The 60948-nt window shown below is 49.1% G+C and overlaps 4 protein-coding genes across 10 annotated transcripts in view; all 4 read right to left on the bottom strand.

Annotated features, from left to right (window-relative positions):
* Positions 1–2050: 2050 nt before the first annotated feature.
* On the bottom strand, positions 2051–10467 carry LOC149860895 (keratin, type II cytoskeletal cochleal-like). 2 transcript variants are annotated; one of them, XM_090054254.1, is made up of 10 exons: positions 10116–10467; positions 9760–10052; positions 8458–8672; positions 6734–6794; positions 6352–6447; positions 5939–6103; positions 5191–5316; positions 4474–4694; positions 3175–3206; positions 2051–2433 (listed from the first exon to the last, which is right to left on the bottom strand). In XM_090054254.1, the coding sequence occupies exons 1-10, from the start codon at positions 10465–10467 to the stop codon at positions 2051–2053; spliced, it is 1944 nt and encodes a 647-aa protein (XP_089910380.1). The 2 variants fall into 2 exon arrangements, with proteins under 2 accessions (XP_089910380.1, XP_089910379.1); XM_090054253.1 differs by having other exon boundaries at positions 9760–10467.
* Positions 10468–31614: 21147 nt separating this feature from the next.
* Positions 31615–39747, bottom strand: LOC149860894 (keratin, type II cytoskeletal cochleal-like). Its single transcript, XM_090054255.1, has 9 exons — positions 39109–39747; positions 37709–37923; positions 36766–36826; positions 36384–36479; positions 35958–36122; positions 35219–35344; positions 34531–34751; positions 32701–32732; positions 31615–31964 (listed from the first exon to the last, which is right to left on the bottom strand). Exons 1-9 carry the CDS (start codon positions 39745–39747, stop codon positions 31615–31617), a joined length of 1905 nt encoding a protein of 634 aa, XP_089910381.1.
* Positions 39748–51647: 11900 nt separating this feature from the next.
* Positions 51648–56955, bottom strand: LOC149860893 (keratin, type II cytoskeletal cochleal-like). Of its 6 annotated transcripts, XM_090054243.1 has the most exons (12): positions 56605–56955; positions 56518–56541; positions 56189–56406; positions 55037–55251; positions 54578–54638; positions 54064–54159; positions 53639–53803; positions 53036–53161; positions 52398–52612; positions 52287–52327; positions 52016–52093; positions 51648–51847 (listed from the first exon to the last, which is right to left on the bottom strand). In XM_090054243.1, exons 1-12 carry the CDS (start codon positions 56849–56851, stop codon positions 51648–51650), a joined length of 1686 nt encoding a protein of 561 aa, XP_089910369.1. In that variant the 5' UTR covers positions 56852–56955. The 6 variants fall into 6 exon arrangements, with proteins under 6 accessions (XP_089910369.1, XP_089910368.1, XP_089910367.1 ...); XM_090054242.1 differs by lacking the exon at positions 52287–52327 and adding an exon at positions 52200–52228 and having other exon boundaries at positions 51648–51907; positions 52010–52093; positions 52392–52612; positions 56189–56955; XM_090054241.1 differs by lacking the exon at positions 52287–52327 and adding an exon at positions 52200–52228 and having other exon boundaries at positions 51648–51922; positions 52392–52612; positions 56189–56955.
* Positions 56956–60073: 3118 nt separating this feature from the next.
* Positions 60074–60948, bottom strand: part of LOC149860892 (keratin, type II cytoskeletal 4-like) — a 7409-nt gene continuing 6534 nt past the window's right edge. Inside the window, exon 9 of the mRNA XM_090054256.1 lies at positions 60074–60948. This exon is cut by the window's right edge and continues 354 nt beyond it. The gene's annotated coding sequence lies outside the window, so the exon portion shown is untranslated.

The following is a 60948-nucleotide window of genomic DNA, read 5'->3' as shown; positions in this document are numbered from 1 at the left end:
AAAATAGGATAAAGGGCCTGCTCAAGCACTCACAAGCCCAGGCTGTCATTTCTTAACTCCACAGTAATTGCAAGCCAAACCCTCTTTATTCCCTTTTCTACACCTTACCGCCCTCTGCTCCCTAGTGCTCTGAGCATGTCACGCTGCCTGGACAGGTCTGGTTTTACTACAGCTCCTGAACTTGCGCTCCTTACACCAGCCATTAGTTGGGGCGCAAGACCCTTTTGCACACCAACAGTACACATCAGGCTGCTCCCAGCTCTGGCTCTGCTGTGGCACATTTAATAGCTTGTTTATTCCTGTTTCCATAGGCATGCCTCCATGCAATCCATCCTTTCCTGCAGTGTCCATAGCTATTCCAATTTCAACAGCACATTTAAAAGTGAGGTCTTCTTCCTCCATTAAAAGCTTCCTTTGTACAGCTTCATGGAGTAGCCCACGTGCACATCTCTCTCTGAGGGCCCTTTCAAGTCCACCCTTTCAATTGCCATATTCAGACAATTTCCTTAGCTCAGTCACAAAAAAGGAAATAGATTCACCTTCATTCCTCTCGTGGAACCTGAACCTTTCTGTAATAAACCATGGCTTGAGAGTCAGGTGCACCTGGACACTTCTCACAATTTCTTTAAACATTCTGCTTGCTGGCTTCTATATGCTTTTCCTCCCATCAAATTCAACAAGGCAGCTACATGTTTCTGTGGGGGAATCTCAGTCGCTTCAAAAAACTGCTCCAGCTACTTTATCCATGTCGGCCAGTCTTGCAGGATCCTATCACAGTCACCTGCAGGAGAGATTCTTCTTCTGTGAAGTTAATATTTGCCTGTCATAGGATTTGGCCTGGCAACAAGATTGGGATTCCCATTCTCCTGCAGCAGTGTGTCATGTGAGGAGACGCTTGTGCTGTGGTCACACAAGTGACTGCAGCTCATCTATACAGATCATCCCACTTCTCCATGAGCTAACAGACACTTGCAAAGGTAAAATAGGCATGTGACCTATTTTGTTTAATAAAGCACCAGAGATTTGCACCAAAGGAGAATCTAGCCAAAAGCCTCATTGTATGTCATTTCTCTAATGAAAAGAGTGGCTCCTCATCTTCTGGCAAGGTTCCTCCAAGAGACAAAAACCCTTGTGCAATAATAAGGATACAGAAACATCAGGTGACTTGTCTGCAATTTATTGAGAATGGCCATACCCCTAGAAAACAGGACCGACCATAAGCAGAAAAGGTAAGAAGACAATGACAATACAAGCACATTCCACAACACAGAAGAATTTGCCGAGAGCATTTTGCTCTGTTACCTTAAAAATAAGCCATGCACACATCAGGCAGAATCCAGTGCAACTAATAAATGACAGGACACAAGCAGAATTGCTGCCCACTCGTTTCAGGCAATGTACACCTGGGGTTACCCAAATAATGCATCTGCCTACTTGTTCGATACAGCGGATGTATTGACATCTCTAGACACCTGCAGAGAAGTTTCTTCCTCTTCCATTCTGACTGGGTTGGACTGTTACTTCAACGTGGGAAAGCATGGCCTACTGCTGTTCGTAAAGTGAGCAAATGCAGGATGTGCAATGCAGTAAACTAGAGCACCCAAGGAAATGTGGCCATTGAAGAAGAAGATTCAGGAAAGAGAAGGGGAGAAGGAGTTTTATACACATTGCCACAGGGCAGTCACAACAGCTCAACAGATACAGCACAGCGAGAGGAAGAGCACTCCTCCCTTCATCCACCCTCTGCTAACTGCTAGCCTCCAGGGATGTGTTTCCTGGCACAGCTCCCTAACTTTTCAACATTGCTTAGGTCTGCACAAGACTCCGGAGCTTGCTGAAAACCGACCCATGGTGGCGGTGTCCAAGAGGCTGGTGTCTTCCCATACAAATCCCCCTAGGAGCACAGGCAGCTGGCAGAAGAGGGTCTATGGAGGGGGCTGAGTGGCGTGGGACACAGTTTGTTTCTTTTCTGGATGCCAGGACTGGGTGGAGAGAGGCTGTGCTGCAGCAGAAGAAATATTTTCTGCCCTGGGAAGAAGGACTCCCAGGCTTAGCACCTCCCCCCTGAAGTTTTGATGGTTGTAGTTGTGGTGCTTCTCCTGACAGATGAGGAGGATCCACCCCCGATGCTGCCGCCGCCAGAGCTAAAGCCTCTTCCGCTTCCAGAGGAGTAACCGCCGCTGACCATGCCACCTCCGCTGACCATGCCACCTCCGCTGACACAGCTGCCTCCGTACCCGGCTCCTACCATGCCTCCTCCTCCCATGCCTCCTCCTCCCATTCCACCTCCTCCAATGCCACCTCCAATTCCACATCCTCCTCCATATCCACTTCCTCCTCCATATCCGCTTCCGCCTCCGAATCCACTTCCGCCTCCAAATCCACCACCGATTCCTCCATAGCCCCCAGTAATGGTGGTTCTTCCTACCACCGCTGCAAGGAAAGCACAGGTTGGTCACCACTCAGAAATCTAACAACAAAGGTGTTGGGATAGATTTCATTGGGACTTAAATGCTTAGCAGTAAATAATGGCCATGACAGAAGAGGTTTCACTAAAACATAATAAGATAATCAGTGGGATGCTATAATCAAAGGGATGCTATAATACCAGGAAACAAATTATTCAGGAATGACAGAATAAGCCGTACAGGTAGGGAAGAGGCACATTACATCAAAGACTGCATCAAATCCATTAGGGCAGATTTTCCATAGGATTATTTGTGGATAGGAGTCCCAGGTTTCAAAAGAAAAAAAGGACATCTAGGGATATACTATCAACCCACACACCAAGGTGCAGCAGTGAGCTCAAAATGCTAAGGGAGTCTAGAGAGGGTGTGACAGCAGAAAACACAGCAATAACGGGAGACTGATACAGAACTACCTAGACCGTGTATGCCAGAGCCTGCAAGTAAGAGAGTAACAGTGGGAACATCCCTGATCAGACCCAGTCCACTCTCCCTTTTAGCATCCGCTCTCTGCTGCTGTGTGATACGTGAGACAGGGCAAAATAGACCTATGGTCTGACCCAGGACACGGCTGTTCTTATGTTCTTATGTCACTCAATGGCTCAAAGAGAGGAACAGTGGGAACACCCTACTCAGGTAGGCATTTAGCAACCACAGGAACCCAGCTCCAGCAATTACCCACGCTAAAAGCAAAGAGGCAAGTACTTACAGACATTCACGTTGGACATACCGTGACTCAGCCTGTGCGGGGGAAGGAAGAGAGAGGTCAGTCACCCCATGGAAATAAGTCCTGCTGACACTGAGACCCACCCAGCTGTGAACTTCACTTCTATAGTGCAATACCGTTCCCTGAGCACCCCTTTTTTTCCAAGTTCTCTTAACTCCATTCAGCTTTGAACTATTTCAAACAGAGGGAGTCCGATACATATTTCCACACAGGTCCCTGTTCAGTATTGCCATTAAGGTCAATGGCAGCTGGGACTCCTTTAGTGCACACAAATCCAAAACTGTTCCTTTAACTAGGGTACAAACCCTCGAGATACTCTCACTTTGGTCTTTCAGTGTGAAACCGCTCCAGTTAGAATGTGTATATTCAGCTAGATCTTATGTGTTACAGGTCTTTTGCAAGTTCAGTAATATAGGCATCACTGCTGCCGTTATCATGAGAAGGGCAAAAAGCACAAGTCTGGCTTTGTTCCAGAACAACCTGTTCAATGCCCCCCAGAAACTCCAAGTCGGCCCCCAGCACAATTCTGAGCACAAAGATAATGTTCACTTGGTACCGAGCAGCACTTGCCATAGAGACTGCAGCAAGCCGGAGGGTCTTTAGATTATTATTAGCAGCTTCAGTGTTTTTAAAGGGTTTATAGCATGGACTGATAGGGGCATCACTAGCTCCTGAGCATGGGACTTACAGGCACAGCCCCAGAATCAGAACTTCCTAGACCATGGGCAACTGGTGCCTCCTGAGTCTGTGGGGGGGCACCCACAGAAGCTGCCGGCGGTGTAGGCGGCATCGGCAGAGCTGGTGATCATCCACAGATGCCACCAGTGGCTTTGGTGGTGGGGACAGCCCTTTTGGGGGGGGGGCATGTGCCCCACCCCATGCCTCTCCTACCAGTCACCTATGTCTTAGACCGTAAATGCTGGAGGCTGCAAGTGAGAGAGGAACAGTGGAAAAAAACCCTGGTCAGACCCAGTCCACTCTCCCTTTCAGCATCTGCTCTCTGCCACTGGGCAAGATGGACCATTTACTGGGCAACGTGGACCCCAGGCTGACTCAGTAAATAGCAACTCCTACATTCTTGTGTCTGCTTCAAACTTGCACTCATTACACCTGTCCCCTCAACAGTGAAATCTAAAAGGCAATGGGCCATATGTTCAAGTGGGATCCATCAACTCATTGCTCCTTGAAGCGCTAGAACTACAACTTTTCTGTACCAGCCTAGAATCCTGCCTATGTAAGGACATCCCACCTCAGCCAGATCCACCTGGGTACGGCACTCACCTGCTCTCCTCCCCTTCCAGCAGCTTCCTGTACATGGCAATCTCTATATCCAGGGCGATCTTGACGTTCAGTAGCTCCTGGTATTCCTTCAGCAAACGAGCCAGCTCCTCCTTGTCCTTCTGCAGGGCAGCCTCAAGCTCTTGCAGCTTGGACCTTGCATCCTTCAGGGCCATCTCACCCTGGTTCTCAGCCTCCGCAATGGATCCCTGCTTCTGCTGAACCTGAAAGAGGAGAAGGGAGACATCTCAGTTTTCCTGTGGGACCTTCCCTCTGTCATAGTTATCAAGGGTGGAACAAGGCTGGCTGGATCTTGAGAAAAAGCCTTACCCCACAGGATCTTTGGAAGAAAAAGGAAATGCATTGCAGAAGTTCAAAGGTTGTGAGAAGTTCAGAGAAAACAAATGAACCAAATCCGAAAAAATTTTCCGCTCAATGTGGACCTGTTCTAACACACACTTTTATTCTGGCAAATCTCAGCTTTCCATCAAGTGTCCGTTCTGACCGGTCCCCATCAAAACAGGACAACAAGATGCCCAAGCTGCTCAGAGCTCGCACAATGCAAGGCACTCCTTACCAGGAGTGTGGCCTGGAGGCTCCTGGCACCAGCCAGATCTCGACTGCTGCTGCAGGTAGTCCCTGGGAATGCTATCTCTGGGCCCAGCCCCATACCCATACCCAGTCCCAGCGCGGTATGGATGAAGAGCCCACAGCCCTTACCTGCTTCTTCACATTCTCAATCTCTGATCGCATCCTCTGGATACCCCTGGTCAGCTCCTGGATCTCTTGCTTGGTGTTGCGCAGGTTGTCCCCATGTCGTCCCGCTGTGTTCTGCATCTCTTCATACTGAGTGTCACACACAGAACAACCTATTCAGCACAGCGCCCGGGGCCCTGCAAACAACTTCTTCGTGGCTAGGTAGTCGGTGTGTTGTGGCTACAGGCAATAGTGCTCACCAGTATTGTCCCATGGCTACGTAGGGGCTGAGCTTGAAGGAATATATGGGCTTTATAGGCTGTGGGACACATACTGCTCTCAGTTATGCCAGTGCAAATCGAGACGAGTCTCAATTACTCAAGTGTGCACCCACTGGTTTCCCAAGGGTTACCCCACGTTGGGACTGACAGTGCCAGGATGAGTTCCTGGGTCTGTCATGGACATCACTAGAGCATTCATAAATGGAGTTTGCTCACCTGCTGGGAGCCAGGAAAAAGCATGTGGATTGTTTATGGGGAAAAGAAGTGCATGAATGTGCATGAATGCCCCGGATCCATATCTCTTGGGCCTCTGCAGATTTCCTACAGAAGCATGCACGCCTGTGAGGGCAGCAGGACTGCCTATGTGGACACCTCACCATAAGCTAAAGGGGAAGGTTTTCTGTGTCTATGTCTTTGTAAATGAGCAGCTTTTGTCAGTCAGCAGCAAGCAATGCTTAGCTTCTCCACTTCGTTCATTAATGTATACTCACCCTGCTCTGGTACCACTCCTCAGCTTCAGCTCTGCTCTTCTGAGCAATGTCTTCATATTGATTTCTTACTTCATCAATGATGCTCTGCAGATCTAGGTGCCTGGTGTTATCCATAGACACCACCACAGACAAGTCACGACTTATTGTCTGCATCTGAGACAGCTCCTGCAAAGTGTCAAAGCACGAATCAGCACTGCCGAGTGTTTCATCCCTGCTATTGCTCTGCTGTACTGCTGTTTTGAATTAAACCAGAAATATTCTGTTGTATATTTAAGAGTTTCAGGAGTCAAATCTTTCTTGTAGTACAGTGACCATGACTGCTTCTTCCATGCTTTTATCACAATTGTTCTGGCGAGAGCTGGTCCTGATTCATCTCAATTGCCAGCTGCCCAGGAGAAGGGGGAGCTCCTTACCTCCTCATATATGTATCTCAGGAAGTTGATTAGATCAGTCAGGGCTTGCACCTTTGCTTCCAGTTCTACTTTACTCATGTAGGCATTATCCACGTCCTGAAAGAACGATCAATTCTTTAGTCTCCTGGGAACAGCCCTGAGCACAGCAGAGAGCCGCAGCCTGCGTTATCTGGAGAGAAACCTTGCTTCCAGGTCCCTAAACCATGCTCTTATGGCAAGAGCCTTCAGTGCTAGACACTGCAAGTGCTTCAGCAGGAGACACGTGGACATTATGTTGTTTTCTAATTGGGTTTCCCAGTCACAGAGAGCCCACAGCTCCCGAAAGCGGGTGTTTTTAGGTGTGTCCTGTCCCCTGTGCCCTTTCATTAGCTGCATCGCTTACCTTCTTCAGCACCACAAACTCATTCTCGGCAGTCGCGCGCCTGTTGATTTCTTCTTCATACCTGATCAAGGTAAAGAGATGAGTTGACTTGTCTGACTTTTACTGAGTAAGAAACAAACTGATTCTCACACACACACCGATATGTACACGCACACAGACAGAGAGAGCATATAATGAGTGTAAGTCCAGTGCAATGTCAAGGACCGAGATCTAAGTCCAAACTACAGCCTGGACACACTAGTTGTGAAGTAGTTTTTCCTAATGTTGAGCCTGCAATGAGCCTGAAATGATCTTCCAGGAGTTTGTGACCATTACTCCTAATTTTCCCCAAGGATGCCCTGAGTTAACGAGCCCTAGATGTATGGTTCTGATGTAGCAGTAAGCTGCTACCAAGGCTCCTGTCAGCCTCCTCTTTTTCAAGCTGAAGAGTCCCAGGTCCCTCAGCCTTTCCTTGTATGGCTTGCCGTGCAAGTCTCTAATCATATGGTTAGCCCTTCTCTGGACTCTCTCAAGCTTTACCATGTCCTTGTTAAAGTGCAGAGCCCAGAACTGGACGCAGTACTCCAGCTGTGGTCTCACCAGTGCTGAGTAGAGCCGAGTAGAGCAGGAGAATCACTTCTTTGCAACGGTTTTGCTGGAGAGGCATCAATTGATGCATGCTAGTGTATTGTTGGCCCTGCTGGCTACAGCATCGCACTGTCAGCTCATGTTCATACTGTGGTCAATTATTACCCCCAGGTCTTGATGACAAGTAACGAGAGATCTTCAGTCCTGCTGCCTGATGACAGGCAGCAGTTGCACAAGCACCCATGTCATGAGTTTTGCCTGTTAGCAAGCTAGAGGTGCAGGGCCCCAGAACCCAGAACCCCTGACAGGCTTTATGGCCTCAGCAGGGGCTACCATCCCTGCAGCTTTCACCCAGCTGCACCTTAACACACACAGTGTCACCCGTGTCAAGAGTTTTGCTTGTCCACAGCTTGAGGTGCAGTTTCACCCAAAACCTGCATTTATCTCCTTGAAACTTGGCAGGCTTCATGGCCTCAGTAGGAGCTAGCAGGCCGGTAGTTTTGACCCCACTGTGGCTTAACACATACATGTGACACAAGTTCTGCATTCAGGATTTTGGGGTGCAGTTTCTCTGAACCCCCTGCACCGATCTCCTTGAAGCTTGGCATGCTTTGCTGCCTCAGCTGGGGCTATCATCTCGGCAGTTTTGACCCCACTGTAGCTTAACACGTACACGTGACATGAGTTTTGCTTTCAAGAATTTGGGGTGCAGTTTCTCTGAACCCCCTCCACCTATCTTCCTGAAACTTGGCATGTGTCATGCCCTTAGAAGGGGCTACCATTCCTGCAAGTTTCATCCAATGTGGTTAGAAATGACAAAGTTATTGCCTGTTTCAACCATCTCCATTATATCCTATGGGTGAAATGTCGAAACAGGTTCAAAACGGCAAAACGTTTCGATGGAGCAGAATGGAACAGCCGTTTCGACTCGAAACAAAAGTCAAAACAGAACACCATTCTGTCGAAATGTTGAAACGCTGGTCAAAACGGAATACTGCCATTTCGCTCAGCCCTAGTAAATATTAATGGCCCACTTCCTGTGGGCACCAAGATGCCTCTTCTCTCAGGATATCTCTGCAACCACCCACCTGTTCCCTCCTCCCCACGCACACACATTTGGATGAGAAAGAAGTGTCCAAATCTCTTGGGCCACTTACTTTGTTTTGTAATCTTCCAGGAACCCTTGCATTCTCTGCAGTTCTGACTCCAGCGGTTCTCTCTGACTATTGATAGAGTCCAGCTGCCTCTTCATGTTTTGCATATAATTTTCAAACAAGCTACTGAGGTCCTTCCTTGGACCACTATGTCCTTGCTGTTGGAGGAGCTCCCACTTTGTGGACAGAACCTTATTTTGTTGCTCCAAAAACCGGACCTGAAACCCAACAGGCAGAGAGATAAGCCATTCCCCTATCAAGTCTAGAAGAACACAAACAGTCAAGCAACGATCCTGTTGAATCAGAAAAGCAAGGTCGTTTCAAAATAACATTAGAGCTTCACTGTTGTGTGAAGACATTAAGAACATTCGAGGGTGAGTCCAAAGAGGACGGAGCTGGAGTGTTCTCAGTGGTGGCAGATGACAGAAAGAGCAATGGGCTCAAGTTGGAGCAAGGGAAGTTGAGGTTGGATATTAGGAAAAACTTTCTCACTAGGAGGGTAGTAAAATACTGGAACAGGCTCCCAAGAGAGGTTGTAGAAGATCCATCCTTGGAGGTTTATAAGACCCAGGTAGACAAAGCTGTGGCTCGGATGAGCAGGGGCTTGAACTGTGATGTTACCTCATAAGGTCACTTCTAACCCTCAATTTTGATGAATATATCAGTTATAAAAAAAACTGACATTCTGGGAATTTAATAAGCAAACTGTGAAAAATTTCAAGTCCTCCTCCCCATACTTTTAAATTTCCAGCACCCCAGTCATGAAGGGGTGCAATTTTTGCAGGCATTAAATTCCAGAATCTGGTGTTGGACACACATGTGCAATAATATTCCCCTCCACCCCCCTTTTTTTCCCAATTCTGAACTCCATCAAACATTTGGGGATCACTCAAATGAAGTTCACCACCCAGGTAAAAAATGGGAGGGCAGATCTGGTCTCGTGGGAAAAAGGCAGGTGAGTTTGCATGAGCAGAATAACCCGCCCTACTGAGAACCCATTGGCTGTCCCGTGGTTTGGCTCAGGAAGAGACAAAAGCAGTAATGAGACCTGACAAGGGAAGTTGAAAGTGACATGATGGCTTCAACATAACCCGCTAGAGCATGTGGGAGATAAAGCAGAAGCATAGCTTGAGGTTGCAGAGTCTGTGGACGAAATATTTAATCAAGTACCTGACCAGAGATTAACGGAAGAACCACTTTCATTCTGCCTTTCCTACCAACACAGACCTGGAAAGGCCAAGTCTTGTACACACGGGCAAAGCAGCTCAAAGTACCCATCCTGCAAGCACTGCCCCATCTCCTCACCTTGTCAATGAAGGTGGCAAACTGGTTGTTGAGGGTCTTGATCTGCTCCTTCTCATTTTGCTTCACTTGCTGGATTTGGGGGTCAATCTCCACTTGGACTGGCTTCAGGAGACTGGGATCAACCTGAACAGGTTGGATGCCTCCTGGGAACCCAGGGCCACCTCTCCCAGGTCCACCAAAGCCACTGGCTCCAATGCCACCACCAAAGCCACCCATAGGTCCACCACCAATCATTGGTCCCATGCCAGGTCCACCACCAATCACTGGTCCCATGCCACCACCACTGAAGCCACCTCCACCAAAGCCGCTTCCACCAAAGCCGCCACACATGCCTCCTCCCATGCCTCCTCCCATACCTCCACCCATGCCACCTCCCATGCCCCTTCCCATGCCTCCTAATCCTCCTCCAATGCAACCCATTCCTCCTCCATAGCCACCACCTCCACCTCCAATCATCCCACCGCCAAAGCCACCACCTCGGCAGCCAAATCCTCCACCATAAGACGCAGAGGAAATTCTTCCACCTCCGCCATAGCTCCTGCTGCTGAATCCGCCGCACGGTCCACCACCTCCATAGCCCCGGGAGGAATGAGAGCTGTAACTGCTCCTGACTCTGCTCCCCCCTCCACCACTACCACCAATGGCAGAGAATGAGCTATAGCCACTTCTACTGCCTCCGATGCTTCTAGTACATGACTGCAGAGCCATGGCTGTACCTCCTAAGCCAAGAGCCAAATGGAGAAAAGAAGAATCACTGGATCTGTGCTGCAAAAAGTCAAGCACAGGGAAGATGGAGGAAAGTCCCTCTGACTCTGAGGCTAGAGATGGTCCCTTTTATTTGCTCCAGAAGCTGGGCTGGGTTTGCCTGGGTGTTGAGGAGGATGCCAGATTACTGTCTTCCTACGCTTGGTGTGGGTGTATAATGCAATACCTGCCCAATGGTAGCTTGCAGTGACTAAGAAGGATTGCAAATTTCCACGATCCCTGGGATAGGATTTCTACCAATTATGCACTTAATCTCCTTTTTGTCCTCTCTCAGCTCGTTTCCATGCAATTATCTGGACTTGGATCTAGACCTCCCACTGCAAAGCCCCATGGCAGCCTGACACTTTGGTGAATGCCAAGCTATAGCATCGCTTTCACCAATCCCAATACATGCCTCTGATTACACCCTAAATCTGCTTTCTTCATGGAAAATTGCCTTTGGCTTTTGAGAACCCGTTTCCCAATCTAGATCAGAAACTTAACTGATTGCATTTCAAAGAGGCTCTGCATTTTCTAGGTACAGACAACTCCACCGGGGACTGGGTGTCGGACCTTTCTAAAATCACCTTCATCCGTGAGCTCTTTTCACCAATGCACTGAATTCCCTTCCAGGGGGGACCCGGCACTCTGGGAATGTGGACTATTGGGTGTCATGAACAGCAGGGACAACAGCATGGAGGAGGAATGGCATGGACAACATGGAGAGCAAGTCCCCTTGGTTCGGATGACTGAAGCAAACCAATGGCGCAGAGAATAGTCAACGGAAACATCACCCTCGTGCTATGGTGTTGGATGTAGAGAGGCAGATAGATATTAAAACAAAGTTCAGCAGAGAAGGGTGGGAGTTTTGATCTGGCTCACTGTGGGATGTTACATTAAATGTATTGCTGGATGAAAGATTTTTTAAAGTTTTCTCAAGACCCAGTTAATGACCATGGACAGGCACCCTGTTCAGCATGTCTCACAAGGTGTATGGAGCGATGATAGGAAGGTAAGTAGACAGCTAGCCAAAGAGATGTTTAGAACTTTTCTTTACCACCCCCCTGTTTTCAGTGCTATTTAACTAATAGACATTACGGACAGTTGTTGAATGCCACCCAATAGCTAGCCTGCTTATATGAAACTGAAATCTGAAACCCTGCTGATCAAGTAGTATGCAAACTTCACTATATCTGGTTGACAATCATTTCCCAAATCCATCGTGTGAATGCATTGCATAAATGTTGTTGCTTAACTTGATCAATGACTATTTTTCCCCGATGTTCAACCAATTGTAATAAAGATGCATGGAAAAGGGTAGGAAATTTTAAAACTTAGGTGGTTTCAAAGCCAAGAAGCCAGACATTTAGAGATCTTTAAGACCCTAGAGATGCAAAGGTCTCCTAGTGATGCTTTCAAAAGCCCTTAATGGGTGTATGCACCTTTAAAAACTCCATGGGGCACCTATCTGCATCTTCAGGGGGCTTAAATACTTTTAAAAATGTGGCTCGGGCACCCAATTTCAGTCTTGACCTAGGTGCTGGGAAGTCCTGTTGGGTTTGTGGCACTCAGTGACATTCAAGGTCAAAACCATATGCCCCTGTCAGCCAACCCAGGCTATATAAACAGCATCCTCACATCCATACCTCAGTTAAAGCCTTGTGTTGACGCCATCCCCAGTGTACTTCTCCTTCCAGGAGCACAGCTCTTCAAGGAATTGGTCTTGGTTTTCCTTCCATAGAATCATAGAAAAAGATGCTTGGAGGGACAGAGGTCACATCTAATCCAAGCCCTGCTCAAAGCAGGACCAGCCCCAACTAGATCATCCCAGCCAAGATTTTGTGTACCCAGGTCTTAAAAACCTCCACGGATGGAGATTCCACAGCCTCTTTGGGTAACCTATTCCAGTGCTTTGCTATCCTCCTAGGGAGAAGGTTGGGGTTAGGGTTAGGATTAGGAACCTAACCTCAACTTCCCTTGCTGCAGCTGGAGCCCACTGCTCCTTGTTCTGTCATCTGCCCCCACTGAGAACAGCCCAGCTCCGTCCTCTTTCAAACCTCCTTTCAGGTAGTTGAAGGCTGCTATTAAATCCTCCTCAGTCTTCTCATCTCCAGACAAAGTAAGCCCAGTTCCCTCAGCCTCTCCTCACAAGTTATGAGCACCCAGCCCCCAAACCATTTTTGTTGCCATCAGCTGGACTCTCTCTAATCTGTCCACATCCTTTCTGTAGTGGGGGGCTTAAAACTGGATATATGACTGCAGATGTGGCCTCACCAGTACCAAATAGAGAGGAAGAATCACTTCCCCCTATCTGCTGGCAACGCTCCTACTAAGGCAGCCGAGGATGCCATTAGCCTTCTTGGCAATTTGTTCCATGCAAATGTGCAGCAGCCTACAGAGCACCTTTGCATGGGTGTCAACCGGGGCATTTTCTCTCTTGCTTCCTTGCATATTGCCAAATGCACTGTTTGCCTGTTTGCTACCTGGGGGAGGCATGACACAACTATTAGGTCTCACGTCCCAGCTCCGTAAAGGAATGGTTCAATCAGGAAAACGCTTCTGTGCTGACTGCAGACCAGGCTTATGCTTAGCTGTTACAGGCACTGAATCATGCTGGTATCTCCTGCCAAGCTCACAAAACAACACTTTGATTTTATCACCACCATCGCGTGGCTTCAGCCTAACAAGCAGGCTCTCAACACCCGCCTCGTTGTGAATTCCAGTTATATTCAATGAATATTTTCAGTTTGGAATTAAAAAGCAGGGACATTTTTCAGACCAGTGGAAAACGCTGGCATTTTCACAGAGTGGAGTTTCAGTCCTTTGAGGACTCCCACGGTTTTTCTGCTGAAGGGATTCTTAATTCTCCACAAGGATTAAAATAACCCGAAAACAAGACAAAACATTGGGCCAGTGCTGTTCAGTGTGTTTGTTAATGATTTGGATCCTGGCACTGGGAGCTTCTTGAGCAAGTCTGCAGGCAATATGAAACCGGGAAGGACTGCAAACATGTTGGAGGACAGAACTGAGGTAAAAAAAACTCTCTCTCGGTTCGTTTTCTTTGGAGGCTCATTGAATAACAAATCCTTAGGCACACATTGTTGGTGAGACAAAAGGTATATATTTGCAAATAGGGTCAGAGGGAGAAGACAAAAGATCAAAACCCTCTGCCCCCCCCCCGAGCACAATCATTAGCAGGCTTTTATCCCCTCTCTTCTGGCACGTGTACAGAAACAGGAACTCTTACAACTCATTTCCGGTTCATACAAACATGCATGAGAATACGTCAGATCATGCATCCCATGTGTATTATAATTAACTACTTAAGTATGCGGGGCGGATAGGCTTAATATGTATTAGGTTATTGCGCGTGCTTAGAAGGGACCCAAGGTTACTCAAGGTTCAACCTGAAGGCTAAAATGGCAATTACTCTTATCTTAGCCTAAGAACTGTGGGAGCTATGAAAGAAAGTGTGATTTAGTGTAACAAAGAGATAGTAAATTTGCGGAACAAAGAGAGAATGATACCTTAGTACAGAGAGCTCTTGGAGTTTTTCCTTCAGTTTCCAACCCCCGCCTTCCCTCTCTCATTAAGGAGACAAGGAGGGCTGGCAGCCGTGCTTATTCAGAGGACAACACTATTGATGGGAGCTAACAGCTATTGATAATGCATTTTTAATAATATTTCTAACAATATTCCCCCCTCAAGATGCTTTCTGATCTTTACTTCATTTGGGCATATCAAGATAATTACGAGGAATTTTTCTGAGGACCATGACTTTTGCTACAGTCTGTGCTTTTAGAGGGACTGCTGCGACCTGCATTCCTTCTACTGTGGTGGTTATCAATCTAGTAAGACAAGGAATGAGACAAGGGATAAAAATCAAACCAGTTAGAGCACACAAAAGTACAAACCCTACTTTTTTCCACCAGGGTCCTCCAAATAATTGAAACCACCAGTCCTTATTCCATGTGGTTTCCCACGTTTGTATTGGTACATGGGCTATTTTTCTAATCTCTTTGGCAATCTCTAAGACCACCTTCCCGTTATCATCTATTTGGAGGCAACAATTAGAAAGGTTGAACTTTCCACAGACTCCGCCATCCTCTGCGAGTAAATAGTCTAAAGCCATTCGATTTTGGTATATGGCTTCCCTCATCTGAGAACTTTGTCGAGCCAGCAACTCGAGAGCAGTGGCGGTCTGGTTAGTAATTACTTCCAAGACTGCCTGCAACCGGATGATTCTATTCAGCATATATATTGGTGTCCAGTAGCCCCAACTCCCATCATTAGCCCATGTAGCTGGTCCATAATACTCAATAATCCTCTGAGGAGGCCACTCATCCTCCTTCCACTTTTGGGAGCCACCCTGTGTCAAACTTACATCAATACTTCTCTTGGCCCTGTTCCAATCATCATACAAAGAGACTCCCAGCTTATTTCCAACCTCAGATGGTAACAAAAAGAAAGATGGTACAATTACTCCAATATAGCAGGTTCCTGTCCACCCTTGTGGTAGGACCGTATAGGCACGCTTTCCACAAATCCAATAATGTCCTTTTAGGGCCCTGTGTTCCCCTCCCAAGGCTAGGGGGTCACGGCTGTGGAAAAGAAGGGGATAGTATTTGGTGCCCTTATGCCCTAAAGGGCCAGTGTGATAGTTACTCAGTTTAAACTGACATTTCCATACGCCATCTTTATCCCTATACTCGCACTTGGTTATTTCATTTGTGTCATTCAAGGCACTCCAATATGCATTAAACCTTGCCACTGTGCCATTCAGGTGTGCCCATTGCCACTTATAAATGTAGGTAAATCGTTCGCCTCGGGTCTTTTCATATGCCTGACATCTGGTAGGGTCAGGATCGAAAGGTAATATTCTTGTCCTTTTGAGATTTTGCATCTGTGTGGAGATTGGGAGCCTAATGGCAGCAGAATTCCATTGATCAGCATACTTGCTGCATACTCGGGCCCATTTTAATGTCCATGTACACTGACTATGTCCTAACCTCCTTCCTGTACCATTACTGCTAATACAGTACTCTCCCAATGCCACTTGGGAAAGATCCCAGCTGTGGTTCTCATCCCATTCTTGACCAGTACTCTTAACATCTGCTTTGTCACTGACTAACCATTTTGGGGCCAAAGGAAAAGCCCTCCAAGGCCACTGTTCTCCGGCCTCTCGGAGCCCCCCACAGGCCCAGCAGTTGGTAAGATTAAAAGTACTTGCAATCCTCTCCATCATATCAACATACAAATTTGTCCCTGGGGGAGTAATTTGGGAAAGCTGGGGCATAGGCCAGTGGCTAAGGCTATGCAATCCTGCTTCTTTCATTATGCAGATAACAACAAGGCACATTAAAATTCCCACCATATTTTCCCTTTTACTTTCTGGACTAATTTTCTGAACTTTGATTAAGCCGTCTCAGGCGCACTTGGAGATCACCAGTAGGTTCACAGCTCCACTTGCTGGCTTCTTGTTCCGAAGACGACTCAGCTTCCGGAGTGAGTTCGTCTTGGGAATTGTTGTCCTCTGACGCTTGTGGATGTCGTTTCACACGGGTATGGTGTATCCAACGGTCATGGCCAGCGATCTTTACAGCGGTGTGGGTTGTTAGAAGTACCTGGAAAGGGCCACTCCACCTCTCAGTCAGAGGTTCCTTTTTCCACCGCTGCACCAAGACCCAGTCTCTCGGGGAGAAGTCATGTACCGGTACGTCTAAAGGCAGGCGCTGAAAGGAGGCTGCATACCTGTGAAGAGAAGACAAGACAGACTGCAAAGCAATAACGTACATATGAAGCTCACTATTACCTAATTCAAAAGTTACATTCTCTCGCATCCCAGGAGGTAAGACTCGAGGCGGCTTGCCAAACATAATTTCATATGGGGTCAATTTGAGGCCCCGTCGGGGAGTGCTTCGAATGCAAGTAAGAACTAGCGGCAATGCTTGAGGCCACTTAAGGTGTGCTTCAATACAGATTTTGGTGAGCAAAGTCTTTAAAGTCCTATTCATGCGTTCCACTTGTCCTGAACTCTGTGGTCTCCATGGTGTGTGTAGTTTCCAAGTAACCTTGAGAGCTTGTGCGACTTCTTGAACCACTTTTCCCACAAAGTGTTGTCCTTGATCCGACTCGATGGACTCAGGCAGGGAATACCGGGGAATGATCTCCTGTAACAAATACTTCACTACTGTAGCTGCAGTGGCAGTCCTGGTGGGCCAGGCCTCGACCCAACCAGAGAGCTGGTCTACCATGACAAGTAAAAACCCGTGATGTCCGGACCGTGGGAGCTCGGCAAAATCAATCTGCCATGCCTGTCCAGGGTACGCTGCCCAGGGTCTACCTCCCATTGGCACAGGGGGTTTCCTTCGAGGGTTTACTTTCTGGCATGTGATGCACTTGGTAGCAATGCGCTGAGCTTCTACATATAGCCCTGGGGCTACTGCTTGGTGGATCACTAGATCACCCATGGCCAAACCTCCCATATGGGTTCTTGCATGGAGCTGTTGCAGCACCTCCCGAAGCAACTGCCTGGGTATCATGACTTTCCCTCCTGGTACTATCCACCACCCCTGGGAGTTCTTTTCTGCACAAGCTCTTTGTGCAAATTTATCTTCTTCAGGGGAATACTGTGGGACTAAATCTTGGATGTCTGGCCATATGGCATGGGACATGGCCTGCTTGGATACCTCCTCCGCTTCTCCCCCAATAAATGCAGCTTCCTTTGCTGCTGAATCAGCCTTTGCATTTCCAAGCTTATGCTTTTCCTCAGCAGCCTTCCCATGGGCCCGCACATGAATGACTGCTACCTCTTTAGGCTGGTGGAGTGCCTCTAGTAGCTTGATAATCTGGGGGCCATTAGCAATTTTATTCCCAGAGGCCGTAATAAAACCCCTTTCTTTCCACAATAGTCCGTGTGCATGGACTGTAGAAAAAGCATAGCGAGAGTCAGTGTATATATTAACCCGCTGGTCTGTCCCCAGCTGTAATGCTCGGGTGAGCGCAGTGAGTTCTGCGGCCTGTGCCGACCATGAGCTCGGCAATGACTCCCTCCATACTACCTTATCCAAGGTTACCACTGCACATCCTGTTCGTCTTTTTCCATCGATGACAGAGCTGGAGCCGTCTACGAAGTATTCAACATCTGGGTCCTCAATTGGGTCCTCAGCAAGATCAGGTCGCACCTGTGTGGTTTGATTTAGGACCTCAAGGCAGTCATGCATCGGTTTCCCTGGCTCTGGCAGCAAGGTTGCAGGGTTTAAGGCTGTAGTATGTTTGAAAGTAAGTCCTGGATTAGAGAGCAAAAATATCTCATACCGTGATTGTCTGGAGGGGTTAAGAAATTTCCCTCCCTCAGTCCCTAGGATCTGGGGAACTCCATGAGGAGTGAGTATTTCCATATCCGCACCCATGACTATCTTCTGGGCTTCTTCAACAACCACTGCTGTGGCTGCCACAGCCCGAAGACAGGCTGGCCACCCGAGTGCCACTGGATCTAGAACCTTTGAGTAATATCCCACGGGTCTCCAGGTCGGGCCCGATGGCTGTGTCAGCACCCCTGATGCGACCCCTCGATTCTCATGAACATACAGTCGATATGGCTTTTTACTGTTTGGGATGGCCAGGGCAGGGGGCTGGGTTAATGCTGCTTTAAGCAGATCAAAGGCATGCTGCATTTCTTTATTCCATTTCCATTTAGTGAGACTCTCCTTAGTCAGTGAGTCATACAGTGGTCTAGCCTTCCCACCATAATCTGGTGTCCATAGTCGACAGAACCCAGTTAGCCCTAGGAATGCCCGCAGCTCCTTGGGTGACTTAGGTGGGGTTAGACCTTGGATTGCCTGTATGCGATCTGCACTTAGGGCTCTGACTCCTTTTGAGAGCTTATATCCCAAAAATGTGACTTCAGGCTGACATATCTGGGCTTTCTCTCTAGAAACTTTATATCCTTTTTCCCCCAGAGTGTTTAGGAGTGACCTGGTGGCTTCCTCACAGAGCTGCAAGTTTGGGCTTGCAACTAGCAGGTCATCCACATACTGGAGGAGAGTCACTGCGGGGTGTGATCCCTTCCACTCCTCCAAGTCCTTCTGAAGGGCAAGTCCGAAAATATGAGGGGCTGCTACGAATCCTTGTGGGAGAACTGTCCACATGAGTTGGGCTTTATGGAAGGTGTCTGGATCCTCCCATTCAAAAGCAAACAATTTTTGACTGTCTCGGTGAAGGGGAATAGAGAAGAAAGCATCTTTCAAATCTAGCACTGAAAATATTTCAGCTTCCCCCGGTACTTGTGTCAAAATCGTGTGAGGGTTCGGGACTACAGGATGGTCTGAAAGGACCTTCTTATTTACTGCCCGTAAGTCTTGGACCAGTCTGTATGAGACCCCATCTGCCTTTGGCACTCCAAGAATGGGGGTGTTATAGGGTGAAGACCCTTCCACTAGCCATCCGTACCTCTTGTATTTCTCTATTAACGGCTTGAGTCCAGCTCTGGCCGCTCGGCTGAGTGGGTACTGCTTTACCCGAACGGGCCCCTCCCCATCCTTGAGTACGATCCTTACCGGGGAGACGAACTTAGCTCGCGCACGGGTTCCATCAGCCCATACCGAGGGGTCTACTCCAGTCATGTGATCTTCTGGACTTACTGCAGGGCGTCGGTCCTCCAGGAGAGCCATCTGATAGTTCGAGCTCTGCTTGACAGGTAGCTGGACCACCATCTGATCGTCTCTGAAAAAGATCTCAGCTTGCAATTTTGTGAGTAAGTCCCGCCCAAGGAGTGCAACCGGGCAACTTGGAGAATACACAAAGGAGTGCTCGAGCAAATGGTCCCCCACTTTGGTGAGGAGTGGTTTACAAACAGGGAGTCGGGTTTGCATTCCCTCAATCCCTTCCACAAGTACATGCTGTTCACTAGTTCCTGCACAGGGGGGGTTTTCTGGAATCATTGAAAATGTAGCCCCAGTATCCACCAAGGCTTCAAAGTTTTTGCCACCAACCCTAATGGTTACCATGGGATCTTCTCGGGCTCCAACCCGAAGGGTAGTGGTCTTAGATCCCTGTCCCCTTCATTCTGAATCCTCACCCTTGTCTTCTGCCCGCATGAGGTGACCTCTCGGTTCCCTCTCTCTCTTCTCCTTCAACTTCGGGCATTCCCTTTTCCAGTGTCCTTTCTCTTTGCAATAAGCACAAACGTCTGCTCCCACTCTTTCTCCTTTCCCCTTCTGCATCCCAGCCTTTTCAGAGTTCCCTCCAGTTATAGCAGCTGCTAGTGCTGCCATCTGTCGCTGAGCCTTTTTATCCTCCTTGCGCTCCTGCACTTGCTCACGATTCCCATACACCTTATATGCAATTTCCACCAGCTCTGAAATCGGTTTCCCAGCACCTCCCTCAGTTTTCTGTAACTTCTTACGGATATCAGCAGCAGATTGACCAATAAACATAAGATTTACCATGCGCTGGTTATCTGGGGCTTCTGGATCCAGATCCGAAAACCTGCGAAACGCCTCATACAGCCTCCCGAGGAAACCTGAGGGATCCTCCTCTCTTCCCTGTCTCACTTCATACAACTTAGACAGATTGGTAACCCGAGGCACTGCCTTTCCCATTGCTTCCACTATAATTCCCAGATACCGTGCACTCAGCTCTCTGCCTTCGGCAGTGTGATTATCCCATCTCGGCTCTTCTACAGGGAAGGTATCACGCAGAGTACGACCAGCAGCACCCTCTAACTCAACTCTGGCTGTCGCAATACGCTCTGCTGTACCTAACACTAATCTCCTCTCCTCCGGGGTTAGGAGGGTCTGGAGCATCATCTGGACATCAGCCCAAGTGGGTCGATGAGTCTGCCCAATAGATCGGAACAAATCCCTCATCTTTTCAGGGTCTTCACGAAAAGAGGGGCTCTGATTCTTCCAGTTAAATAAATCTGAAGTGCTAAATGGGGTGTAGACAAAAGTTGCAGTGCCTCCTTCCCCAATAACCTCTCGCATCGGACAGTTCAACACCGGCTGTGACTCTACAGGCTTGCGCAAATAATAACCCTTATTTCCTGATTCAGATGAGGCACTTGGCTGAGGCTCACGCTCTAACTCATTAGGTATGCCTTGGTACGTCGGTGGTGGTCTCTCTAAGGGAGGGGGCGGTGGTGCAGAAGGACTGGATGCTGAGGAGGCGTCTGACTCATCTTCGCTACCCGACAGGGCAACCGGAGCACGGGTCCGGTACTCAGCCAATTCAGAATTCCCCCCCTCATTAGACTCAGGAAGTACAGGCGCCCCCCTCCGAGTCTTTTTCTTAACAAGCATCACATGAGACTTTACTAAGTAATTCTTAATCCAAGGTGGCTGATTTTGAACCACCCACAACCAACAATCAATATAAGGAAACTGATTCCAATACCCATTTTGCATAACAATTTCATGGATAGCTATCACTTCTTTTAGCACAAAGGATCCTTTCGGGGTCCAGTGGACCCCAAATGTTGGCCACTCGAGTTGACAAAACTTAGTTAAATCACCTTTTTTCATTTTTATTCCGTAATCGGCCGGCCTTGCAAATTTATTAAAATGACGTAATAAGCACCTTAGAGGGGTATCCGTGTTTTCTATACGGGAGCTAACCGTACCCATTTTGCCCACAAAAGTGCACCCAAGGCACACCAAATACCAAAAAGACCCTTACAGCAGATGATTTACCATGAGAACATGCACACCTCCTGCTCCGGACCCAGAACCAAATTGGGCAAAGGGAATTCGTATACTCACTCAGATACCCCAGAGATCTCGATCCAAAGCCAAAAATGTGTACCTGGAGACTCCAAAAAAACCAAAATTTGCATAGGAGCCCTTAGTGTTCCGGATGTCCCGGCTCACACCTCAAGCCCCCCCTCCGGGCGAGCCAAAAAGAAAGGCTCGGCGCGCAAACCCCCCAGGGGGGCAGAGACGATGTGCTGACGAACTCCGGAGTCAACCAAAGAAAGCCCCACGTTGGGCGCCAGATTGAGGTAAAAAAAACTCTCTCTCGGTTCGTTTTCTTTGGAGGCTCATTGAATAACAAATCCTTAGGCACACATTGTTGGTGAGACAAAAGGTATATATTTGCAAATAGGGTCAGAGGGAGAAGACAAAAGATCAAAACCCTCTGCCCCCCCCCCGAGCACAATCATTAGCAGGCTTTTATCCCCTCTCTTCTGGCACGTGTACAGAAACAGGAACTCTTACAACTCATTTCCGGTTCATACAAACATGCATGAGAATACGTCAGATCATGCATCCCATGTGTATTATAATTAACTACTTAAGTATGCGGGGCGGATAGGCTTAATATGTATTAGGTTATTGCGCGTGCTTAAAAGGGACCCAAGGTTACTCAAGGTTCAACCTGAAGGCTAAAATGGCAATTACTCTTATCTTAGCCTAAGAACTGTGGGAGCTATGAAAGAAAGTGTGATTTAGTGTAACAAAGAGATAGTAAATTTGCGGAACAAAGAGAGAATGATACCTTAGTACAGAGAGCTCTTGGAGTTTTTCCTTCAGTTTCCAACCCCCCCCTTCCCTCTCTCATTAAGGAGACAAGGAGGGCTGGCAGCCATGCTTATTCAGAGGACAACACTATTGATGGGAGCTAACAGCTATTGATAATGCATTTTTAATAATATTTCTAACAGAACAACTGAGATGGATCATGGCAGCCTGGGATATTGGGCTGGTGCTAATAGGATGATGCTCAGGGCTGACACATGCAAGGTGCTGCATCTCAGAAAGAGTAATCCAAAATACAAATGCAGAATGGATGACACATGCCTGGACAAGAGCACTACAGAGAAGGATCTGGGAGTCTTGGTAGACCACAGACTGACCTGACATGAGCCAGCAGTGTGATGCAGCTGCATCAGAGGGGAAAAGTGTAACAGCTGCTGCTGGATTTGCAACAGGGCTCAAGCTCCCTGTAAAGGCTGAGTGGGAAAGTTTGCAGAAAGTTGTTGCTTGAAAGAGCATATGCATGTTTTTGTTTGGCTCCTGAGGCAGGGGAGGGGAGGGCACTCGGCCCCGGGGGACTCGGCCAGGCTCGGAGAAGGGAAGGAGCCCCGGGACCACAGCGCTCTGGGAGGAACCACCCTGCAGCCTGCCTGTAAAGTGAACCTGCCCTTAGTGATGGGGAGATGACATCCTGATATCCTTTTTTCCCTCTGTAAGGCAGAAGGACCCATGTGGAAGAAAAAGGGCAACAAGGTAGACTTGCCTAGGAGGACAAGGTGTTGATCTGGGAAGGCTCTGGGGAGAGGTAACTGAGAACCAGCCTGGGGCCCGGTGGGTGATAAACCCAGGTTTGGTTCAGTTGTCAGCACAAGGGGCTGTGTCTGGGAATTGGAGAAAGGTGCTTTAGGGGAGCGGGGAGAGTGTGTGTTTTTCTGCAGATGCTACAGACAGCTGGAGCAGAGGAGAGCGGCTCTTCCCCATGAGACTCTGGCAGAGAGCAGGACTCACCAGCCATGGTTATTGTGGTGCCAGGGTGAAGCAGAGCTGGTGTCTTGTTCACCCCATGTGCTCCTGCTGAACTTCACTGCAGTCGCAAAGAGGATGTCCTTGATCCAGTTGGCACAGAGTATTTAATTCATTGATACCTGCCTTCAACAACTAGATGACTCATATCCTGTTCTGCCGTTAACCTCATTCATATGTGGACTGTTTTGTAAAAATAAACTGTGTACTTAGCTAGACTGTATGAACTCCAGTGTGTGGGGAAGCCACAAGAAAGCACTCCATGGAGAGGTGGCCCCAGCTTTAGGGACTGGGAGGTTGATTGAGGCTATTTGACACCCCAGGATGCTAAATCCAGGCATGGCTGCAGGTAGCGCTGTGGCTAGGGTTACAGAAGCATTATGTGCAAGACACAGGAGGTGGCACTGCTTCCTCTTGACTTGTGGTGGCTGCCTCCCACTCAGACCTTTGTCTGAATGCCCTGTGGGGGGGCTCTGCCAGATTGTCTGACATCAGAAGGGCAGGTGGAGGTTGCAAAACTTCCAGGACTATCTGTTCCTTTACTTAACCATACAGGACGATCACCTACAGAGGCCTTCCCCATGTCTGCATTGCTCTACCGTCCCTCCGTTTCCAACTTCTTCAATATGGAACTTAATTCTTTGAAGATCTTTCCCATTCACCGCTCCTGACACCATGCCGTGACCACCAGTTCAATGAACAGTATGCAAGGCTGCAGGCCCTTGGCTTGTCTTTCACTAGCTGACTCCAAAGTAACCTCTCCATCAGGGACCATGTCCCAATTCCCAACTCCTGTAGTCTCCTGTTAAGGGAGCATCTATACATTATAATTTCTATCACTACAACCCCCACAATGCATTGCTTTAGGTCAACTCATGAAACCTGTTTCCAGTTTTTGGGGGGTGCATGCAGCTCCAGCACCTGTTTGCTTTTTCTGAATCGTATCTGTACATAAGACACACTAACTGCAGATAAATTTGCATAGATTAAACCAAGATTTTAGTTCATAGTTTACCTTGTTTTCACTAGTTTGTGGGGCTCCAGAGAAAGTACCAAAGGGGAGGCGAGGATTTTTCATAGATTTCATAGATGTTAGGGCTGGAAGGGACCTCGAGGATCATCAAGTCCAGCCCCCTGCCCCAGGGGCAGGAAGCCAGCTAGGATCAAAAGACCCCAGCAAGATAAGCATCCAAGCGTTTCTTGAATGAGTCCAGAGTAGGTGCCTGCACCACATCTGGAGGGAGTCTGTTCCAGGTCTTGGGGGCTCAGACAGTAAAGACATTTTTAGTTATGTCCGGCCTAAAACAGTCTTGTAGGAGTTTATGACCGTTGGTCCTTGTTTTTCCTTGGGGCGCTCCAGTGAACAGACGTTCTCCAGACCCTGATGAACAACCCTTGTGTACTTGCAGGTGATATTTTTGCAGGTGATATCTTTGATTGGACCAACTCCAGCCAGGTCTGACCACTCGCATAGGTTCCTGGCTGTATTACAGGACCTTCACCTTATCCAGGAAGTGCACAGCCCCACTAGGGGTAACGCCTTGCTGGACCTGGTCCTGGCCACAGGGGATGACCTGGTGAGGGGACGGCAGGTCCTTGACCACCTGGGCAATAGCGATCATCACCTGCTGGATTTCATTATCCAATGCAGGGTGTCAAGGGCTCACACCAAGACTAAAGCCCTTGACTTCAGAAAGGGCAACTTCAATGAGCTTAGGAAACTAGTGGGGGAGGTACTGAAGGCCCAGAAGGTAGAGAAGATGGGAGTCCCCAAGGGATGGTCGTACCTTAAGAGGGCAGTCCTCCAGGCCCAAAGGATAACAGTCCCTGAGAGAAGCAAGGGGGGTAAGAGTGCTCAGAAACCCCCTTGGCTCAGCAAGGGCATTCAGCAATGCCTGAGGACTAAAAGGTGAGCGTACAACCAGTGGAAGGGAGGAGCTATCACCAAAGAGGAGTACTCCTCCTCGGCCCGTGAGTGTAGGAGGGCTATTAGGAAGGCCAAGGCACAGATGGAGCTCAGCTGGCGTCCAGGATTAAGGACAACAAAAAGTCCTTTTTCAAGTACATTGGGAGCAAGAAGAGGGCACCAGGCAATGTAGGGCCCCTGCATGACGCAAACGGTAATCTTGTGGCTACGCCAGACAAGAAAGCTGGTAATTTTAACAGTTTCTTTGCCTCTGTTTTCTTGAACACGCACCAGGATATCCCACCTACCAGAGCTAGCGACAATCTTGGGGACAGCTCTGTCAGGCCTTCAGTCAGTGCAGATGTAGTTAGGGATCTTCTAGAAAGGCTAGATATTTTTAAATCTGCAGGTCCAGATGCCCTCCACCCAAGGGTATTGAGGGAGCTGGCAGGGGTCATCGTGGAGCCCTCGGCCCAGCTGTATGAGCATTCGTGGTCACCTAGCCAGGTGCCAGGGGATTGGAAACTGGCTAATGTGGTCCCAATTTTCAAGAAAGGGAGGAAGGAGGACCCAGGTAACTATAGACCTGTAAGCCTCACCTCGGTGCTCAGAAAGATCTTGGAGAGAATCATCAAGGAGCGCATCTGTGTGGGGCCTGCTGGGGAGATCATGCTCAGGGGCAATCAGCCTGGGTTCATCAAAGGCAGGTCCTGCCTGACCACCCTGGTTGCCTTTTATGACTAAGTAAGTAAATCCTTGGATGATGGTGTCACTGTGGACGTAGTCTTTCTGGACTTTAAGAAGGCCTTTGACACCGTCTCTCACCCCATTCTCATCAATAAATTAAGCAACTGTGGCATTGATGCCTGCACAGTTGGATGGGTAAAAAATTGGCTGATGGGGTGCACCCAGAGAGTAGTGGTGGATAGGATGTACTCAAACTGGTGAGATGTGGGCAGTGGAGCCCCCCAGGGCTCGGTCTTCGGGCCCGCACTGTTTAACATCTTCATCAGCGACTTGGGCGAGGGGGTGGAAAGCACACTGTCCAAGTTTGCTGATGACACTAAGATGTGGGGCGAGGTGGACACACTTGAAGGGAGAGAGAGGCTGCAACTAGATTTAGACAGACTACAAAAGTGGGCAGACGAGAATAGGATGGGGTTCAACGTAGACAAATGCAGGGTGCTGCACCTGGGGAGAAGGAATCCACAGCACACAGACAGGCTGGGGAGTTCCCTCCTTGAAAGCACAGAGGCGGAAAAGGATCTTGGAGTCGTTATTGACTCCAAGATGAACGTAGGCCGCCAATGCCAGACCGCAGCCAGCAAGGCCAGCCATACCTTGTCATGCATCCAAAGATGCATCTCAAGCCCGTCCAGAGAGGTGATCCTCCCCCTCTATGCGAATTTGGTCAGGCCTCAGTTGGAGTACTGCGTCCAGTACTGGGCGCCGCACTTCAAGAGGGATGTGGCCAGCCTGGAGAGGGTTCAGAGGAGGGCCGCCCACTTGGTGAGAGGGCAGCAGGACAGGCCCTATGAGGAGAGACTGAGAGACCTGAACCTGTTCAGCCTCAGCAAGAGGAGGCTGAAGGGGGACCTGGTGGTTGCCTACAAACTCATCAGGGGAGATCAACAGCAAACAAGTAGAGCCCTTTTCTCCCCAGCACCACCTGGGGTGACGAGGAGCAATGGTAATAAGCTGATGGAGAATAGGTTTAGGTTAGAGATCAGAAGGCAATATGTTAGAGTCAGGGTGGCCAAAATCTGGAACCAACTTCCCAGGAAAGTGGTCCTTGCCCCTACCTCGGGCAAGTTCAAGAGGAGGTTGGACGATCACCTCTCTGGGGTCTTGTGAACCCAGCATTCATTCCCGCCTGTGGCAGGGGTCAGGCTAGATGATCTGTCGGGTCCCTCCTGACCTTAGCTACTATGAAACTATGAAATTTCTAGGCCTGTGCAAAGCAGCTAGTATTTGCTTTGGATTTGGCCAATTCAGGGGACAGTGATTCGATTCAGTGATTCAAATCACTGTCCCAAATCGATTCAGCTGAATCTGATTCAGTGATTCAGCTGCTGCCAAATCCCTGAATCACCCAGGCCAGGCCCATCCCCTGCCCGCTCTCCCACCCCGGCAATTGCTGTCCCACCCATCCCAGCTCCAGCACTTTGAAAAGAAAAGCTCTGATTCACCGGGTGCTGCCGGGCATAGGGGCAATCCCCACAGCTCCCCACTGTCCCACACTGTGTGTGGGGCTCTGCACAAGCCCCCACCCCTTCATGGCTGCCGCACCCACCCCAGCCCCGGCCCTTTAAGGAAAAAAATACCCCAAAACCCTAAACTCACTGGTTTCTGCCTGGCGGGGGGTGATCCCCACTGCCCCACACCATGTTGGGGGCGCTACACGAGTCCCCCATAGCTGCTACAGGAGCTGGTGAGTCCTGGGGGTTTTTTCAGGTTTTTTTTTCTTAAAGGGCTGGAGCTGGGGCAGGCAGGGCAGCCATGGGAGGGGCTGGAGGAGCAGGGGGTGGAGGTCAGGGGGATCATGCAGAGCCCCCCATGAGGTGGGGGGCAGCTGGGATTGCTCACCTACCCAGCTGCACCCAGTGAGTACGGTTGGTTTTTTTTAAGTGCCAGGAGCTGGGGCAGGCAGGGCAGCCATAGGGTGGCTGGGGGAGCAGGCAGGGTATGGGACCTGGCAGGGGTCCCCCCATGTTCCCCTCGTCTCTCCCCCACCCCCTACTTACCAGCTCCAAGTCTGGCTCCAGCCCCCTGCTGCAGCGGGCAGGGACTGTCTGAATCATCAAAGCTCTCTAAATCTTTTCCGAATCAAGTCAGAGAGCTTCGAATTAATTCGGACCTTTTTATTGGTCTCCTGATTCGATTCAGATTTGGAGATTCAAGCACCGAATAGGCCCGAATCTTCTCCAAAGCGAATCAGCACCCAAAGCTTTGCACTGCCCTACCAACTGCATGGCGGAGAGATTTAGACAAGCTTTCGGGAGCAAGGTGTTCTTCTTCAGGTCTCAAGAAAAAGCAAGTGCTGTGAAGGTTCAAAACAGTCTGCAGTGCTGTGAATTTGGAGATGAGAGAAAAACCCAGGGGAAGCAGATGAGCAAATCACAGAAGAAAGGATCACCTGATTTGTGGATGATTAAGACCTGTCAAAAGGGAAGAGGCTCATTGTTATATTTGTCCCAAGGCCTTCATAAATTAATGACTCCAGACAGAAGTGTGGGAAAGAGTGCTGCCAAGACAAGCAGGCACACAATAGATCAGAAACAGAAGCAAAACTATACCTGCATTGGCATAAGCAAATTCAGCCAAAAGTAACTTTAGTAATAGTGGCTCTCAACCTATTTTTGGACTCAAGGCATACCTCACTGGGCTTAAGCCAGCCCTCGTGACTTTTGTGGACTGAGTGGCACCCAATTTCAAAACCTGTTTTATCTCTGACGGTGCTTAGCGGCTTAAACAGGAGCACGTAAGGTCAGGCATCCTTCAGACAGGCACACGCCTGAGTCTGGCTTATCCGCTTATCTGCTCATGCCTTGTGGTGCCCTTAAGGGGATCTGGCAGCACCCCAGGATGCCCCGGCACACTTGTGGAGAATCCCCACATGTGCAGATTCAACACATTGAGATGTCTCATATCTCACCCCCGCCTCCCCTCCCCGCCTTTCAAAATAATAGCAGCACAGCGCACAGACCACATTACTCTCCCGTGGCTTGCACTTCTTTGCTGGGTGGCATCAATCATCTGTGTCTCTGCTTCTCTGAGAAGGTGCCCTCTGCATCAGGTTCTCGATGGTGTTTCCTTCTGGCATAGTGGCTTCCATTCCCTTGCACACTGTCCTAAGGGGGTGGCCCACCTTCATCCGTGTCTCCTCATCAGACATAGGCAGCTCAACATCATCAGGTCCTGGCTGGTTGGCATTGCTACTCTCTGGTGTAGCATTACCTATTGTCACTGCAGGTCACAAAGTTGATGGCCCAACCACAGATGGGGCTCCAGCTGTTGCTGCTGCACGTCATATGGCACTCACACCCGTACCTCACAGTTGGTCGAAGTGGCAATGCCAAACCACCTTAGGTGCCCATGTGCACTGCTTGCTCTGCATAGGTCTAATGTAATTCCTGAAGGGGAGAGAGCCAGGGAGCAACCGGCTGGCTCCAGGGCCCTGGAGGAAGCAGTGGGGGCAGAGCGGCTGCGAGGGGAGGCTCAGAGGCTGCAAGGGGTGCCTAGGGAGGCGCTGCCACTTTTGCTGCCAGACTGGGCTATGAGATGGAAGTCGGATCCTGCAACCAACAGACTGTGTGCGCGGGAGCCAACCCCAAGGAGACAGAGGGCGAGCAGCCCCAAAGACTGTGTAGAGGCTCAGAAGGGGAGACTGGGGCCCGGAGGCCAAGAGGACAAGACACCTAAGAAACCGAGCTGCCAGTGAGCCCACGACCAGCCTGCCACATCAGGCTCTGGGCCCCGGTCTCAGCTTTTTGGGCTCTGGGCCCCAGTCTTGTACTCCTAGGCTCTGGGCCCTGCACTCGCCCTCTTAGACTCGGGGCCCTGGTCTTCCCCTCTCGGGCTCTGGTTCCCGCTCCCTTCAGAGCAGGCACATAGGGCAGGCGCCCAGTGCCCACCATGGGTGCCACATGGCCATCTCAGGCCCTGACGTGTTAAATAGGATAAAGGCCTGCCTGAGCACTCACAACCTCAAGCTGCCATTCATAATCCCATAATTGCAAACCAAAGCTTCCTTATTCCCTTTTCTACACCTTACCGCCCTCTGCTTCTTACTGCTCTGAGCGCGGCACACTCCCTGGACAGGTCTGGTTTTACTACGGCGCCTGCACTTGTGCTTCTTACACGAGCCATTAGTTGGGGCGCAAGACCCTTTTGCACACCAGCAGTACACACCAGGCTGTTGCCTGCTCTGGCTCTGCCGTGGCATATTTAATAGCTCGCTTATTCCTATTTCCGTAGGCACGCCAGCATGCAATGCTAGGGCATCTTTTGCGGCGACATCCATAGCTATTCCATTTTCAACAGCACATTTAAAAGTGAGGTCTTCTTCCTCCATTAAAATTTTCCTTTGTATGGCATCATGGAGTGGCCCACATGCACATCTGTCTCTGGGGGCCTCACTAAGTCCACCCTTTCAATTGCCATATTCAGACAGATTCCTTAGCTGAGTGACAAAAAAGGATATAGATTTACCTTGACTCCTTTTGTGGAACCTGAACCTTTCTGTAATAACCCATGGTTTGAGACCCAGGTGCACCTGGGCAATCCTCGCAATTTCTTTAAGTGTTCTGCTTCCTGGCTTCAATATGTTTTGTCTCCCATCAAATTGAATAATGCAGCTACACTCTTCTGTGGGGGAATTTCACTCACTTCAAAAAACTACTCCAGCCACGATATGCATGTAAGCCAGCTGTGCAGACACTTTCATAATCTCCAGTGGGTGATGTTAAGATTTGCTTGTCATAGGATTTGCCCTGACTACAAGATTGGGACTCTCGTTTTACGGCAGCAGTGTGTCATGTGAGGGTATGCTTGTGCTGTGGGCACACAAGTGATTACAGCTCATATATAGTGATCCAAGCAACTTTTCCACAAGCTAACAGGCACATGCGAAGGCACAATTGGCATGTGGCCTATTTTGTTTAATAAAGCACCAGCAGTTTGCACCAAAGGAGAATCTGGCCAAAAGCCTCATTGTATCTCACTTCTCTAATGAAAAGAGCGGCTCCTCATTTTCTGCCAGGGTCCCCTCAAAAGGCACAAAAAACCTTGTGCAATAATAAGGACACAGAAACATCAGTTGACTTGTCTGCAATTTATTGAGAAGGGCCGTACCCCTAGAAAACGGGACAGACCATGAGCAAAAGAGGTAAGGAGACAATGACAATACAAGCACATTCTGCATACAGAAGCCTTTGCGAGAACATTTTGCTCGGTTACCTTAAAAATAAGCCATGCACACATCAGGCAAAATGGAGTACAACTAACAATAGAGAGGACACAAGCAGGATTAATACCCACACGTTTCGGGCAATGTTGGCTAGAGTACACCTGGGGTTGCCCAAATAATGCATCTGCCTACTCGTTCCAGATAGCGGATGTATTGACCTCTCTAGACACCTGCAGAGAAGTTTCCTTCTCTTCCGTTCTGACTGGGTTGGATTGTGACTTCAACATGGGAAAGCATGGCCTACTGCTGTTTGTAAGGCGAGTAAATGCAGGACATGCGATGCAGTAAACTAGAGGACCCAAGGAAACGTGACCATTGAAGAAGACTCAGGAAAGAGAAGGGAAGAAGGAGTTTTATACACATTGCCACAGGGCAGTCACAACAGCTCAACAGATACAGCACAGCGAGAGAGGAAGAGCGCTCCTCCCTTCATCCACCCTCTGCTAACTGCTAGCCTCCAGGGATGTGTTTCCTGGCACAGCTCCCTAACTTTTCAACATTGCTTAGGTCTGCACAAGACTCTGGAGCTTGCTGAAAACCCAGGCCCATGGTGGAGGTGTCTTCTCACATGGCTCCCCCGAGGAACACGGGCAGTTGGCAGAGGGTATACAGAGGGCACTAAGTGGCAAGGGGCACAGTTCGTTTCTTTTCTGGATGCCAGGACTGGGTGGAGAGGGGCTGTGCTGCAGCCAGGAGAGCAGAAGAAAACTTTCCTGCCCTGGGAAGAAGGATTGCCAGGCTTAGCACCTTCCCCCTGAAGATTTGACGGTGGTGGTCGTGGTGCATCTCCTGACAGATGAGGAGGATCCACCCCCAGTGCTGCCTCCGCCACAGCTGAAGCCTCTTCCGCTTCCAGAGGAGTAGCCACCGCTGACCATGCCACCTCCACTGACACAGCTGCCTCCGAACCCGCCTCCTACCATGCCTCCTCCTCCGATTGCACCTCCTCCAATGCCACCTCCAATTCCACATCCTCCTCCAAATCCGCTTCCACCTCCGAATCCACTTCCGCCTCCAAATCCACTTCCGCCTCCGAATCCACCACCAATTCCTCCGTGGCCTCCAGAAATGGTGGTCCTGCCCACCACCGCTGAAAGGGAAGCACAGGTTGGTCACCACTCAGAAGTCACGCAGAAAAGCAAAGGTGGGAAGACTTGAATGCTTAGCACCAAAGAATGGCCATGACAGAAGGGGTCTCTCTGAAAAATGCTGGAATGAGGATAATCAATGGGATGCTGTAATATCTGGATAAAAATCACACCGGAATGACGGAAGAGGTCATACAGGCAGGGAAGAGGCACGCTACATCAGAGACTGCATCAAATCCAATAGGGCAGATTTTTCAGCGGGTAAGGGAGGTACCATAGGATCACTGTGGATCAGAGTTCCAGGTTTCAAAAGAAAAAAGGACATCTAGGGATATACTATCAACCCACACACCAGGGTGCAGCAGTGAGCTCAAAATGCTAAGGGAGTCTAGAGAGGGTGTGACAGCAGAAAACACAGCAATAACGGGAGACTGATATAGAACTACCTAGACCGTGTATGCCAGAGCCTGCAAGTAAGAGAGTAACAGTGGGAACATCCCTGATCAGACCCAGTCCACTCTCCCTTTTAGCATCCGCTCTCTGCTGCTGTGTGATACGTGAGACAGGGCAAAATGGACCTATGGTCTGACCCAGGACACGGCTGTTCTTATGTTCTTATGTCACTCGATGGCTCAAAGAGAGGAACAGTGGGAACACCCTACTCAGGTAGGCATTTAGCAACCACAGGAACCCAGCTCCAGCAATTACCCACGCTAAAGCAAAGAGGCAAGTACTTACAGACATTCACGTTGGACATATCGTGACTCAGCCTGTGCGGGGGAAGGAAGAGAGAGGTCAGTCACCCCGTGGAAATAAGTCCTGCTGACACTGAGACCCACCCAGCTGTGAACTTCACCTCTGTAGTGCAATACCGTTCCCTGAGCACCCCTTTTTTTCCAACTTCTATTAACTCCACTCAGCTTTGAACTATTTCAGACAGAGGGAGTCCGATTCATATTGCCACACAGGTCCCTGCCATGTTGCAGTGTTGCCATTAAGGCCAATGGCAGCTGGGACTCCTTTAAGGTACATGCATCCAGAGCTATCCCTTTAAATGGGGTAAAAACCCTCTAGATATGTTTGTTGCTCACTGTGCTCTTTACATTAGAAATCACTGCGTTTAGAAACCGCTACATTTAGAACATGTATATTCAGCTAGATCTTTTGGATTACATGTCTTTAGCAAATGCGGCAATACAGGCATCACAACTGCCGTTATCATGAGAAGGGCAAAACGCACAATGTTGCACATATCAAGCAATACAGATTGAGATAGTAACAGGCCATTTCATTTCCCTTGGAGTTACCAGCCCTTCCCCAAACACCCAGACAAATGAAGCAGAGGCCTGTCTTCAATGACCAGCAGTCACCATTTAAGGTGGGGCAGTGAACTGCAGAGGGAGGAATTCTGTTGCAGAGACAGCCGTGCAACAGTCAAAAAAGCAGTTCAGCCCAAGGGTTTCCATCTCAAGCTCATCTAAGATCATATACTAGAGAAATGTCACAAGGACACGAGCACCATTCATGCAGGGCTTTCTTCCACAACAACCTGTTCAATGCCCCCCAGAAACTCCAAAACAGCTCCCAGAACAATCCTGAGCACAGAAATGATGTATGACTGGTACTGAGCAGCACTTGCCGCAGACACTGCAGCAAGTCTGGATGGTTTTGAGGGTATTATTAGCGGCTCCAGTGTTCTCACAGGTTTTGTTGCACGGACTGATAGGGGCATCACTAGCTACTGAGCATGGGACTTCGGGGCACAGCCCCAGAATCAAAACTTCCTAAACTTTAAATGCTGGAGACTGCACGTGAGAGAGGCACATTGGAAAAAACCCTGGTCAGACCCAATCCACTCTCCCTTTCATTATTCGCTCTCTGCCGCTGGGCAAAATGGACATTTACTGGGCAACATGGACCCCAGGGTTTATTGTATGGACTGATAGAGGCATCCCTAGCTCCTGAGCATGGGACTTAGGGGCACAGCCCCAGAATCAGAACTTCCTAGACCATGGGCAACTGGTGCCTCCTGAGTCTGTGGGGGGGCACCCACAGAGGCTGCCGGCGGTGTAGGCAGCATCGGCTGAGCTGGTGATCATCCACAGATGCCACCAGTGGCTTTGGTGGTGGGGACAGCCCTGTCGGGGGGGGCATGTGCCCTACCCCGTGCCTCTCCTACCAGTCACCTAAGTCTTAGACCATAAATGCTGGAGGCTGTAAGTGAGAGAGAAACAGTGGAAAAAAACCCTGGTCAGACCCAGTCCACTCTCCCTTTCAGCATCCGCTGTCTGCCACTGGGCAAGATGGACCATTTACTGGGCAACGTGGACCCCAGGCTGACTCAGTAAATAGCAGCGCCTACATTCTTGTGTCTGCTTCAAACTTGCACTCATTACACCTGTCCCCTCAACAGTGAAATTTAAAGGGCAGAGGGCCATATGTTCAAGTGGGATCCATCAACTCATTGCTCCTTGATGCACTGGAACTACAACTTTTCTGCTCCTGCTGAGAATCCTGCCTATGTAAGGACATCCCACCTCAGCCAGATCACCTGGGTACGGCACTCACCTGCACTCTTCCCCTTCCAGCAGCTTCCTGTACATGGCAATCTCTATATCCAGGGCAATCTTGGTGTTCAGTAGCTCCTGGTATTCCTTCAGCAAGCGAGCCAGCTCCTCCTTGTCTTTGTGCAGGGCACACTCGAGCTCTTCCAGCTTGCACCTAGCATCCTTGAGGGCCATCTCACCCCGCTCCTCAGCCTCTGCAATGGCTGCCTGCAGCTGCTGACACTGAAAGAGGAAAAGGGAGACATCTCAGTTTTCCTGTGGGACCTTCCCTCTGTCATAGTTATCAAGGGTGGAACAAGGCTGGCTGGAACTTGGGACAGAGAAAGGGTCTTACTCCACATGTTCTTTGGGAAAAAAAGGAAATGTATTGCTGAAGTTCAAAAGTTGGGAGGAGTTTCCACTCAGTGTGGACCTGTTCTAACACACACTTTTATTCTGGCAAATCTCTGCTTTCCATCAAGTGTCCGTTCTGACCGGTCCCCATCAAAACAGGACAACAAGATGCCCAAGCTGCTCAGAGCTCACCCAATGCAAGGCACTCCTTACCAGGAGTGTGGCCTGGAGGCTTCTGGCACCAGCCAGATCTCGACTGCCGCCGCAGGTAGTCCCTGGGAATGCTATCGCTGGGCCCAGCCCCATACCCATACCCAGTGCCAGCGCGGTATGGATGAAGAGCACACGGCCCTTACCTGCTTCTTCACGTTCTCAATCTCCGATCGCATCCTCTGGATACCCCTGGTCAGCTCCTGGATCTCTTGCTTGGTGTTGCGCAGGTTGTCCCCATGTCGTCCCGCTGTGTTCTGCAGCTCTTCATACTGAGTGTCACACACAGAACAACCTATTCAGCACAGCGCCCGGGGCCCTGCAAACAACTTCTTCGTGGCTAGGTGTGTTGTGGCTACAGGCAATAGTGCTCACCAGTATTGTCCCATTGCTACGTAGGGGCTGAGCTTGAAGGAATATATGAGTTTTATAGGCTGTGGGACACATACTGCTCTCAGTTATGCCAGTTTAAATCGAGACAAGTCTCCGTTACTCCAGTGTGCACCCACTGGTTTCCCAAGGATTACCCCACGGTGGGACGGGCAGTGCCAGGATCAGTTCCTGGGTCTGTCATGGATCACTGAAGCATTCATAAATGGAGTTTGCTCAGGTACTGGGAGCCAGGAAAAACCATGTGGATTTTTTATGGGAAAACCACAGACTGTGCAGCAAGATGTGCATGAATGTCCCATACCCATATCCCACCCCTTTGGTCCTCTGCAGATTTCCTGCAGCAGCAAGGACACCAATGAGGGCAGCAGGACTTTGTGCACCTTAAACTAAAAGGGAAGCTTTTCTGTGTGTTTTTCTTTCTAAACGACCAGCATTTAGGTCAATCAGCAGCAAGCTTAGCCTGTCTGGTTCACCCACTAATGTATTACTCACCCTGCTCTGGTACCATGCCTCAGCTTCCGCCCTGCTGTTGCGAGCGATGGTTTCATATTGACGCCTGACGTCCTCAATGATGCTGTCCAGATCTAGGAACCTGCTGTTATCCATAGACACCACCACAGACAAGTCGCGACTTATCGTCTGCATCTGAGCCAGCTCCTGCAAAGCATTAACGCACTAGTCAGCGCTGCCGAGTGTTTCAGGTGTGCTATTGCTCTGCTGTACCACTTTCCCGCCGTTTTGAACTAGACCAGAAATATGCTTTTGTAGATTTAGGGTTATCAGACGACAGATCTTACTTGCAGCACAGAGATCCCAACAGCTCCTGTTTCATGTTTTTATCACAACAGCTCAGGCGAGAGCTGGTCAAAATGATTCAGCTCTATTGCCAGCTGACCAAGAGAAGGGGGAGCTCCTTACCTCCTCAAATATGTATCTCAGGAAGTTGATTTCATCAGTCAGGGTTCCCACCCTTGCTTCCAAGTCTACTTTAGCCATGTAGGCATTGTCCACGTCCTGAAAGAAAGATCGAAGGGACAGAAAATTCTTTAGTCTCTTGGGAACAGCCCTGAGCCGCAGCCTGCATTATCTGGAGAGAAACCTTGCTTCCAGGTCCTTAAACCGTGTTCTTACGGCAAGAGCCTTCAGTGCTAGACACTGCAAGTGCTTCAGCGGGAGACACGTGGACATTATGTTGTTTTCTAATTGGGTTTCCCAGTCACAGAGAGCCCACAGCTCCCAAACGCGGGTGTTTTTTGGTGCGTCCTGTCCCCCGTGCCCTTTCATTAGCTGCATCGCTTACCTTCTTCAGCACCACAAAGTCATTCTCGGCAGTCGTGCGCCTGTTGATTTCTTCTTCGTACCTGTTCAAGGTAAAGAGGTGAGTCGGCTTGTCTGCCTTTTACTGAGTAAGGCACCAACAAACTGATTCTCACACACACCGATGTACACGCACGCAGACGGAGAGAGCATATTATGGGCGCAAGTCCAGTGCAATGTCAAGGGCCACCATCTATATCCAAACTACAGGGGAACGGTCAGCATTTAGCTCGTGTCTAATTTTACATCCTTCAGCTCCATGCCATGCTTTACCAGAGCTTCACCCCTGCGTGTCCGTCCTTTACTTGGTCTGAGGCCCGTAGATCAAACTAGGTCATGCATATTGTAAGTATAAATTAATACTTACACTTTCCATAGGCACCTTCTGCCTGGAAATCTCTGCTCCTACACCCCTACCACACACACAAACACACACATTTTGGATAACAAAGAGGTGTCTGAATCTCTTGGGCCAGACTGGCATCCTCAACCAATACTTGCTATTAATAAGTTGAAGAAGAATAGCCTGAAAGGCTGAGCCTTTTGGACTTGTACATCTCTCTCAATTGTTTCCTTTCTTGCTCGGACAAAAAACTTACTTTGTTTTGTAATGTCCCATAAGCCAAGTGTAATGTGAACAACCTAGGTGTCTAAGTGGGATTTATATGTATTCCATACATTTGCTATGAGGCATGTTTTGTAAAGAGGTCTTGAACATTAGAGTGAAAATTCGCTGATCGACCCTTATTGACTTCCCATGGCAGAAAAGTATTCATTTGTTTTTTCTCTATGTGGAAACCTCCCTCCCCACAGGGACACTTCCAACTCCTTGCTGCTATCTGAAAGTTGATACTTGGGAAAGAACATCCTGAAAAAACAAGCAGGTTGGATCTGGAGTGTCTGCAAATGGTTTCTTTCCCACTTACTTGTTCTTGTAGTCTTCAACATAGGCTTGCATGTTCTGCAGTTCTGACTCCAGCTGTTCTCTCTGAGCAAGGACAGAGTCCAGCTGCCTCCTCAAGTTCTGGATATAATTTTCAAACAAGATATCAAGGTTTCTCCTTGGACCACTATCTCCTTGCTGTTGGAGGAGCTCCCACTTTGTGGACAGAACCTTATTTTGTTGCTCCAAAAACCGGACCTGAAACACAACAGGCAGAGAGATAAGCCATACTTGATCCAGTCCAGAAGAACACAGTCAAGAAAGGATCCGGTTGAATCAGAAAAGCAAGGAAGTTGCAAAATAACATTAGAGCTGTACAGTACTTTCAAGATATTAGGCACATAGGAGGGAGGTTGCAAAGAGGATGGAGTTGGACCGTTCTCAGTGGGGACAGAGGACAGAACAAGGAGCAATGGGCTCACATAGCAGCAAGGGAAGCTGTGGTTAGTTAGATATTAGGAAAAACCTCCTCACTAGGAGGGTAGTAAAGCACTGGAAAAGGCTACCCAAAGAAGTGGTGGAGTCTCTATACATGGAAGTTTTTAAGACTTGAGTAGACAAAGCCTTGGCTATTTGCAACGCGTAGGGGGTACGTGCGTGTGCACATAGACAGAGAGAGCAAAAAGGCGCCACTGGCGGTATCGGTGGTGCCTGTGGGCAGTTGCCAGTTGCCACCCCACACCCCATACCTTCCAACCCTCATTTTCTATGTTTCTATGATTCAATGATATTGAACACAGTTCAGAAAACTCTGACATTCTGGGAATGTAATAAGCAAACTGAAATATTTCAACTCGCTTTTCTTGCAATTTTCTCCTCCCCATATTTTTAAATGCCAGCACCCCAGGAGGAAAGGTTTGCAATTTTTGCAGGTATACCATTCCAGCATTTTGTGGTGGACACATGCGCAAGAATATTTTCCTTCCACATTCCCCCATTCCATACTCTAGCATACTTTCAGGGGTCCCTCTAAAAAGTTCACCAGCCAGGGGAACTTGAGATGACAGATCTAGCACTATTGTAAAAAAGGCCAGCAAGTTTGAAGAAGCTGAATATTTCAGCCTACTAACAGCCCAATGGAAGTCCCATGGTTCAGCTTGGCAAGAAACATATGCAATAGTGAAACCTGCTAAGGGAGGCTGAAGGTGACATAATGGCTACAACTTCACCCGCTACAGCATGCACCAGCTAAAACAGAAGCATTGCTTGGGGTAGCAGAATCTGTGGCTGAAGTATTCAATCAAGTCCCTGACCAAAGATCAATAGAAAAACCTCTCTCATTCTGCCTTTCCTAACAGCATAGACCTGGAAACACCAAGTCTTGTACACACAGGCAAAGCAGCTCGAAGTACCCATGCTGCACGTGCTGCCCCATCTCCTCACCTTGTCAATGAAGTTGGCAAACTGGTTGTTGAGGGTCTTAATCTGCTCCTTCTCGTGATTCTTCACCTGCTGGATCTGGGGGTCAATCTCCACATGGACTGGCCTCAGGAGGCTGGGATCCACCTGAACAGGTTGGATGCCTCTAGGGAACCCAGGGCCACCACTCCCAGGTCCACCAAAGCCACCAAATCCTATACTGCCACTGCCAAAGCCACCCACAGGTCCACCGCCAATCACTGGTCCCATGCCACCACCACCGAAGCCACCTCCACCAAAGCTACCTCCACCAAAGCCACCTCCCATGCCTCCTCCATAGCCACCTAGTCCTCCTCCAATGCAGCTTCCTCCTCCAAAGCCACCAGCTCCTCCATAACCCATTGCCCCGCCACCAAAGCCAACACCTCGGCAGCCATATCCTCCGCCATAAAACCCAGAGGAAATCCTTCCGCTTCCGCCTCCGCCATAGCTCCTGCTGCTGAAACCACCACACCGTCCACCACCTCCATAGCCCCGGGAGGAAAATGAGCTGTAGCTGCTCCTGACTCTGCTCCCCCCTCCACCACCACCACCAATGGCAGAGCATGAGCTATAGACTCTTCTGCTGCCTCCAATGGATTTAGTACATGGCTGCAGAGCCATGGCTGCTCCTCTCAAGCTGAGATACAAATGGAGAGAAGGGTCACTGGAGCTGTGCTGCAAGGAGTTGAGTGCAGGGAGGATGGAGGAAAGTCCCTCTGACTCTGGGGCTGGAGAGGCTCCCTTTTATCTGCTCCAGGAGCTGGGCTGGGTTTGCCTGGGTGCTGAGGAGGATGCCAAGTTATTGTGTTCCTGCACTTGACGTGGGTGAATAATGCAATACCTACCCAACAGCAGCTTGCAGTGACTAAGAAGGATTGCAGACTTTTACGTTGACTGGGAGGCTATACTCCCAATAATGTACTTAAACTCTTTTTTGTCCTCTCTCAGATCCTTACTGTGCATTTATCTGGACCTGGATCTAGGCCTCCCACTGTAAAATCCTATGGCAGCCTGACACTTTAGTGAATGCCAAGTTATAGCATGGGTTTCACCACTCCTAATACGTGCCTCTGATTACATCCTGAATCTGCTTTCTTCACTGAAAATTGCCTTTGGCTTTTGAAAACCTGTTTCCCAATCCAGACCAGGAACTTAACTGATTGCATTTCAAAGAGGCTTTGCATTTTCTAGGTATAGACAGCTTCACCTGGGACTAGGGATCAGACCTTTCCAAAATCACCTTCTACAGTAAGCTCTTTTCACTAATGGACTGAATTCCTTTCCAGGAGGGACCTGGGAACGTGGACTATCGGGTGTCATGAACAGCAGGGACAACCGGACGGAGGAGGAACGGCAATGACAACATGGAGAGCAAGTCCCCTCAGTTCTGATAACGGAAGCAAACCAATAGTGGAGAGGAGAGTCAACAGAAACATCGCTCTCATACGATGGTGGTGGGTGTGGGGATAGGAGACAGATAGGAGATAGGTATAAAAACAAAGTTCATCCAAGAGGGGTGGGAGCACAGCTCTTGGTGGAGTCAACCTTGGCTCTCCTGACATAGAATCACAGATAATGAGGCTTGAAAGGGACCACCAGTGCTTTACTACCCTCCTAGCTAGAAAGTTGCATTAACTTAGACTTCCCCTGCCTTCACTTGAGCCCATTGCTCCTTGAGAAGGTTTCATTTAACCTCAACTTCCATTTGCTGCAGCTTGAGCCCATTGCTCCTTATCCTGTCATCTGCCACCACTGCAAATAGTCCAGCTCCGTCCTCTTTCAAACCCCCCTGCAAGGAGCTGAAGGCTGCTATTAAATCCCCCCTTCAGTCTTCTCATTTCCAGACTAAGTAAACCCTGTTCCCTGAGCCTCGCTTCACAAATCAGGTGCACCCAGCCCCCAAACCATTTTTATTGCTGTCAGCTGGACTCTCGCCAATGTGTCCACATCCCTTCCGGAGACAGGGGTCCACAACAAGACACAGGACTCCAAATGCGGCTTCACCAGTGCCAAATAGTGGGGAAAAATCACTGCCCTCCATCCGCTGGCAATGCTCCTACTAAGGCAGCCGAGGAGGCCGTTAGCCTTCTTTGCAATTTGCTCAATGCAAATGTGCAGCAGCCTACAGAGCACTTTTGCATGGGTGTCAACCTGGGCGCTTTCTCTCTTGTTTCCTTGGATATTGCCAAATGCACGGTTGGCCTTTTTGCTACCCATGAGGGGCATGACACCACTATCAGGTCTCACGTCCCAGGTCCGTGATGCGGGACAAGCAATGGTTCGATCAGCAAAACGCTTCTGTGCCGATTGCAGACCGGGCTTATGCTTAGCTGTCACAGGTACTGAGTCATGCTGGTATCTCCTGCCAAGCTCACACAACTATGCTGTGATCTTATCACCACCATCACGTGGCTTCAACCTAACAAGCATACTCACAATACCCGGCTGGTTGTTAAATTCAGTGAATGGTTTTAGCTGGGAAGAAAAAAAGGAGGGAAAGATTTCAGACAAGTGGCAAATGTTGGCATTTTCCCCGAATGGTGTTTCAGCCCTTTGAGGTCTCCCGATGTTTTCCTGCTGAAGGGATTCCCAATTCTCAGTGTAATAGGCAGTTTAAGGGGCACTTATCTTCCAAGTCGTCTCTGCCTGAATGCTTGAGGGAGGCTGTCCCAACAGGGACACCATATTTGTAGTCCAGCTGATCCTCGGCAAGGGGATGCAAGACTCAAAAACCAGTTTGGGAACCCGAGAAAATTCCAGCCCAGGGTTTGGCTGGGCAGCTCCCCTTAAAACCGAGCGTCTGTCTGCCCCCGGGGCAGAGAGAGAGAGGTGCGCGCTGCATGACCAGGGCTGGGAGACCGCAGCTGGAGCACCGTGTCCAGTTCGGGTGCTGCACTTCAACAGGGACATGGAAAAGCTCGAGAGGGTCCGGAGAAGAGCCATCCGTATGATTAGAGACTTGCAGGGCAAGCCATACGAGGAAAGGCTGAGGGACCTGGGACTCTTCAGCCTTAAAAAGAGAAGGCTGAAAGGGGACCTGGTAGCAGCTTACATTAAGGGCTCGGTGAACACCTGTGCACCAGGGCATCCTTGGGGAAAACCAGGAGTAATGGCCACAAACTCCTGGAAGACCGATTGAGGCTCAAACTTAGGAAAAACTCAGGGTGCAATAAGCTCCCTCCAGAGGTGGTGCAATTTTCTACCCTGGAAATCTTCAAGAGGAGACTGGACGGTCACCTCGCTGGGGTCTTCTGACCCCCAGTTGTCTTTCCTACCTAGTGCAGGGGGCTGGACTCGATGATTTTGCAAGGTCCCTTCCAGCCTCTTATACAAGCTATGAATCCATGAGAGCCTGCAGTGTGGTCTCACCCTGTGGTTGCCTGCTGAACCCTTCACAGGCGGGCCAGAAGCCAGCGGACCACCTGATGGGTCAAGCAGGAGAGAGCAGACCCCTAGAAAGAGCACGAGGAGTTTGTGTGTGAGCTGAACAAACCCCTTGGGAAGGGGACATAGCCCCGGGAAGCCTCTAGAGAGCAGGAAGGTGATTCCCTGCTGGCTTTGGAGACTGGGGGGGGGGGTCAGTAAGAGTGTGATAAGCCCCCTGTGTGAGTGGCTGGGGAAAGGACAGCATTGGGACTGGGACAGCATGGAAAAAAAGAGATGCCAGCTAGGGAAAGTCCCCAGGATGCCTGTGTGGGTTGAGACCTAGGGAACCACAACCCAAAGGGAAGCCTTGGTGTGCCTTAAGGGAAAGCGAGCCCAGAGATGCTGCCTGGTCGGCCGGTGGCAACTTGCTCTCCTTCTGCATGTTGAACGACGTAAACAGCTTGCGTGGGTTTGGAGAGGCCGTGCCCAGGCAGAGGAGAGTGCATGGAGGTGTGGGGAAAACATGTGTGTTTTGCAGGAGTCTGAGTGAACTGCGAGACGCCTGGGCCTGCAAGAGATAGCAGGCAATGAGAAGAGTGAGGGAGTTCCCCTCCCGTGGTGACTGGCTATTAGTTGTAAATAATTAACTACGGATTTAATACATAGTGCCTAAGTTATTAGCTTTCATTAGTATTAGTATTAGTATTCATTGATCTGAGCATCCTTTAGGTGTAAATAGTTCTGAACTGTTATTCTTGTATGGACTCACCCTTGTGCATTGGAAACAAAGAGCGTCAAACTTTTGATATTATTTACTGTTCGTATGCATGTTGCAAGTATCTCCTGTATATAAGTAAAATTGGTAAATATTTAATTACAAGGCTGCAAGGTCTTTCCATTGGAAAGGGAGCCTCTTGTCTCAGGGAGCCTCTGGCCGCTCCTAGGTGAGCTGAGCAGGGATAGAGCTACCTAGCACCCCAGGTCCGGAACAACTGGACACGGCTGCAGTTAGCACCGTGCGCCAAGGGTTGCATCATCAAGGATTAAAATAACTCGAAGACAAAACAAAGCATTCAGCCAGCGCTGCTCAATGTGTCTGCTAATGATCTGGATGCTGGCACTGGGAGCTTCTTGAATCAGTCCGCAGGCAACATGAAAATGGGAAGGGCTGCAAACTGGTTGGAGGACAGGACTGCAACTGAGAGGGATCATGACAGACGGAGAAATTGGGCTGGCACTGTCCGGATAATGCTTAGTGCTGACAAATGCAAGGTGCTGCACCTCAGAAAGAGTCATTCAAAATGCAGTGCGAAACAGGTGACACATGCCTGGATGAGAGCACTATGGAGAAGGATCTGGGAGTCATGGCAGATCACAGACTGACTCGATGTGAGTCAGCAGGGTGATGCAGCTGCATCAAAGGCGAATGAGCTTTTGGGATGCATCAAGAGGAGCGGTAGGTGCGGGGCACGGAAGGTGGCACTGCTTCCTCTTGATTTGTGGCTGCTGCCTCCCACTCAGACCTTTGTCCGAATGCCCTCCGGGGGGCTCTGCTAGACTGCCAGACATCAGAAGAGCTGCTGGAGGTTGCAAAACTTCCACGACTAACTGCCCCTTTACTTAACCTTGCAGAGGCCTCTGTTCTTCAACGTGTCTGCTCTACCTTCTTGCACTTCTTTTTCAGTATGGAGCTCAAATTCTTTCACATTCTTTCCCATTCACTGCTCCTGACACCATGCCGTGACCACCAGTTCAATGAACAGTATGCAAGAGGCTGCAGATCCTTGGCCTGTCTTTCACTAACTGACTCCTAACTAGCTTCTCCATCAGGCACCATCTCCAAATGCCCAGCTCCCACAGTCTCCTGTTAGGGGAGCACTTATACATGATACCTTTTATCACTACAACTCCCATGATGCATTGCTTTGGGTCAGCCCATGAAACATATTTTCCAATTTGGGGGGCCAACCACCACACAGATGCATGAAGCATTCACATAGCTCCAACAGTCACTTGCTTCTTCCAAATCCTATCAAGGAGTTTTGCAGGGGACACCTTTTATCGGACCAGCTGCACGCTTGGGACATGTAGGCAAGCTTTTGGGTGCAATGTATTCATCTTCAGGGAAAAGCAAGCACAAGGAAGACTCAAAATAGTCTGCAGAGCTGGGAAATTGGAGGAGAGAAATTCCCATAGGAAGCAGTCAAGCAGATCACAGAAGAAAGGATTACTTGATTCATGCAAGACCAAGGTCTGTCAAATAGGAAGAGAGTCGCTGCTATATTTGTCCCAGGACCATCATAAATTAATGACTCCTGCCAGAAGTGTGCGAAAGAGTGCTGCCAGGACAGGCAAGCATAGAATACATTGGAAACAAAAGTAAAACTATACCTGCATAGGCATAAGCAAATTCAACAAAAAGTAACTTTAAAATAGTGGTTCTTGACCTTTTTTTCTAAACTTGAAGCACCCCTCACCGGACTCGAGGCACCACACCCTGGACTCAGGGCACTGCTCACCAGTGCCATAGCAAGCAGGGCAAGTGGGACATATCAGCACACGTAAGTGCTCTGCTGTAGGATAGTACTTGTCCCAGACAGTGCTATCCTACAGTGGAGTTAATTAATTTACTGTGCTCTAATACGTGCACACGTGTAGATGGTGACACCCTACTTTGGAGCTAATTAGTCAGCTCTGCAGTAAAGCGCACATGGAAATGCACCCACTGGGAGGAAATGAGCTCCACTAAAATGCAGGACACAATCTTATGGTCCTTTCCATGCCAAACCGAGCAGTTATGTTGCAGTGTACATCTCATTTTTATGTCTCGGCACAATTTGTGCTTTAGTTCTGCGCCTTGCATTGAATTTGTCCTTGCACAGAAATGGGGGAGAGCCACAAAAACTACGTGAGCAGCCCAGAGCCTGAGAGGGTGAGATCAGGGCTGCAGCCTCGGAAACATGGTCTGGGGCAGTGGACCTGGGCTGAGGGGCAGAGCCAAAGGAAAAGGGCCAAGACCATTAGGCTGAAGCCCAGACAAAGGCTTAAGGCCCAAGGGGCCAATTGCTGCATTGGGCTGGAGGGGCCCACTGAGTCAATGCCCAGGAGACAGGGGCACCATGCACTAGGTCAGGACCCCAAATCAAGCCAGCCAATTTGAGCCTGGGGAGAGGTTTGGCTAGAAGAGTGCCCTGAGCTCACTGACCTTGGAGGGCCACATCCCCACCTTATTTAACATCAAGGCGTGGCAGTAAGATGGCCGGGTGGGCCCCTGAGCGGTCAGAGTGGATGCATAGGGCAGGCTCCCAGTGCCCATCAGGGGGGTGACATGGCCATCTCAGGGCCTGATGCACTAAAATAAGATAAAGGGACAGCCCAAGCACTCGCGAGGCCAAGCTGCCATTTCTTAACTCCCCAGTAATCGCAGGCCAAACCCTCTTATTCCCTTTTCTACACCTTACCCCCTTCCTCCTCATTGCTCTGAGCACAGCACACCATCAGGACAGGTCTTGTTTTACTACAGCTCCTGCACTTGGGCTCCTTACACCAGCCATTAGTTGGGGCACGAGACCCTTTTGCACACCAACAGTACACACCAGGCTGCTGCCTGCTTTGGCTCTGCCATGGCATATTTAATAGCTCGCTTATTCCTGCTTCCATAGGCACGCCTCCATGCAATGCCAAGGCATCCTTTCCTGCAGTGTCCATAGCTATTCCAATCTCAACAGCACATTTAAAGGGGAGGTCTTCTTCCTCCCTTAGTATGGCTTCAAGGAATATCCCACACACATCTGTCTCTGGGAGGCTTGGGAAGTCCACCCTTTAAATTGCCATATTCATATAATGTCCTTAGCTCAGTCACAGAAGAGATAGATTCACCTTAATTCCCCTCGTGGACCCTGACCCTTTCTGCATAATCCATGGCTTGAGAGTCAGGTGCTCCTGGACAATTCCCACAATTTCTTTAAATGTTATGGCGCTGGCTCCATATCTACTTGTCCTCCCATCAAATTCAACAATGCAGCTACACATTTCTGTGGGGGAATGTCATTCACTTCAAAAAACTGCTCCACCCACTCTATGCACGTAGGCCAGTCTTGCGTGATGCTATCATAAGCATAGGTAGCCATTGTGAACCCAACAGATTTCAAGTCCCTGCAGAGCCAATTCTTCTGGTTGCTTGAACACACACCCCGCGTGTGGAATCCCATCCTTCTCGCTAGCCGTTACATCCTTCACAATAAATTACTCCAGTCACAAGCGTGGGAAGGTGTGCTTCCAGGACTGCAGGCACAGAGAAGATTGGAAGCAGGAAGTAAAACTGTATCTGCATTGCCATTAACATATCTATCATATAATGGATATGAGTCAACAATGTGTCCTTGTTGCCAAGAACGTTAACAACATTGTGGGCTGCATTGGTAGGAGTGTTGCCAGCAGATCAAGGGAAGTCATTATTCCACTCTGTTCTGCACTGGTAAGGCCACATCTGGAGTCCTGTATCCAGTTTTGCCCCTGCCTCTCCCAACCATAGAAAGGATGTGGACAAATAGGAGCAAGTCCAGTGCAGGGCAATGAAAATGGTTCAGGGGCCAGGGCACATATAAAGGGGGAGGCTGTGGGAACTGGGTTTATTTAGTCTGCAAAAGGCACACTTATAAGATGGGAAACTCCCTTCTTGAGAGCACGGAGGCAGAAAGGGATCTTGGAGTCATTACTGTCTCCAAGATGAACATGGGCCGACAATGCGAGGTCACGGTTGGCAGGGCTAACCGCACCTTGTTGTGCATCCACAGGTGCATCTCTAGCAGGGCCAAGGAGGTGATCCTCCCCCTCTATGCAACACCGGTCAGGCCGCAGCTGGAGTACTGCGTCCAGTTCTGGGCGCCGCACTTCAGGAGGGATGTGGACAACATTGAGAGGGTCCAGAGGCCACCCGCATGATCTGGGGACAACAGGGCAGACCCTACAATGAAAGACTGCAGGACCTAAACCTGTTCAGCCTTCACAAGAGAAGGCTGAGGGGGGACCTGGTGACTGTCTATAAACTCACTAGCGGGGACCAGAAGGGTTTGGGGGAGACACTGTTTCCCCAAGCGCCCCCTGGCATGACAAGGAATAACGGCCACAAGTTGTTGGAGAGGAGGTTTAGATTAGACATCCGTAAGAACTACTTCACAGTTAGGGCGGCTCGGAGCTGGAACCAACTTCCAAGGGAAGTGGTGCTGGCTCCTACCCTGGGGGTCTTTAAGAAGAGGCTTGATGCCTACCTGGCTGGACTCATTTGAGCCCAGTTTTTTTTTCTCCTGCCCAGGCAGGGGGTCGGACTTGAAGATCTACAAGGTCCCTTCGACCCGACTTCTATGATTCTATGACAGAACAAGGAGTGATGGGCTCACATTGCAGCAAAGGAAGTTGAGATGGGCTATTAGGAAAAACTTTCTCACTAGGAGGGTGGTGAAGCACTGGGACAGGTAACCCAGAGAGGTGGTGGAGTCTCCATCCTTGGAGTTTTTTAAGTCCTGCTTGACAAAACCTTGGCTGGGATGAACTAGTTGGGGCTGGTCCTGCTTGGAGCAGAGGGTTGGACTAGATGTGACCTCCTGAGCTCCCTTCCCACCCTCCTTTTCCATGATTCTGTGATTCAACAAAAAGTAACTCTAGATTCACATGAGCAGATTCAGTGCATTCACATATCCCACAGGCATCATCACCTGTAGTACGAAGAAAAATTGTCAGGAGTCATGTAGATTATAGTATGCCATGAAGACAATATCAGTGTTTAGTCCTTGGTTGCTTTTCATAGGCACATGGGGCAACTAGGCAGCAACTGCCCATCAAATGAAAGGCACTAAAGGGCAGTCGGTTCAGCATTTCAAATGCCAGCCAAACTCACAGGATCCAGGGCTCCACATTACACAATTCGGCTCTGAGCGCATATGTCCACACACCTATTAAGTATAGTCAACAGTTCCTCACTCTGGCGAGGCAAGTGCACAGTACATAATGCTCCCACTGGCTCTTGCATAATATCAGGTGAGCACGTCCAGACGAGCCCCATCATGCAATATGTGGCGATGCAAACACATTTGCACCGCCACATACCGCACAGTCTGGAGTTCCCCACAGTGCAAGGGCATGCTGCCAGAGCGTGCGTTGCTCTATTTTTTTTCCCATGGTTTTTTTTTTGACCCCTAGATAAGGGGTCCAAAAAAACAGAGAAACAAAAACAGAGCAATATGCACTGCCAAAAAGCAGACCCAGGCCATTCAGAACAGCGCTAGGGCTGCCGACCCAGCTCCACCCAGCACGATCACCATGCTTGCAGCTCTGGGAGGTCCCCAGGACGCCAAGTAAGGCTGCTGGGGCTAGCACTGTGCTGGCCCCAGCCTCCCCTATGCCACCCTAGGCAACCTGCCGTGTGCCAAAGCATACGTGGCACAGGCATTCCCAAGGAACAAGAAGCGGTAGTGCAAGTTGTACCGCCACTACTTGTCCCTAGGGAACCAAATGCACACGTTCATGTGGACACACCCAGTGAATCCCAATATTGTAGCCAGGCCAAATCCCATGACAAGCAAACATGAACATCACAGAAGGAGGAGGATCCCGCCCAAGGTTGTGCCCCACCTGGCATCTCCTGCTTCCGAGCACAGTGCTTTAACCACCAAGCCACAGGTTAGGCACAGAATCATAGAAAATGAGGGTTGGAAGGGACTTCAGGGGGTCACATCTAGTCAAAACCCCTCCTCAGAGCATGACCATCCCTAACTACCTCATCCCAGCCAGGGCTCTGTCTAAGCAAATCTTAAAAACCTCCAAGGATGGACTCTCCACAACCTCTCTGGGTAACCTGATCCAGTGTTTTACTACCCTGCTAGTGAGAATGTTTTTCCTACTATCTAACCAAAACTACCACGCTCTTCTACCATCTACCACACTTAACAGGCAGCATCTACCACACTCACCAGGCCTTTCCACAAATCTGATAACCTTGGGTAGCTGAGACTGGGAGAGATATTGGGCCAAGAGGAAGAGGGTGTGTACCTCTTTGAGATGGATGCTGTCCTGGATGAGAGGGAAAGTGGGTCACTAGCCTGGGGCCTCACTCCCAGTGGGGTCCAAGGCTCCCCCATTGCCCTCCCCCCTTTTTTGTGCAAAGACAAATTCAATGCAAGGCGCAGAAGTGAAGCACAAATTGTGCCGAGGCATAAAAATGAGATGTACGCTGCAACATAACCGCTGGGTTTGGCATGGAAAGGACCATAGGATTGTGCCCTTCACTTTAGTGGAGCTCATTTCCTCCCAGTGGGTGCATTTATATGTGCACTTTACTGCAGAGCTGACTAATTAGCTCCAAAGTAAGGTGTCACCATCTATACGTGTGCACATATTAGAGCACAGTAAATTAATTAACCCCACTGTAGGATAGGACTGTCCAGGACAAGTACTGTCTGACAGCAGGGTGCTTACATGCGCCGATGCACACATGTAGATGGCAATTGGGGTTGGCTGGGGCATGACAATGCTACAGTGCGGGGGCGGCCTGCTGGCTAGCCCCACCCTGTAGCACCCCCATACTCCAGCCAGCCCCTCTACAGCACATTGAGCTGGGTCAGAGCAGCCCCAGGCCGGCAGGCAGACTTTGGGTGCCCTCTGCCAGTGCGGGCTTCTCCGCCTGGCTCCAGGTGCTGCAGTCCCGAGCATACATGTAAATGCTGCACCTGGGAGCAATAAACCCAGGCATGAACTGCACCAGAGTTTATTGCTACATGGTAATTGCACATGTAGATGCACCCAGTGTTAAACATGGCATAGTGCATGCTTAGGACCATCATTTCATTGACCCTCCCACACAGTAAAGCTCTGAGCTGTGGAGCCAACACTGATACCCCATCATGCTTTGCTTAGCTCAAACTTTTATGGCCAGCCTCCACCCGATATTACTCCCACTCTCCGCAGCAGTGTGTCATGCAGCTATGGTATGCTTGTGCTGTCATCAAACAAGTGACTGCAGCCCATATATATAAATCCAAACCACTCTTCCACAAGCTAACAGGCACATGTGTAGGCATAATTGGCATGTGGGCTATTGTGTTCAATAAAGCACCCAGGATTTTCACCAGACAATCTGGCCAAAAGCCTCATTGTATTTCATTTCTCTAATAAAAAGAGCACCTCCTGGTTTCCCACCAGAGTCCTCTCAAGGGGCACGAAAACCTTGGGCAATAATAAGGACACAGAGGCATCGGTTGACTTGTCTGCAATTTATTGAGAATGGCCTTACCCCTAGAAAATGGGAGAGACCGTGAGTAGAAAAGGTAAGGAGACAATGACAATACAAGCACATTCTGCATCACAGAAGCCTTTGCGAGAACATTTTCCTCTTTTACCGTAAAAAGAAGCCATGCACACATCAGGCAGAATTGAGTGCAGCTAATAAATGACAGGACACGGGATTGATAGCCACTTGTTTCGGGCAATGTTGGCTAGAGTACACCTGGGGTTACCCAAGTAATGCATCTGCCTACTCGTTCCAGATAGCGGATGTATTGACCTCTCTAGACACCTGCAGAGAAGTTTCCTTCTCTTCCGTTCTGACTGGGTTGGATTGTGACTTCAACGTGGGAAAGCATGGCCTACTGCTGTTTGGAAAGCGAGTAAATGCAGGACATGCGATGCAGTAAACTAGAGGACCCAAGGAAATGTGACCATTGAAGAAGACTCAGGAAAGAGAAGGGAAGAAGGAGTTTTATACACATTGCCACAGGGCAGTCACAACAGCTCAACAGATACAGCACAGCGAGAGAGGAAGAGCGCTCCTCCCTTCATCCACCCTCTGCTAACTGCTAGCCTCCAGGGATGTGTTTCCTGGCACAGCTCCCTAACTTTTCAACATTGCTTAGGTCTGCACAAGACTCTGGAGCTTGCTGAAAACCGACCCATGGTGGCGGTGTCCAAGAGGCTGGTGTCTTCTCATACAAATCCCCCTAGGAGCACAGGCAGCTGGCAGAAGAGGGTCTATGGAGGGGGTTGAGCAGTAAGGGGCACAGTTCGTTTCTTTTCTGGATGCCAGGACTGGGTGGAGAGGGGCTGTGCTGCTGCCAGGAGAGCAAGAGAGAACTGCTGTGCCCTGGGAAGAAGGACTCCCAGGCTTAGTACCTTCCCCCGGAAGATTTTATGGTCGTGGTCGTGGTGCATTTTTTGATAGACGAGGAGGATCCACCCCCGATGCTGCCTCCGCCACAGCTGAAGCCTCTTCCACTTCCAGAGGAGTAGCCACCGCTGACTATGCCACCTCCGCCGATGCAGCTGCCTCCAAACCCGCCTCCTACCATGCTGCCTCCAGAGATGCCTCCTCCACCGATCCCGCAGGGTCCTCCGATCCCGCCGCCTCCAATAGGCCCGCAGGGTCCTCCGATCCCACCGCCTCCTATAGGCCCGCAGGGTCCTCCGATCCCAATAGGTCCTCCGATTCCAATGGGTCCTCCCATCCCGCAGGGTCCTCCGATCCCACCTCCACCGCCAATGCCACCTCCGAATCCACCTCCGAATCCACCGCCTCCTCGGCCTCCAGAGATGGTGGTCCTGCCCACCACCGCTGCAAGGGAAGCACAGGTCCGCTGTCAGTCAAAGGCCAGCCCATGAGCCCCACAGGGACCCAGGCCCAGCAATAACCCACATGGAAGGGAGAGGCAAATACTTACAGACATTCACGTTGGACCCTTCGGACATCCTGTGAGGGGGAAGGAACAGAGAGGTCAGTCAACAGTGAAAATAAGTCCTGCTGTCACAGAGACGCACCCAGCTAGAAAAGTCACCCCCAATGCAATTTCTGAACATCTAGCCTAGTTCACTTCATACCCCCTTGGCCAGATCCACCTGGGTACGGCACTCACCTGCACTCCTCCCCTTCCAGCAGCTTCCTGTACATGGCAATCTCTATATCCAGGGCGATCTTGACATTCAGCAGCTCTTGGTATTCCTTCAGCAGGCGAGCCAGCTCCTCCTTGTCCTTGTGCAGGGCACACTCGAGCTCTTCCAGCTTGCACCTAGCATCCTTGAGGGCCATCTCACCCCGCTCCTCAGCCTCTGCAATGGCTGCCTGCAGCTGTTCACACTGAAAGAGAAGGGAGATGTCTCAGTGTCCTCTGTCATAGGCATCATCAAGGCAAGAGCTGGTTGGAACAGGGGACACAAAGAGGGTCCTCCCAAAAGTAACACCAGGGGAGAGGTCAAGCCCAACTATCAACCGTTTTTGGGAATACAAATGGAAATTTGTGGCTGAAACAGAAGTCAGGAAGGGTCAGTCAGAAAGTTCGCACCAAATCTCAATTTGTTTTACCCAGTTTGGACACTTTTTGCTAAAATGTCCATTAAGGGAACACCTTTTTTTGCAGGGGATCAGTTCCCTGAATTTGCGCTCAGATCAGCATGCGCAGAGGCCAGACTGGCCGCAGCAACGCCGACAGGCTAGAAACCATCTCTACTCCCCCTGCCAGTACTCCCAAGCCAAGATGAAGGAGTAGCTCCCAGGCCTTACCTGCTTCCTCACGCTCTCGATGTCACCCCGCAGTTTTTGGATACACCGGGTCAGCTCCTGGATCTCTTGTTTGGTGTTGCGCAGGCTTTCCCCATGCTGTCCAGCTGTGGTCTGCAGCTCTTCATACTATACCATAGGCAGAATAAACTCATTAAACATGAACCCCAAACAAGCTCTTGAGCCCCTTTGGGAATTCATAGGTGCAATTTGCTCAGCTCTGGGGATTGGCCCTTCTGTGGGAAAACCCACAGGCTGCGTACTATGTGCTAAGGCCCAGTGATACCATCCTGCATCTTGGGGCCTCTGCAGAATGCCTGCAAAAACCTGTGGGAGGCAAAGACTATTTGGGGAGTGATACCTTTCACTGGCCAACGGCATGGTTGGATTAAAGTTAAACAAGCTTTCGAATGCAAGACATTCTTCATCAAGTCATGTAGAAATATGATCGTGGGTGGGTGTAGCAGGAGCTCCTACATGGATACCTGCACTTCAGACTAAAAGGGAAGGTTTTCTATGTGTATTTCTCTGCAAATGAGCAGCATTTGTCAATCAGCAGCAAGCAAGACTTAGCATCTCGGCATCGTTCACTAACGAATTACTCACCCTGCTCTGGTACCAGGCCTCAGCCTCAGCTCTGCTGCTCCGAGCGATCTCTTCATATTGGCACCTGATTTCATCAATGAGGCTGTCCATATTGAGATGTCTGCTGTTATCCATAGACACAACCACAGACAAGTCGCGACTTATTGTCTGCATCTGAGCCAGCTCCTGCAAAGCATCAAAGCACGGGTCAGCTCTGCTGAGCATTTCATATCTGCTTTTGCTCTGCTATACTGCATTCCCACTGTTTTGAACTAGACCAGAAATATCTTGTTGTAGATTCAAGAGTTTCAGAGGACAGATCTAACTTGCAGCACAGAGATCACAACAGCTAATTTTCCATGTTTTTATCACAATAGCTCTGGCGAGAGCTGGTCAAAAAATTCAGCTTTATTGCCAGATGCCCAAGAGAAGGGGGAGCTCCTTACCTCCTCAAATACGTATCTCAGGAAGTTGATTTCATCAATCAGGGCTTGCACCTTTGCTTCCAAGTCTACTTTAGTCATGTAGGCACAATCCACATCCTGAAGGAAAGATCAAAGGGACAGAGCATTGTTTAGTTGCCCACAGGTCACCGAACATGCCAGTCTGTCACACACAGAGAAACCTCACTGTCAAAGCCCTAAAACATATGCACGGCTGTGGGGAACATGAATGACACAATGATGGCTACCAAAAAAATACCTCCAGAGGTAGTTTTGTTGACCATATATGACCATATATGGGCATCTGGTTTTTTTGGACACCTTGCAAATTGGGTATCCTAGTCACGGCCGAGTAGGTCATACCAACTCCTTACTCAAGGAGTTTGAGTCCTGTCTCCAGCTGGCATATCAACTCAAGATTTTGCTTTGCAATGGATGTAGTTTCATTAAAGGGGGAACCCATTGGGCTCACAGTGAAAGCCTCCTCCCAAGCTCTTTCAGTAATGGCATCACTCACCTTCTTCAGCACCACAAACTCATTCTCGGCACTCGTGCGCCTGTTGATTTCCTCTTCATACCTGTTCAAGGTAAAGAGACAGGCTAGGCTCATCTCATCTTTACTGTCTGCATCCCCAAGAAACCAAAGTATGTAACAAAGGACACAAGCCAAGTGCAATGTGAACAACCTAGGTATCTAGGTGGGATTTGTATACATAAGGTTCCTACATTTGGTATGAGGTGTGTTTTTGTAAATAGGTCTTGAAAGTGAAAATTCACCGATCAACCCTCATTGATTTCTCATGAGAGAAGAGTGTTCATGTTTTTTTCTGAATGTGGAAATCTCCCTCCCTGCAGTGACATTTCTAACCTGTTAGACTACAGCTGCTGTCAAAAAGTTAATACGTGAAGAAGGCCCTCCTGAAGGACCAAGCATATTGGAGCTGGAGTGTCTGCAAATGGTTTCTTTTTCACTTACTTGTTCTTGTAGTCTTCAACGTAGCCTTGCATGTTCTGTAGTTCTATCTCTAGCTGTCCCCTTTGACTGCAGATATTATCCAGCCGCCTTCTCAAGTTTTCAATATAATTTTCATAGAGGGCACAGAGATCCTTTCTTGGCCCACTGGGGCCTTGCTGTTGTAGAAGTTCCCACTTTGTGGACAGAACCTTATTTTGTTGCTCCAAAAAGCGGACCTGAAACCAAAACAGATAGATGTATACATCGTTCCTACTCTGACTAGGAAGAACAACGGTGATTCAAGCATCCTTCTGGATGGTAAAGCCAAGGATGTTGCTCCACAGGGAACAGGTGGCTCAGGTGGTACTACCCAGGTTGACCTGTTCTTCAGATTCAGAAGCGCTGAAGTTTCAGAATTGGGCTGAAACTTCAAAGCAGGTTTGGATACATCGGTAAAATGGCATAGATTGGGAAAGCTAAATAAGAAAAATTTCTACCCAGACTACAGGATGTTTGCTCCCTGCCTTTCAACTACTTGTAAAAGCAGATTGAGATATTGCAGATGCTTGCAAGTTAGAAGTACCAGTGCTTGGCAACAATAATGTTTCTTGCACAAGAACCCCAAACCTTCTCTTCCCCCAGTCAACCTCATTCCATATATGTGGTGACAACAAAAAAGAAGATACCCCCTGGCAATCACACAGACCGTAAATCAATGCTCTCAATCAAGAAAAACATGGTAGAACAGAACTGATGCTGGGGAAATTTTTTTAGGTTCCAGGTCATCAAGAGATCTAGGCAAGAGTAAGTCTGCTGAAAACCTGCACCTAGAGAACACAAATTAGTGGGCCCAGGGTTTGACTATACAAAGGTAAAATCACAGATTTTGAAAATGAAATGAGACATTACTAAGAAGTATTCATCATTAAGCCAGAGGATAGAAGCACCTGAGAAGATGTGTATACAAGAGCAAGACCTGCTAATGATGTAATACCTTCAACCTGATTCACTAGAGGATCCTACAGTGAAAGCAGAAGCATAACTTGGGGTCACAAAGTTGGCAGCCAGGACATGGCAGACATTGCTTTTGGTCTATGCCTTTGGCTGAGCCATTCAACCCTTTCCCTAATGCATCCAGAGTCAGATGGTCAGGCCCCTGCTTTCCTTCCTCACCTTGTCAATGAAGCAAGCAAACTTGTTGTTGAGGGTCTTGATCTGCTCCTTCTCATGATGCTTCACCTGCTGGATCTGGGGGTCAATCTCCACATGGACTGGCCTCAGGAGGCTGGGATCCACCTGAACGGGTTGGATGCCACCAGGAAACCCAGGACCGTATCTCCCGGGTCCAAAGCCACCACCGATACCACCTCCTCCAAAGCCACCTCCAATCACTGGTCCACCGCAAATCACAGGTCCACCGCCAATCCCTGGTCCCATGCCACCACCACCGAAGCCACCTCCACCAAAGCTACCTCCACCAAAGCTACCTCCACCAAAGCCACTTCCCATGCCTCCTCCATAGCCACCTAGTCCTCCTCCAATGCAGCTTCCTCCTCCAAAGCCACCACCTCCATAACCCATTGCCCCGCCACCAAAGCCAACACCTCGGCAGCCATATCCTCCGCCATAAAACCCAGAGGAAATCCTTCCGCTTCCGCCTCCGCCATAGCTCCTGCTGCTGAAACCACCACACCGTCCACCACCTCCATAGCCCCGGGAGGAAAATGAGCTGTAGCTGCTCCTGACTTTGCTCCCCCCTCCACCACCGATGGCAGAGCGTGAGCTGTAGCACCTTCTGCCACCTCCGTAGCCTTTAGTATATGTCTGAAGAGCCATGGCTGCTCCTCCCAAGCTGAGTGTCAAACAGAGAGGAGGGTCACTGGAGCTGTGCTGCAAGGAGTTGAGTGCAGGGAGGATGGAGGAGAGTTCCTCTGACTCCAGGGCTGGAGATGCTCCCTTTTATCTGCTCCAGGAGTTGGGCTGGGTTTGCATGGGCGTTGAGGAGGATGCCAGGTTATTGTCTTCCTGCGCTTGGCGTGGCTGACAGATTTTCATCTTCAATGTGCCAAACATTGACCCTACCCTGAGACACACCCTTGCAATGTAGAAGAGGGAGAGAAAAAAGGAGGGCTCATGCAACATCCACCCAGTGGTAGCAAGCAGTGTATGTTTTAATGGTCTCTGAGGAGAGATTTCTTTCAATGCAACATATCTTTTTTTTCCTCCTTCTACCATTTGCATTACATGGTTCCCCAGTTTACCTGTATCTTTACCTGGATCTTCCACTACAAAGCCCCATGGCAGGCTGACATTTTAGTACATGTGAAGTTATAGCATGGCTTTCACAACTGCTGGAACACACCTATGATTACACCCTAAAACTGCTTTCTACATGGAAAATTGCCCTTGGCTTCTGAGATCATTTCCCAATCTAGCTGAACGGATTGCAAATCAAAGGGACTCTGAATCTTCTTGGTATTTAAATTTAAGCAGAGAGGCGGTACCTGTGTTCTTCACATTGGAGCTTTCCTAAAACCACCGTCTGATGGGAGCTCTTTTCATGGTTGGGCTTAATTCCAGCCCAAGGCAAACCCTGGAATCTGATAATGTTGATTGTCTGGTGTCTTGAACAAGCTAGGTATCAGCACAGATAAGAGATATCCTGTACAACATGAACAGCAAATCTTCTTGTCCTACAAGCTATTCTTATGGCTAAAGCAAATAAGCAACGCAGAGACGCATCGCATGAGAGACCAGGACCTTTTAGCCTGTGAAGAAGAGTATGGATGGGCAGACACGCAGAGAGACGATATAACAACTAACGTAACTGTTTGAATGCGATAGCTAGATACGTAGATACAGGCATAGTTCTTCTATCACGAAGATGCTATCTAAACTGTAAATAGTTCAGTTATGAAGCCTGATAACTGTTGTATCCGGTTGTTGGCATGGGCCCATGCACCCCTGTTGTATCAGGTGCCCTAGCTTATTTAAGATACAGAAAGAGCAAACACTGCTTCTAAAGTATCGTGCAGGGATCGTTGGAATATTATTTACCAAATATAACTTTGGGATAATTTCACCAAGTTTCACTATTTTTCAGTGAGTCAGTGATTTTTTTTTTCTCCCCCTAGTATCCAGACAGCCTCAGTAAGCAATAAACACCATAGGGGAGAATTTTTGTGTATGGCTGAGTTGTTCGTTAGCCCAGGTATTCGATGTTGAAATCCTTTAGCATCTAAAAATGCAGAGGGACTCCAAATGGGATTTTCAAAAGCTCCTGTGGCTTTGGCACCTGTACATCCCTGAAAATCCCACCGTGCACTGAACTGCATATTTAGCTGTTCAAAGCCCTTTAAAAATCCGGTGTATTGTCAAAAGCCAGTTAGGCAGCACGTTGAAGCACATGTGCCATCCACTTCCGAGGACGCTCAGCACGTCTAAGTGCTTAGCAGCCTGTGTCCTAGTTTCAATAGAGACGTCACTCCTTCAGAAATTGTCTTTTCGAAGTTAGCCCTTCAGTGCTTGTGACGATCTTAGCCGAGGGCTCCTTGAAAGTGCAAAGAGCTCATGTCAAAACAGGCTGCATGTGGGCAGAAAATGCCAGTTATCTCTGCCGCCTGGAAGGAGAGGGCCTTCCCTGTAAGTAAGCAAAAAATAAAATATAAGCACCGCAGTCTCCGTGCCACACTGGCACTCCAGCTTTGTGATGGCTCAGATTCATTTTGCTGTAATAAACCGGAGCCCAAAGAGCTTGGAGGTGCTGTGGGGTTGCATATACAACCAGCAGTGGGTTTTCGCTCTTCCCTCCTTCGGGATTGCCAAATATGGAGTTTTTTTTCTTGTAGGGAAGGCGAGTCGGTTTGAAAATCTCAAGTCCCAGCTGCTTTGCAAGGGCAAAGGAGTTGTCAACTCAGCAAAGCGTGAAGGCGCTAGCTGCAGTCAGTGAATACATTTAGACAAACATGTGTGTTGGGTAACAGCGGTGTCTCCAGGCAAGCTCACCAAATTAAACTGTGATTTTAATATCATCATCTGCCCGTTCAAACCTGACAGGCAGCTCCAGCATCACACACCAAAACACCGCGGTTGTATCAGGCGCCCTAAGTGAGGAGAAATGCACAGGCAGAAATGCTGAGAAAGCTGCTGGAGCTGAGAGACGTGATTCTGGGAAGAGTGACTTTCCTGAAAACTCAGCTCCGGGTTGACGAGACCTGCTTGCCGTCTCAAGCAAGACCTCTTCCCTGGCCGGTCCCTGCAGCTACAACCCCCTCCGCCATGCCGCCATGCGTGCCATGCAAGCGGCACGGCCCACCTCCCATCTCTTTCCAAGCTCCTTGCAAATATTTCCACCTGACATACAGGGAGGTAGGTGCAGGGAGTAGCATTTGCTTTCAGACATCTCCTGAGATCTCAAAGCCGGTGTTTCATATTCATCAAGATCTAGCACTCGCTCTCTGTCGATATGAAACAAAGACTGTCTCTGGGGCTTGTGCCACGCTCACCATAGGAACTGGCCAACCAGGCAGGTAAAACGCTAACCTTGCCAGCATTAAAACTCCCCTGGATTTTATCTTCTCCCAACCTCCTACCCAAACAGCATATGGATTTTCTGCTTTTTATTCCCAGTATCCTGGGAAAAAAAAACTGCCATGAAGTCGACAGATCTCCGGAGCGGGCAACACAGTTCTCTTTGTGTTGGATGACGTTTTCCACTTGACACTTTTTTTTTTCTGCCAATAGATGACATCTTTGTCAAAACGTTCATTTCTGCAGGAAATATCCATATTTGTCACAAATAATTCTGGTCAATGTTTGTGAGTTGGCCAAAACAATCCTGGAAAACCAAAAATATTTTATTGACCCTGAATGTTTTATTGCCCAGGAAATAAAATGAGTTTTACTCTAAAAACAAAAAACCAAAAAAACCACCAAAAAAAAAAAACTTCAAACAGTGCTCAGGAAAAAAAAAAATGACCAAAATCATTTTCATTTATTTTCCAGGTGAATTTTTATGGGCGTCGGGAGGGATAAAAGCATTTCCTGCCCTGATCTATTTAAAGCAGTTTGTCAAGTATTTTCAGCTCTTTGGATGAGATCATATTTGCTGCAACATGAAACCCTCAGCCAAAAACCAAACCAACTCACTGCATTCCTTTCTGAAAAGTTTAATGAGATTTGTCATACACCAAAGAAAAGAAACTCAAATAGCCAAGGAGAAGTTGTTCCACAACTCTGGGGAGAAACTACACCTAGCATTGCCTGCAAACATTTTACACTTGCTTATATGCTGGTGAACTGATATTAGCTCACTGCAGAAAAGCTTTGCATCAGGGAGAAAGCCTCATCTGCTGGGAATATCTGTCACTCAGAATTTGGTATTCAAAAGGGACCAGAGCCTCCTCAGCTGGTGTCAACCATTGGCCACAATGCAGCTAAATGGATTTACACCAGCTCAGGATCCAGCCCCAGACATTTAAATCGTCGATCCATTTAATTTACTTTACAGAGCATAATGTTAGGGTGTGGCAGAACAGCAGCGATGGTGTCTTGCTGCAGCTCAAAAGCATGAGTTCAAGCCCCCCTCTAGACTTTTTTCCCCTAGATATTGCCCCCCCCGGGTTAATCAAATATCATCAATTGGCCCCAGATGGACTTCTAGCGTAAGCCCCTTGAAGTCAAGGAGTTGCAACACACAGGTGCTTTTAATCTCCCTGGAGAAAGCTTCCAAAAGCATGTCGAAGTGATTTTGGATGCTGCAAGGTTGGGTGCTTCCCCAGAGACACAGGGCAAGGGCCTGGTTTTCAGATGGTTCTTCTGAAAATCAGGACTTTCTGGCTGTGTCCAGATGAGCAGCGCTTGAAATCAAGAGTCGGTCCCGGCAGTGTCTTGAGGAAGCTGTCACCATCCGTGCTGTGTTTCTGGGAGGAAAT

This window comes from Crocodylus siamensis, chromosome 6 (assembly GCF_052110815.1).
Source record: "Crocodylus siamensis isolate JL-2025a chromosome 6, ASM5211081v1, whole genome shotgun sequence".
In the NCBI taxonomy this organism is placed as follows: Eukaryota; Metazoa; Chordata; order Crocodylia; family Crocodylidae; genus Crocodylus; species Crocodylus siamensis.
This window is presented reverse-complemented; position numbering and strand designations above follow the sequence as displayed.

What these genes read in the sequence shown, in the direction of transcription:
- LOC149860895 (XM_090054253.1), bottom strand. Translation starts at nt 10,467, where the DNA reads ATGGCTCTGCAGTCATGTACTAGAAGCATCGGAGGCAGTAGAAGTGGC. An exon ending in AGTTTGTGGTGCTGAAGAAG is followed by an intron (nt 6,448 to 6,733) that starts GTAAGCGATGCA and finishes TCGTTCTTTCAG; the next exon opens with GACGTGGATAATGCCTACAT. An exon ending in TGAGATACATATATGAGGAG is followed by an intron (nt 6,104 to 6,351) that starts GTAAGGAGCTCC and finishes GACACTTTGCAG; the next exon opens with GAGCTGTCTCAGATGCAGAC.
- LOC149860894 (XM_090054255.1), bottom strand. Translation starts at nt 39,747, where the DNA reads ATGGCTCTGCAGCCATGTACTAAATCCATTGGAGGCAGCAGAAGAGTC. An exon ending in GTTGAAGACTACAAGAACAA is followed by an intron (nt 36,827 to 37,708) that starts GTAAGTGGGAAA and finishes TACCTTGAACAG; the next exon opens with GTACGAAGAAGAAATCAACA. An exon ending in AGGCATGGTACCAGAGCAGG is followed by an intron (nt 35,345 to 35,957) that starts GTGAGTAATACA and finishes TGTGACACTCAG; the next exon opens with TATGAAGAGCTGCAGAACAC.
- LOC149860893 (XM_090054237.1), bottom strand. Translation starts at nt 56,851, where the DNA reads ATGGCTCTTCAGACATATACTAAAGGCTACGGAGGTGGCAGAAGGTGC. An exon ending in TTGCTTGCTTCATTGACAAG is followed by an intron (nt 55,252 to 56,188) that starts GTGAGGAAGGAA and finishes TTTTGGTTTCAG; the next exon opens with GTCCGCTTTTTGGAGCAACA. An exon ending in TGAGATACGTATTTGAGGAG is followed by an intron (nt 53,804 to 54,063) that starts GTAAGGAGCTCC and finishes GATGCTTTGCAG; the next exon opens with GAGCTGGCTCAGATGCAGAC.